This window comes from Ambystoma mexicanum, chromosome 2q (assembly GCF_040938575.1).
Source record: "Ambystoma mexicanum isolate Mex_15411 chromosome 2q, UKY_AmexF1_1, whole genome shotgun sequence".
Taxonomy (NCBI): domain Eukaryota; kingdom Metazoa; phylum Chordata; class Amphibia; order Caudata; family Ambystomatidae; genus Ambystoma; species Ambystoma mexicanum.
This window is the reverse complement of record NC_090924.1, coordinates 1,445,025,989-1,445,098,077: the sequence shown is the minus strand read 5'-3', so window position 1 is coordinate 1,445,098,077 and position 72,089 is coordinate 1,445,025,989.

The following is a 72,089-nucleotide window of genomic DNA, read 5'->3' as shown; positions in this document are numbered from 1 at the left end:
GGATATCCCAACTTGGCCCAGAATCTGCCACAAACTTTTTTAAGATGCTCACAATTGTCCGGTTATATCTCTCTACTGCCCCAGAAGAAGCTGGTCTATAAGCAATATGCAACTTCCTTTTGACCCCCAGTATCTCCCACATCTTTGTCATTACTTCACTGGTGAAGTGGCTACCCCTGTCTGACTCAATCCTTTGAGGTAGGCCGAAACGGGAAAAGATGTGGTTAATCATCAGGGCAGCTGCAGTTTCTGCCTTGCAATTTGGGGCTGGGAGACATTCCACCCACTTGGTAAACAAGCATGTCACAGTCAACATGTACTTATTCCCCCTAGCAGAGCGAATCACGGGGCCTACAAAGTCGATTTGTAAATCTGACCATGGCAGTGTCATCCCCCGCTTTTGGAGAGGTGCACGATGCGTGAGGGATGATGGCTGAAATTGTGCACACACAAGACACCCCTTCAAATATTGGTCGAGGTCCTGCCCCATGTGTGGCCAGTATGCAACCTCTCTTAAGATTTCCAATGTTGTGTGAAACCCCCTATGACCGGCGGTGGCCGCATCATGGGCGTGACTTAACATCAGGCTTCGGAATGAGGTAGGAACCACCCACTGGTCATGGCCAGCTTTGGATTTCCTTACCAACAAACCGTCTTGGATTCGGAACATTTTTGGACATTTCATCAACACTCTTAGGTCCTCTTTCCCAATGTAATCGGTATCCGTCAGGGGAAAGTTCTCAGGGTCCTCAAGGTGCTGGTAAAATTTACCAATTATTGGATCCCCCTTCTGAGCGGTAATCAAATCAGCATCAGGGGTCTCCTTACTCCATTGTGCAATTGAAAGGTCGTTGTGAGCATTTGTCTAGGACCTAGTGATAGCAGTGACCTGGATTTCCCCCAACAGGGACTCAATCTCAATTAGATCCCCTTGGATGGCCCCGGTTTTGGCCAGCTGATCAGCTAAGTCATTTCCAGTTTTGTCTGGTCCCTCTACTTTGGAATGACCCTTGATCTTTTTCCAATAGATGGTCATCTCATTCGAGGTGACCAGATCATCAATGTTTTGGATCAACTTCCCATGTTTCAAGGGTTTGTTATTAGCACATAACATGCCTCTGGTTTTCCAATTAACCAGGTGCTCCACGAACCCGTTCCGTACATAATCCGAATCTGTGATTATGACCAGTTCGCAGAGTTGATGCTGGACAGCAGTGAGGATGGCCTGATGCACAGCCATCAATTCTGCCACCTGACTACTTCGGGGACCAATTTTGTATCCAGCGGAGGGTTCTGGGGACTCATTCACCCATGCATTCCCTACGCCGGCCACCAGTTCTTTCTCCCTGTTGTTGTCAACATGGTAAGAGCATCCATCCACATACACAGTGGGCATTCCCTCACACTTGTCTTCTTCAAAGACTTTGTGTGGGGAATTAAGTTATGCCTCCGTGTTGTCCTTGACTTTTAGACTTTCGTCCTCGAGACAGTTTTCTCTGGCACAATCATGCAAGTCAGCCAGACCTTGCGCGAGGTGACTCTTCTTGTTTTGGCCATATCTGACCTCCGCAGGAAAGCCTGGCATTGACAGAATCCAGGAAGTAATTCGGGAATTACTCACATTTCCGGCCCAGATTCTGTCACTTTGGAGATATTGCAGAGGCTGGTGTGGAGTCTCCACTATGATGTGTTCCCCCTGGATAAACGGGCGGTAATTCTTCAATGCCCACACCGTTGCCAGGAGTGCCTTCTCACAATCGTTGAATTTTTCCTCCACAGAGGATAAAGTTTTGCTCGCATAGGAGATTACTTTATTGACCTTGTCATGCTTTTGGTATAATACTGCCGTCAAGCACGTATTAGAGAACCCCGTCTCCAGGAAGAACTCCTTGTTTCTGACAGGGTAAGCTAGGCAAGGCGCTTGTGAGAGGCTTCTTTTGAGTTGTCTTACTGCCTCGGATTGTTCTGGACCCCATTCCCACTTGACCCCCCCCTTCAGGAGATGAATCAGGGGTCTGGTAATCTCTGCGTAGCCCTCAATGAACTTTCTGCTGTAATTAGTCAGTCCAAGGAGGCTCCTTAGTTCTCGCAGAGTTGTGGGGTCTTTCAGTTTCTGAAGTGCTTCCACTTTCTTTTCCTGGGGACAGAGACCCTGAGGAGTAATCTCATGCCCCAAGAAATTAACACGGGTTCTACACCACTGTGCTTTCTGAACGGAAAGTTTTGCTCCGGCGGCCCTCAACTGCGTCAGAACATAACGGATCTCCGCTATGTGTTCCTCCACAGATGAACTTTTGATGAGGACATCATCTACATAAGCCAGGTTACCCCTCGCACCCAGGTCGGGCATGGCCTTATGTAGGAAAATATTGAACTCATTACCGGAGTTAAGGTATCCGAAGGGAGTCCGGGTCCATGTGTACTGCTGGCCCCCAAAGGTAAAAGCCAGTTTGTATTGGTCCTCCCTACTGACAGGCACGGTCCAGTATCCATTTGTCAGGTCTATTGCAGTGAATACCTGTGACCCCTGGATCTGGGCCAGCCCTTGGTCAATGTAGGGCAGAGGCCATCGGGAAGTATGGACCCATTTGTTGAGCTCCCTAAGGTCAGCACAGAGTCTCCACTGGCCGTTTGGCTTCAATATTCCCAGCACCGGATTATTGAAGGTGCTGTGGACTGGACGGATTATTCCCCTGGACTCAAGGTTCTTAATTATTTCAGTAAGGGACTCCATTGATGCGAGAGGCAAGCGATATTGCTTCACAAACACTGGAGTCATGCCAGGGTCCGTGGGGATTGTTGTTGTGTGGATGTCAGTGCAACCACAGTCATATGAGTCTACCGCAAAGAGATCTTGGAAATCCAAGAAAACTTGTTTCAACTTTTGCTTCTGTTCCAGAGTCACACAGGCATCAGCTAGGTTGACTCTCTCTTCCACCATCTGCCTGAAGCCTGGAAAGACTTCTGGTTTGGCTATCTCAGCGGCCTCCTCCAGCTGGGTGGAGAAGTCCCTGGTTAGAGTGCTGATTTGGACTGGAGGCTTCAGGTGGGAAAGGCAGCCCTCATGGACCTGGAAAATCACCTCATCCCTCCTGAAGTCACAAGTCACATCTTCCTTACCATAGGGGCAGGAAGTGTACACCAGGAAGTTCCCCCCATGCCGGGTAAAAATCCTGTCTGGTGTTGTATTGTCATCACTGTCACTGTCAAAACAGTCCTTGGGGATTGGTCCTAACAGTTCATTTACTAAGTCGATGGAAAAATGTTGGTCATCAACCGCCATTCCAATAATGGTGCCTGCGGCTAGAGTAATACTCTTTAAGTTGCTGTTATCCACCTCTATTAGAATGGTGTCATGTTCTATGTTGACTAATGGAGTTGGGTTTACCCCCAACCCTTGCTGTTGGAGAGAAGCATTTAGATGTATGTAAGCATCAGGGTTTTGCAAATATTGTCCTCTTTTAACTTTCACTTCCAGGGAGAATTGTCGGGTCCTTTCGGGGATGGTGACTTCCTCTTTAATCTGAATTTCAATTGCATGAGGTAGCAATTGAGCTGACCTAAATGCTTTTTCTGGATCATCAAAGCCCATGGGATTATCCGCTAATCGGGACCAAGCTTTGAAGTTTATTAGGTCCAAACTAATGGCAAAGCGATTGAGAATGTCACTGCCTAAGTAAAAGGCGGCAGGGACGTCTCGCACGACCCAACAATTGTGGACTATGCTCTTGTTGCCAATGGAGATTTTGAGCATACACCTGCTTGGCAGGAGATGTTTGGAATTAGGTGCTTCCAGGTCAATTTCCCATTTGTCTATCAGTTTGAAGGTGGGAATGGCTGGATCTTTTGGGAGTTGGCGAAACATGGCTTCGCTGATGAAGCTCTTACCGTTGTTCACACACACTCGAGCGAGAACAGAGTCCTTCCCATCATTTAATTGTACAGGGATGAACAACTGCTCTCCAATTTGCTGAATATCAGCCAGGCTCTGAGCTGATTTCACATCTTTCTGGACTATAGGAGTGGGAGTTTCTGATTGTGGATTAGTATAGAATCTCAGAGTGTTTCCTTCCAGCGTGGAGTACCACTTTAGACTGGAAGGAAGGTTGATTTTCAGAAATAGAGAGGACCCTCCATCACCAGTCTGTTGTCCTACTGCTATTACTGTCACGTCTGGAATCTGGTTGTTCTGGAAGTGGAATTCTACTTGGTCAGATTTTTGTTCAACCATGTGGCATGTGCCGTTTAAACTAACATGGTTGACACTCTGTTTTAATTTTATTGGTCGGCTAGTCTGGGTCCAGAGGACCTTGTTTACGCAATCTATTAGGGGTGAAAACCTTCTCAGGAGGTCATTCCCTAGTAAACAAGGGGTGCCCTCTGGGGTCACAACTATGAACGGGTGTTTCAACTTGTGTCGTCCAATTTTAATGTCCAAGTCTGCCGTCCCCTCAACGGGAATTTCCTTCCCGTCGAAGTTCTGGAGTTGTCCAGGAAGAGAGGTGAGAGGAATACGATAATTCTCTCCCCTTCCTGCATTCAGTTCGTCAAAGGCCCTTCTGGACAGAAGGGTAGCTTGAGATCCAGTGTCCACCAGTGCCAAAATTGTACCCTGCCCCTGTATTTGTACCGGGGCATAATATCTTCCCTCCTTCTCCTCAAGGGGGCACAGATAATGCACATTTTTGGACAACTGGTTGGCTAACTTTCTGGTTTTGGACATGGCGAGAGAAGAGATTTGGGCAGAATTCTGTGGAGAGCCTTGGGAATCTGAAAGAAAAATTTGGCAACTGGAGATCAGAGCCATTGTGGGTTCCCCTGGCTCTGGTTCTGGGCCGCCCCCCCCCTTTTTGGAGGCAGTCACCAGGATGGGTTTGAACCAGGGGAGTTTCTTGCTGTTGGTTCTGGGATGAGATGGTGGGCGGCAGTAGCTCAGTCTCCACATCTCCCCAGTCTGGATTTGCATCCCTAGGGACCCATTTTTCTTTGGGAGGAGTTCCCCCCTCTCTGAAGGAGAAGATCCTTTTCCCAGGATCCTCTGAGGATCCCTCTCCCTCAAATTGGAAGATCTGTACCTCCTCCTCAAACTGAGTCTGTTTGGGTCTTTCGTTTCTCCTACCACCCCTCTGCTCCTTAGGAGGCAGACTTTCAGGGGAAAGAGACTTTGTTTCCGGTTCCTGGGTTTCCAGGGGCTGTTTATAAGTGAGGAAGGAAGCTTCCTCCAAGGCTTTACACCCCCCTTCCCCGTGTGCCTCCTCCCTGGGAACCGGTGAGTTATCGGGGTGCTGCCCCCGTCATTGTTCTGGAGCACCAGGTCCAGAGTTGGGTGCGTTCTGCGCCGGCATGCCGATCTGAGGGTTCTGCTGAGCCCTCAGTATGTGACCCAGATCCCGCGCCATGTTTTGAACCTGGCGCTCTAACTGGGAAACCCGCTCAGGCTGATACGGGGCCCTGTTTTCTCCCCTGGGCTGATCCCGGGAAGGGTAGCTGTCCCTCCTCTGGTAATACCCCGGGTTGGGAAGATTTGGGTACCCCTCCACCCTTGGCCTCCCCTCTCCCGGATTAGGTTGTCTGGGCTCAGGGAATTGGGGAGAGAAGGGTGGAGGATTTTGGGGCTGGAAATTGGGTGGATACCTGGGGAAAAAGTTCTGCCCAGGATTTGGAGAATTTCTGCCCTCCGGTGGGAAGTTAGGAGGAAAGTTCCCTGGGTTAGGTTCTTGGCTGGATCTCCCCCCTTGGGCTGGAGGAGTCCACACATAACCCAGGATGGGTCTGTTTCCCTTGTAACGGGGGCTTACATAATCAGGAGAGCGAGGGACCCCATTTGTGGGGCTGCCTCCCTGGCTCCCTGTCTGTGACTGGCCCGAGGACCTTCTGGGCCTAGCATTATTAGGTGCAGGTAGGTTTTTAGGCCCCCCCATCTCCAAATTCAAAACGGGGGTGACCTTTACCTCTGCCACCTTGGCAGCAGCAGGGGTGCTGTTGGCTTTGGGATTTTTCTGGGCATTACTTTTGCTATCTACCGGTTTCTGCACCTCAAAGATCCGGGTAGCCTGTTCAATGACCCAGTCTAAAGATCTTTTCTCGTGAAAATCCCTCACGAGCTGGGTCATTATGTATTTGGGCAAGGCATGAAAAAATGTATTGATGAATTCTCTACTGTCTGTGCGCACCCTTCTGGTGGTCTGCGCAAAAGCATGTTTCAGTTCTTGCACAAATTCTTGTGGGGCCTGATCCTCCCCACATTGCAAATTGTAGGCTGCCTTGCGAGCCTCTTGAGGATTTCTGTGAACAGAAAAGTGTTTCAAGATGGCTGCCTTATAGGTGGACCATCTTAAATGATTTTGGTCCTCCAGCCCCGCAAAGAAACTGGAGTATTCCGGGGAGAAGGTCCACTTTACATATTGAATACAGCTTTGGCTGTCCTTCAAATGGAAAGTCTCCATCATTTGCTCAAACAACTCTAAGTGCTCCGAAACAGAATACTTAGCGTTCTTATGGTAAGGCGTGATGACGCTCCTGATCGCCTTAATCTGCTTTAAGGGGTCCTTAAGCAAGGCCCTTTTTGCCTTATTGGCCTTTTTGGTTCGGGTAGCCCTTGTCCATTCATCCTCTGACTCAGAGGCACTGCTCCCAGAGGTTCCTGTCTGTTCTTCCAGGTTTTCCCAGATTCTGCGAGCCTGGGAATGGCTGGCAGAATGTGGGGACCTGGTCTCCTGTTTCCTGTGGTGCTCAGAGGAGTCCTCAGATCCCTCCTTGCTGCCAGGATTTGCTGGGTACCCCCCCCACTGACCTAACTGGGCAGAGGTTTTCAGGATGCCCTTAAGGGGCCTACTCTCCTGGGGTTCCCCACTGAACTGTACTGTACTTGGGTGCCCATACCCGGATGCCCACCCCTCCATTCCTGAGTGGTACTGGCCTATGAGCCCCATACTTTTAGCTGGATAGTAATCTGCCATCCCTGTGGCCCTGTGCTCATGTGCGCCAGGGGACATGGGGGTGGTAGAGTCCAGGGACTGGGAGAGATGAAGGCCCCTGGTGTTAGGGGTCCTGAGGTTATGGTCAGGAGTCTCTCTTTCCCAGCGGACCTCATCTCTATCCGCCCCTGCTCCCTGTTGCAATGCAAGAGCCTGCATTTGTGCTTTCAGTTCCTCAGTCAAGGCCTTACTAGACTCTATCAGTCTCTCCTGCATCGCTACCTGTTGTTGGAGCCTATCATTGTATTGACAGAGGGCCTCATTTTCCCTCTGTGCTTCCTGGTTGGTCCTGGAGAACAGGGCCAGTCTTTGCTGCAGGTGGTTTACCTCCTGAGTCCCATCCCTACTGGCCTGCTCCTTTCTTGCCAGAGCATCTTCCACCCTTCTGGTGTGCTCTACCAAGTTCTGGTTTTCTTTTTGGAGGTCACCCAGCCCCTGGAGGGCCAGGTGATTTTCTTCCATTTCCTTTTTTAAGTGGCAGACTTCCTGGCCTAAAGTGTCTCTTTCCTGACTGAGAGCCTGCATCTGTGCTGCCAGGTCGTCCCTCTGCCTTTGAAGGGCACCAGCTTTCCGGCGCTCTTCATCAAACTCTGCCTGGGTATCCAGGTCTTTCAGAATCAGTTTATTGCTTTCTGCCTTTTCCCTATCTAGGTGGCCTTGCAGGGTGACTACCTGCTCAGCACATACCCTGTTGAAGTCCAGTTGTTGCTCCAGCTTTTTCTGGCTTTGCAGTAGGGAGTCCAAACCTTCTTGGTGTTCCTTCTGCAAGGCCCGAAATCTGGTATCCTGTTCTGACTTTTCCTTTTGCAGCACATCCATATCCTCCTTTATTTTAGTGATGTACTGTCTGGTCTCATTTTCTGACTCCTGGCTTCTGTGCAGCCTTTGCTCAGAAGAGTCCAGATCAGATTGGGCCTTCTCTAACGCCATCTGCTGCCTTTTTGCCAGATCATGGCCTTCAGCACATTTATTCTGTATGGCTCCCATATATAAATATAAATATGCCGCTATCCTAACAATCTTGTCGTGTTCATCTTTGGCCTTAGGAGCCATATATAGTTCACTCAGGGCCACATGTAATGGACCCTGATCTCTCCATAAGTCTAACCCTGTTTCAGTGGCCTGTCGCGTGATGGCCTGCAACCAGGCCTCCTGGCCCTGCTCAGCCCATTCACCTCTCACAAATAGTTTATGTAAGAAGTGCTCTCTGGCTATTTTCATATCTACCAAGGTCGTCATTCTAGAGATTGGTCTCTGTCCTGACTTACAGAAGTTAGTATTTTATTTTTGCAGAACAGAACTTTTCTTTTAGTGTTCCTATGAGGAGTGCTTTACAGCGTAACACAGCGTGGTGATCCGACCGGATATGTGTATCTGGTCAGCTGGCACGCTGTATTAATCTGCACATATGGTAGATCTAACCCAAACGTCCGGCACGAGCCCCCAATTTGTAAGAGGATTCAATTCAACACTACAGCTAAGTCAACGCCTAGTCTAGAATACTGAATGAAAACCCTTATTGATATATCTTTATGTCCAGTTCATGCGTTCTGGATGACTACCCCTATATAACACCCCTCTCTTGGAATCCTCCTGACCCCACTGAGCCAGAAGTAGTTCTGTTTTGCAAGTTAAAGGTTTATTTGAGAATTTAACCAATGTATATATATATCACGCTTTATAATAAATTAATAATTAACTATCACACTTAATCTGATATGCTAAAGATTAACAACGGAGAATCTGACACTAGCACACTTCTTGATAACCACTAAGGAGTTGACATGAAATGGATAAGATAGCAACAATACTTTTATGGTTTCAAATGGATGCAATGTGGAATGAAATGCAGTAAAGAAAATAACTTGATAGGATTTCAGCAAAGACAATGTAATCACTTTCTTGGACAATTCACCCCCCCCTTTTATGCAATGCAAGGAAATGGAAGGAAGGCACACAGTTCTCAGAAATGCAATCAAATGTAATTCAGTTCACCCCAGCAACTTAGACTACAGAAGTTTGAAACACAGGCCCAAATGCTTTTAAATGTGCTGGCAATGGAGTGAAAATATGTTAAAATGCTTTTAATTCCCTCTAGAGGTTCAGGGTGAGTGGTATCTAGTTAATATTAGTCCAGGCTCACACTAGCAATGATTCAGGGATAATTAGCAGGTTAAACGAATTTCTGGCAAATGGAAGGCAAGCAGCTTCTGTTTTCACACGTGGAGAAATTTGCAAATCGCGGTAAAATGTCAAATCGCGGCTAAATTTGCGAATGCGCCGAGCGCGATTACAGAGGAACTACAAGGACTATCACTATCGTTTTGGGGTCATAGGAGAGCCTAGGATCTCAGCTTCCAGATGAAAGTTACTGCAAGTCTCTAGCACAAACGGTCACGGAGATATGAGCGATTAAATAAAGGTCGTTTTTCAGATTTGAAATTTTAAAGTTCAAAAAGACAAGTGCAGCTTGCAACTAGAAAATACAGGTGACAGCTTTGCAAATGAAGGGTGACAGTTAGGAGGCAGTTCTACTTAGATTAAATAGATTGAATTATATTATTTTAACTAAGAGATTGGTTCTGCACAGTTTTCTAGGTACTCACACTATATTTAGAAATGAAATGGGCCACGCCACGGATCTGGTCAGGTTTTAGACTCGCCTCTGGTCTCTGCACTTCACAGTGATCTGGGTCAGCTCTCTCTGGTTCTGCTAACAGGTCAGCTCTACTCTGCTGGTCTGGTCTGGGTCTCTAGTTCTGGATAGATTGAAGTCTCTAGTTTGGCTCTCTGGAGGTTTGATGGATTTGAAGTATGGATTTTCCCGGCAGAGCTTCCAGCTGCAAATGGATTTGAAGAGTCCCTATCTGTCCTGTCTGTCTGCTTTTATGTGTTTAGAATGTGGGTGTGTTCTAGCATCACTGACCCTACCTCTCTCTCAGCTTCTAATTGGTCAAACTTCCATTTCTCACTTGATTGGGGGAGCTAAGTTGTGTCAGAGTGATGTCATTTTACAGCCTGCAGAAAGTCCACTCCTCCTGTCAACTTACACACAAATCTAGATTTGAACCAAATACATATTTGCAGAAGTACATATTGTTTTAAAATCATATGCACCCCTCACATATCACAGGAGGTATCTCCTGCTCAAACTTTGCTCTTCCTGGGAGCTTGCATTCAGAAATGGCAATATTTTGCACTTTTTAACTGGTTTGCAATTCCGGACATTACCCCAAATTTACACACATGTGCGCAAGGAGTATGGACATTAATTGATGAAGTGTCAGATTTTTCACATGCACACATTTTGAGTAATATCCTCTTTTCCGCTAAAACCCCCCTGAACATGCCACCGGTTCGAAAAACCTCTTAAAATGTGGGCAGAAAAATCACAAGAATTATGGTATCATTTAAATAATTTTCACAAGTCCGTACTATGAGTTATTCATCTTTTTCTAAAACCATATTCTGGCTATAGAGGTGTGTCTTTTCAGGTCACATGGTACAGAAACCAGTCTTTCCAGTTTCTGCCAAGCTCAGAGACCCTGCCACTCCCAGCGTCTGCCAAGAGGAAGCTGTTTTACGACATCTGCAATAAAACATTTGCCTGAGTCAGGACAGGGCTTTGTTCAGAGCTCCTGTATTCTGTGGGGCTCCCCTTAATTCAATTATCAGAGAGATGGCATATCCTTAGTGTGGCCAGCAAAAGGCAGATAGGCCTGGGAACACAGCTGTGACTCAAGTTTCACTCCTGATGGGGGGTAGTTGCCAGGGAGAATTCAGTTCCTTAAGCCAGGTTTCAGATAAAATGTCACTTTTTGTTACCCAGTTTAAGTCAAGACAATGTTTACATATGCAGCTAAAATGCTGATTCTAAGTTTAAAACTATGACATTTAAACAATTGCAACCTATGTGACACTCAATGTAGGTCACTCAGTCAATTTAAACACTTAGATTTTTAGTGTATTTCAGTCCAAATTTACTTAAACTGCTGAAATCCACAGCTCAGCCAGTCTTGTTATAAACCTTCAAGTCACTTCAGAATATAACTTTACATTGGATCCACCTCTCAGTAAGTCTTTCTTTGGCATGTTTTGGGTTCATTTATTCAGTTTTCTACAAAAAAGTAAAATCTGGTGGTTTTAAAACGCCGGCTTTCTGATAGTGGTGAGTACTGGTACTGCACCCCCTTTTGGGATTTAAGAAAATGAATTCCCAACAGTTATGGGTTTGCTTTTGGCAATCAGCATTGCCATTCCCAATGGTTTCAGACTACTGTGTGGGTAGTCCAATGGTGGTTTTAGGCAGTTTCCTTCTGTGCCCATAACATCGGCAAAAATGAGTGGCAGCCTATTCTTCATGCATTTCCCTGTGCATTTTCTGGGAAGCTCAGGCCATCATGATGTTTTCATGTCAGTACTGCACAGTTTTGAGGTAGGGCTCGGATGCATGGGTAAATACATCCCACACTATATAGTCATATAATGCAAGGTGCAGCCCTGCATATGGGGTCCCTACCATCACATGTTTAGACCGGACAACAGTGCATCAGGAATGCCATCCATAGCCAGTGAATGCATTGTTGCCTGTATAGTCATAAAATGCAAGGTGCAGTCCTGCATATGGATCCCCTGCCATCACATGTTTAGTACAGACTACAGTGCATCAGGAATGCCATCCATAGCCTGTATAGTCATCGAATGGAAGGTGCAGCCCTGCATATGGGGTCACTGCCATCACATGTGTAGCCCAGACTACAATGCACCAGTAATGCCATACATTGCCAGTGAATACATTGTATGCCTGTATAGTCATAGAATACAAGGTACAGCCTTGCCTATGGGGTCCCTGCCATCACATGTTTAGCCCAAACTACAGTGCATCAGGAATAACCAGTGAATGCATTGTTGCCTGTATAGGCATAGAATGCAAGGTGCAGTCCTGCATATGGGGTCCCTGACATCACATGTTTAGCCCAGAATACAATGCATCAGGAATGCCATCCATAGCCTGTGAATGCATTGTATGCCTGTATAGTCATAGAATGCAAGGTACAGCCTTTCATGTGGGGTCCCTGCCATCACATGTTTAGCCCAGACTACAATGCATCAGGAATGCCATCCATAGCCAGTGAATGCATTGTATGGTCATAGAAGGCAAGGTGCAGCCACACATATGGGGTCCCTGCCACTACATGTTTAGCCCAGACTACAGTGCAACAGGAATGCCATCCAAAAGCCGGTGAATGAATTGTATGCCTCTATAGTCATAGACTGCAAGGTGCAGCCCCGCATATGGGGTCCATGCCTATACATGTTTAGCACAGACTACAGTGCATCAGGAATGCCATCCATAGCCAGTGAATGCATTGTATGTCTGTATAGTCATAGAATGCAAGGTGCAGCCCTGCATATGGGGTCCCTGCTATCACAAGTTTAGTACAGACTAAAATGCATCAGGAATGCCATCCATAGCCAGTGAATGCATTGTATGCCTGCAGCCCTGCATATGGGCTCCCTGTCATCACATGTTTAGCACAGACTACAATGCATCAAGAATGCCATCTATAGCCAGTGAATGCATTGTATGCCTGTATAGAATGCAAGGTGCAGCCCTGCATATGTGGTCCCTGCCATCACATGTTTAGCCCAGACTACAATGCATCAGGAATGACATCCATAGCTGAATGCATTGCATGCCTGTATAGAATGCAAGGTGCAGCTCTGCATATGGGGTCCCTGCCATCACATGTTTAGCCCAGACTACAAAGCATCAGGAATGACATCCATAGCCAGTGAATGCATTGTATGCCGGTATAGAATGCAAGGTTTAGCCCTGCATATGGGGTCCCTGCCATCACATGATTAGCCCAGACTACAGTGCATCAGGAATGCCATCCATAGCCAGTGAATGCATTGTATAGTCATAGAATGCAAGATGCAGACCTGCATATGGGGTCTCTGCCATCACATGTTTAGCAGAGACTACAATGCATCAGGCATGACATTCATAGTCAGTGAATGCATTGTTACCAGTATAGTCATAGGAAGCAAGGTGCAGTCCTGCATATGGGGTCCCTGACATCCCATGTTTAGCCCAGACTACAATGCATCAGGAATGCCATCCATAGCCGGTTAATGCATTGTATGCCCGTATAGTCATAGAATCAAGGTGCAGTCGGGCATATGGGGTCCCTGACATCACATGTTTAGCCCAGACTACAATGCATCAGGAATTCCATCCATAGCCTGTGAATGCATTGTATGCCTGTATAGTCATAAAATGCAAGGTGCAGCACTGCATATGGGATCCCTGCCATCACATGTTTAGCCCAGACTGCAAGGCATCAGGATTTACATCCATAGCCAGTGAATGCATTGTATAGTCATAGAATGCAAGGTGCAGCCCTGCACATGGGTTCTCTGCCATCACATGCTTAGACCAGACTACAGTGCATAAGGAATGACATTCATAGCCAGTGAATGCATTGTATGCCTGTATAGTCATATAATGCAAGGTGCAGCCCTGCATATTGGGTCCCTGCCATCACATGTTTAGACCAGACTACAATGCATCAGGAATGACATTCATAGCCAGTGAATGCATTGTATGCCTGTAGAGTCATAGAATGCAAGGTGCAGCCCTGCATATGGGGTGCCTGCCATCACATGTTTAGCTCAGACTACTGTGCATCAGGAATGCCATCCATAGCCAGTGAATGCATTGTTGCCTGTATAGTCATAGAATGCAAGGTGCAGTCCTGCATATGGGGTCACTGCCATTACATGTGTAGCCCAGAATACAGTGTACCAGGAATGCCATCCATAGCCATTGAATGAATTGTATGCCTCTATAGTCATAGAATGCAAGGTGCAGCCCTGCATATGGGGTCCATTCCATCACATGTTTAACCCAGACTACAACGCATCAGGAATTCCATCCATAGCCCGTGAATGCATTGTTTGCCTGTATAGTCATGAAATGCACGGTGCAGCCCCGCATCTGGGATCTCTGCCATCACATGTTTAGCTCAGACTACAATGCATCAGGAATGCCATCCATAGCCAGTGACTTCATTGTATGCCTGTATAGTCACAGAATGCAAGGTGCAGCCTTGCATATGGGGTCCCTGCGATCAGATATTTAGCCCAGTCTACAATGCATCAGGAATGCCATCCATAGCCAGTTAATGCATTGCACGCCTGTATAGTCATAGAATGCAAACTGTTGGCCTGCATATGGGCTCCCTACCATCACATGTTTAGTACAGACTACAATGCATCAGGAATGCCAGCCATAGCCAGTGAATGCATTGTATGACTTTATCGTCATACAATGCAAGGTGCAGCCCTGCATATGGGTTCCCTGCCATCACATGTTTAGCCCAGACTACAATGCATCAGGAATGCCATACATTGCCAGTGAATGCATTGTATGCCTGTATAGTCATAGAATGCAAGGTGCAGCCTTGCATATGGGGTCCCTGCCATCACATGTTTAGCCCAAACTACAGTGCATCAGGAATGCCATCCATAGCCAGTGAATGCATTGTTGCCTGTATAGTCATAGAATGCAATGTGCAGTCGGGCATATGGGGTCTCTGACATCACATGTTTAGCCCAGACTACAATGCATCAGGAATGCCATCAATAGCCAGTGAATGCATTGTATGCCTGTATAGTCATAGAATGCAAGGTACAGCCTTGCATATGGGGTCCCTGCCATCACATGTTTAGCCCAGACTACAATGCATCAGGAATGCCATCCAAAGCCAGTGAATGCATTGTATGGTCATAGAATGCAAGGTGCAGCCCCGCATATGGGGTCCCTGCCACTACATGTTTAGCCCAGACTACAGTGCACCAGGAATGCCATCCATAGCCATTGAATGAATTGTATGCCTCCATAGTCATAGAATGCAAGGTGCAGTCGGGCATATCGGATCTCTGACATCACATGTTTAGCCCAGACTACAATGCATCAGGAATTCCATCCAAAGCCTGTGAATGCATTGCATGCCTGTATAGTCATAAAATGCAAGGTGCAGCCCTGCATATGGGGTCCCTGCCATCACATGTTTAGCCCAGACTACAATGCATCAGGAATGCCATCCATAGCCAGTGAATGCATTGTATGGTCATAGAAGGCAAGGTGCAGTCCCACATATGGGGTCCCTGCCACTATATGTTTAGCCCAGACTACAGTGCAACAGGAATGCAATCCAAAAGCCGGTGAATGAATTGTATGCCTCTATAGCCATAGACTGCAAGGTGCAGCCCCGCATATGGGGTCCCTGCTATCACAAGTTTAGTACAGACTAAAATGCATCAGGAATGCCATCCATAGCCAGTGAATGGATTGTATGCCTGCAGCCCTGCATATGGGCTCCCTGTCATCACATGTTTTGCACAGACTACAATGCATCAAGAATGCCATCTATAGCCAGTGAATGCATTGTATGCCTATATAGAATGCAAGGTGCAGCCCTGCATATGTGGTCCCTGCCATCACATGTTTAGCCCAGACTACAATGCATCAGGAATGACATCCATAGCTGAATGCATTGCATGCCTGTACAGAATGCAAGGTGCAGCCCTGCATATGGGGTCCCTGCCATCACATGTTTAGCCCAGACTACAATGCATCAGGAATGACATCCATAGCCAGTGAATGCATTGTATGCCTGTATAGAATGCAAGGTTTAGCCCTGCATATGGGGTCCCTGCCATCACATGATTAGCCCAGACTACAATGCATCAGGAATGCCATCCATAGCCAGTGAATGCATTGTATAGTCATAGAATGCAAGATGCATACCTGCATATGGGGTCTCTGCCATCACATGTTTAGCAGAGACTACAATGCATCAGGCATGACATTCATAGTCAGTGAATGCATTGTTGCCAGTATAGTCATAGGAAGCAAGATGCAGTCCTGCATATGGGGTCCCTGACATCACATGTTTAGCCCAGACTACAATGCATCAGGAATGCCATCCATAGCCGGTTAATGCATTGTATGCCTGTATAGTCATAGAATGCAAGGTGCAGCCTTGCATATGGGGTCCCTGCCATCACATGTTTAGCCCAGACTACAATGCATCAGGAATTCCATCCATAGCCTGTGAATGCAGTGTATGCCTGTATAGTCATAAAATGCAAGGTGCAGCCCTGCATATGGGATCCCTACCATCACATGTTTAGCCCAGACTGCAAGGCATCAGGATTGACATCCATAGCCAGTGAATGCATTGTATAGACTTAGAATGCAAGGTGCAGCCCTGCACATGGGTTCTCTGCCATCACATGCTTAGACCAGACTACAGTGCATAAGGAATGACATTCATAGCCAGTGAATGCATTGTATGCCTGCATAGTCATAGAATGCAAGGTGCAGCCCTACATATTGGGTCCCTGCCATCACATGTTTAGACCAGACTACAATGCATCAGGAATGACATTCATAGCCAGTGAATGCATTGTATGCCTGAAGAGTCATAGAATGCAAGGTGCAGCCCTGCATATGGGGTGCCTGCCACCACATGTTTAGCTCAGACTACAGTGCATCAGGAATGCCATCCATAGCCATTGAATGCAATGTTGCCTGTATAGTCATAGAATGCAAGGTGCAGTCCTGCATATGGGGTCACTGCCATCACATGTGTAGCCCAGAATACAGTGCACCAGGAATGCCATCCATAGCCATTGAATGAATTGTATGCCTCTATAGTCATAGAATGCAAGGTGCAGCCCTGCATATGGGGTCCATGCCATCACATGTTTAACCCAGACTACAACGCATCAGGAATTCCATCCATAGCCAGTGAATGCATTGTATGCCTGTATAGTCATAAAATGCATGGTGCAGCCCCGCATCTGGGATCCCTGCCATCACATGTTTAGCCCAGACTACAATGCATCAGGAATGCCATCCATAGCCAGTGACTTCATTGCATGCCTGTATAGTCACAGAATGCAAGGTGCAGCCTTGCATATGGGGTCCCTGCGATCAGATATTTAGCCCAGTCTACAATGCATCAGGAATGCCATCCATAGCCAGTTAATGCATTGCACGCCTGTATAGTCATAGAATGCAAGGTGTAGGCCTGCATATGGGCTCCCTACCATCACATGTTTAGCCCAGACTACAATGCATCAGGAATGCCATCCATCGTCAGTGAATGCATTGTATGCCTGTATAGTCATAGAATGCAAGGTACAGCCTTGCATATGGGGTCCCTGCCATCACATGTTTAGCCCAGACTACAATGCATTAGGAATGCCATCCAAAGCCAGTGAATGCATTGTATGGTCATAGAATGCAAGGTGCAGCCCCGCATATGTGGTCCCTGCCACTACATGTTTAGCCCAGACTACAGTGCACCAGGAATGCCATCCATAGCCATTGAATGAATTGTATGCCTCCATAGTCATAGAATGCAAGGTGCAGCCCTGCATATAGGTTCCATGCCTTCACTTGTTTAGCCCAGACTACAGTGCATCAGGAATGCCATCCATAGCCAGTGAATGCATTGTATTCCTGTATAGTCATAGAATGCCAGGTGCAGCCCCGCATATGGGGTCCCTGTATCACATGTTTAGTACAGACTAAAATGCATCAGGAATGCCATCCCTAGCAAGTGAATGCATTATATGCCTGCAGCCCTGCATATGGGGTCCCTGTCATCACATGTTTAGCACAGACTACATTGTATCAAGAATGCCATCTTTGGCAGTGAATGCATTGCATGCGTGTATATTCATAGAATGCAAGGTGCAGCCCTGCATATAGGGTCCCTGCCATCACATGTTTAGCCCAGACTACAGTGCATCAGGAATGCCCTCCATAGCCAGTGAATGCATTGTTGCCTGTATAGTCATAGAAAGCAAGGTGCAGTCCTGCATATGGGGTCCCTGACATCACATGTTTAGCCCAGACTACAATGTATCAGGAATGCCATCCATAGCCTGTGAATGCATTGCATGCCTGTATAGTCATAAAATGCAAGCTGCAGCCCCTCATATGGGGTTCCTGCCATCACATGTTTAGCCCAGAATACAGTGCATCAGGAATGCCATCCATAGCCAGTGACTGCATTGCATGCCTGTATAGTCATAGAATGCAAGGTGCAGGCCTGCATATGGGCTCCCTGCCATCACATGTTTAGCACAGACTACAATGCATCAGGAATGCCATCCATAGCCAGTGCATGCATTGTATGCCTGTATAGTCATAGAATGCAAGGTACAGCCTTGCTTATGGGGGCCCTGCTATCACATGTTTAGCCCAGACTACAATGCATCAGGAATGCCAACCATAGACAGTGAACGCATTGTATGCCTGTATAGAATGCAAGGTGCAGCCCTGCATTTGGGGTCCCTGCCATCACATGTTTAGCCCAGACTACAATGCATCAGGAATGACATCCATAGCCAGTGAATGCATTGTATGCCTGTATAGAATGCAAGGTGCAGCCCTGCATATGGGGTCGCTGCCATCGCATGTTTAGCCCAGACTACAATGCATCAGGAATGACATCCATAGCCAGTGAATGCATTGTATGCCTGTATAGAATGCAAGGTGCAGCCCTGCATATGGGGTCCCTGCCATCACATGTTTAGCCCAGACTACAATGCATCAGGAATGACATCCATAGCCAGTGAATGCATTGTATGCCTGTATAGAATGCAAGGTGCAACCCTGCATATGGGGTCCCTGCCATCACATGTTTAGCCCATACTACAATGCATCAGGATTGACATCCATAGCCAGTGAATGCATTGTATAGTCATAGAATGCAAGGTGCAGCCCTGCACATGGGGTCTCTGCCATCACATGTTTAGCACAGACTATAATGCATTAGGAATTCCATCTATAGCCAGTGACTGCATTGTATGCCTGTATAGTCATATAATGCAAGGTGCAGCCCTGCATATGGGGTCCCTACCATCACATGTTTAGACCGGACTACAATGCATCAGGAATGAAATTCATAGCCAGTGAATGCATTCTATGCCTGTAGAGTCATCGAATGCAAGGTGCAGCCCTGCATATGGGGTCCCTGCCATCACATGTTCAGCCCAGACTACAGTGCATCAGGAATGCCATCCATAGTCAGTGAATGCATTGTTGCATGTATAGTCATAGAATGCAAGGTGCAGTCCTGCATATGGGTCCCCAGCCATCACATGTTTAGTACAGACTACAGTGCATCAGGAATGCCATCCATAGCCTGTATAGTCAAAGAATGCAAGGTGCAGCCCTGCATATGGGGTCACTGCCATCACATGTGTAGCCCAGACTACAATGCACCAGGAATGCCATTCATAGCCATTGAATGAATTGTATGCCTCTATAGTCATAGAATGCAAGGTGCAGCCCTGCATATGAGGTCCATGCCATCACATGTTTAACCCAGACTACAATGCATCAGGAATTCCATCCATAGCCCGTGAATGCATTGTATGCCTGTATAGTCATAAAATGCAAGGTGCAGGCCTGCATATGGGCTCCCTGCCATCACATGTTTAGTACAGACTACAATGCATCAGGAATGCCAGCCATAGCCAGTGAATGCATTGTATGCCTATATCGTCATAAAATGCAAGGTGCAGCCCCGCATATGGGGTCCCTGCCATCACATGTTTAGCCCAGACTACAATGCATCAGGAAAGCCATACATTGCCAGTGAATGCATTGTATGCCTGTATAGTCATAGAATGCAAGGTACAGCCTTGCATATGGGGTCCCTGCCATCACATGTTTAGCCCAAACTACAGTGCTTCAGGAATAACCAGTGAATGCATTGTTGCCTGTATAGTCATAGAATGCAAGGTGCAGTCCTGCATATGGGGCCCCTGACATCACATGTTTAGCCCAGACTACAATGCATCAGGAATGCCATCCATAGCCAGTGAATGCATTGTATGCCTGTATAGTCATAGAATGCAAGGTACAGCCTTGCATATGGGGTCCCTGCCATCACATGTCTAGCCCAGACTACAATGCATCAGGAATGCCATCCATAGCCAGTGAATGCATTGTATGCCTGTATAGTCATAGAATGCAAGGTACAGCCTTGCTTATGGGGGCCCTGTAATCACATGTTTAGCCCAGACTACAATGCATCAGGCATGACCTTCATAGTCAGTGAATGCATTGTATGCCTGTATATTCATAGAATGCAAGGTGCAGCCCTGCATATAGGGTCCCTGCCATCACATGTTTAGCCCAGACTACAGTGCATCAGGAATGTCATCCATAGCCAGTGAATGCATTGTTGCCAGTATAGTCATAGAATGCAAGGTGCAGTCCTGCATATGGGGTCCCTGATATCACATGTTTAGCCCAGACTACAATGCATCAGGAATGCCATCCATAGCCGGTTAATGCATTGTATGCCTGTATAGTCATAGAATGCAAGGTGCAGTCGGTCATATGGGGTCCCTGACATCACATGTTTAGCCCAGACTACAATGCATCAGAAATTCCATCCATAGCCCGTGAATGTATTGTATGCCTGTATAGTCATAAAATGCAAGGTGCAGCCCCGCATATGGGGTCCCTGCCATCACATGTTTAGCCCAGACTGCAATGCATCAGCATTGACATCAATAGCCAGTGAATGCATTGTATAGTCATAGAATGCAAGGTGCAGCCTTGCATATGGGCTCCCTGCCACCACATGTTTAGCCCTGACTACAATGCATCAGAAATGCCATCCATAGCCAGTGAATGCATTGTATGCCTGTATAGTCATAGAATGCAAGGTGCAGCCCTGCATATGGGGTCCCTGCCATCACATTTTTAACCCAGACTACAGTGCATCAGGAAGACCACACCAAGACAGTGAATGCATTGTATGCCTGTATAGTCATAGAATGCAAGGTGCAGCCCTGTATATGGGGTCACTGCCATCACATGTTTAGCCCAGACTACAATGCATCAGAAATGCCATCCATAGCCCGTGAATGCATTGTATGACTGTATGGTCATAAAATGCAAGGTGCAGCCCCGCATATGGGGTCCTTGCCATCACATGTTTAGCCCAGACTACAGTGCATCAGGAATGCCATCCATAGCCAGTGACTGCATTGTATGCCTGTATAGTCATAGAAGGCAAGGTGCAGCCTTGCATATGGGGTCCCTGCCATCACATGTTTAGCCCAGACTACAATACATCAGGAATTCCATTCATAGCCCGTGAATGCATTGTATGCCTGTATAGTCATACAATGCAAGGTGCAGCCCCGCATATGGGGTCACTGCCATCACATGTTTAGCCCAGACTACAGTGCATTAGGAATATCATCTATAGCCATTGAATGCATTGTATGCCTGTATAGTCATAGAATGCAAGGTGCAGCCCCGCATATGGGGTCCTTGCCATCACATGTTTAGCCCAGACTACAATGCATCAGGAATGCCATCCATAGCAGGTTAATGCATTGTATGCCTGTATAGTCATAGAATGCAAGGTGCAGTCGGTCATATGGGGTCCCTGACATCACATGTTTAGCCCAGACTACAATGCATCAGAAATTCCATCCATAGCCCGTGAATGTATTGTATGCCTGTATAGTCATAAAATGCAAGGTGCAGCCCCGCATATGGGATCCCTGCCATCACATGTTTAGCCCAGACCGCAATGCATCAGCATTGACATCAATAGCCAGTGAATGCATTGTATAGTCATAGAATGCAAGGTGCAGTCCTGCATATGGGGTCCCTGACATCACATGTTTAGCCCAGACTACAATGCATCAGGAATGCCATCCATAGCCGGTTAATGCATTGTATGCCTGTATAGTCATAGAATGCAAGGTGCAGTCGGGCATATCGGATCTCTGACATCACATGTTTAGCCCAGACTACAATGCATCAGGAATTCCATCCAAAGCCTGTGAATGCATTGCATGCCTGTATAGTCATAAAATGCAAGGTGCAGCCCTGCATATGGGGTCCCTGCCATCACATGTTTAGCCCAGACTACAATGCATCAGGAATGCCATCCATAGCCAGTGAATGCATTGTATGGTCATAGAAGGCAAGGTGCAGTCCCACATATGGGGTCCCTGCCACTACATGTTTAGCCCAGACTACAGTGCAACAGGAATGCAATCCAAAAGCCGGTGAATGAATTGTATGCCTCTATAGCCATAGACTGCAAGGTGCAGCCCCGCATATGGGGTCCCTGCTATCACAAGTTTAGTACAGACTAAAATGCATCAGGAATGCCATCCATAGCCAGTGAATGGATTGTATGCCTGCAGCCCTGCATATGGGCTCCCTGTCATCACATGTTTTGCACAGACTACAATGCATCAAGAATGCCATCTATAGCCAGTGAATGCATTGTATGCCTATATAGAATGCAAGGTGCAGCCCTGCATATGTGGTCCCTGCCATCACATGTTTAGCCCAGACTACAATGCATCAGGAATGACATCCATAGCTGAATGCATTGCATGCCTGTACAGAATGCAAGGTGCAGCCCTGCATATGGGGTCCCTGCCATCACATGTTTAGCCCAGACTACAATGCATCAGGAATGACATCCATAGCCAGTGAATGCATTGTATGCCTGTATAGAATGCAAGGTTTAGCCCTGCATATGGGGTCCCTGCCATCACATGATTAGCCCAGACTACAATGCATCAGGAATGCCATCCATAGCCAGTGAATGCATTGTATAGTCATAGAATGCAAGATGCATACCTGCATATGGGGTCTCTGCCATCACATGTTTAGCAGAGACTACAATGCATCAGGCATGACATTCATAGTCAGTGAATGCATTGTTGCCAGTATAGTCATAGGAAGCAAGATGCAGTCCTGCATATGGGGTCCCTGACATCACATGTTTAGCCCAGACTACAATGCATCAGGAATGCTATCCATAGCCGGTTAATGCATTGTATGCCTGTATAGTCATAGAATGCAAGGTGCAGCCTTGCATATGGGGTCCCTGCCATCACATGTTTAGCCCAGACTACAATGCATCAGGAATTCCATCCATAGCCTGTGAATGCAGTGTATGCCTGTATAGTCATAAAATGCAAGGTGCAGCCCTGCATATGGGATCCCTACCATCACATGTTTAGCCCAGACTGCAAGGCATCAGGATTGACATCCATAGCCAGTGAATGCATTGTATAGACTTAGAATGCAAGGTGCAGCCCTGCACATGGGTTCTCTGCCATCACATGCTTAGACCAGACTACAGTGCATAAGGAATGACATTCATAGCCAGTGAATGCATTGTATGCCTGCATAGTCATAGAATGCAAGGTGCAGCCCTACATATTGGGTCCCTGCCATCACATGTTTAGACCAGACTACAATGCATCAGGAATGACATTCATAGCCAGTGAATGCATTGTATGCCTGAAGAGTCATAGAATGCAAGGTGCAGCCCTGCATATGGGGTGCCTGCCACCACATGTTTAGCTCAGACTACAGTGCATCAGGAATGCCATCCATAGCCATTGAATGCAATGTTGCCTGTATAGTCATAGAATGCAAGGTGCAGTCCTGCATATGGGGTCACTGCCATCACATGTGTAGCCCAGAATACAGTGCACCAGGAATGCCATCCATAGCCATTGAATGAATTGTATGCCTCTATAGTCATAGAATGCAAGGTGCAGCCCTGCATATGGGGTCCATGCCATCACATGTTTAACCCAGACTACAACGCATCAGGAATTCCATCCATAGCCCGTGAATGCATTGTATGCCTGTATAGTCATAAAATGCATGGTGCAGCCCCGCATCTGGGATCCCTGCCATCACATGTTTAGCCCAGACTACAATGCATCAGGAATGCCATCCATAGCCAGTGACTTCATTGCATGCCTGTATAGTCACAGAATGCAAGGTGCAGCCTTGCATATGGGGTCCCTGCGATCAGATATTTAGCCCAGTCTACAATGCATCAGGAATGCCATCCATAGCCAGTTAATGCATTGCACGCCTGTATAGTCATAGAATGCAAGGTGTAGGCCTGCATATGGGCTCCCTACCATCACATGTTTAGCCCAGACTACAATGCATCAGGAATGCCATCCATCGCCAGTGAATGCATTGTATGCCTGTATAGTCATAGAATGCAAGGTACAGCCTTGCATATGGGGTCCCTGCCATCACATGTTTAGCCCAGACTACAATGCATTAGGAATGCCATCCAAAGCCAGTGAATGCATTGTATGGTCATAGAATGCAAGGTGCAGCCCCGCATATGTGGTCCCTGCCACTACATGTTTAGCCCAGACTACAGTGCACCAGGAATGCCATCCATAGCCATTGCATGAATTGTATGCCTCCATAGTCATAGAATGCAAGGTGCAGCCCTGCATATAGGTTCCATGCCTTCACCTGTTTAGCCCAGACTACAGTGCATCAGGAATGCCATCCATAGCCAGTGAATGCATTGTATTCCTGTATAGTCATAGAATGCCAGGTGCAGCCCCGCATATGGGGTCCCTGTATCACATGTTTAGTACAGACTAAAATGCATCAGGAATGCCATCCCTAGCAAGTGAATGCATTATATGCCTGCAGCCCTGCATATGGGGTCCCTGTCATCACATGTTTAGCACAGACTACATTGTATCAAGAATGCCATCTTTGGCAGTGAATGCATTGCATGCGTGTATATTCATAGAATGCAAGGTGCAGCCCTGCATATAGGGTCCCTGCCATCACATGTTTAGCCCAGACTACAGTGCATCAGGAATGCCCTCCATAGCCAGTGAATGCATTGTTGCCTGTATAGTCATAGAAAGCAAGGTGCAGTCCTGCATATGGGGTCCCTGACATCACATGTTTAGCCCAGACTACAATGCATCAGGAATGCCATCCATAGCCTGTGAATGCATTGCATGCCTGTATAGTCATAAAATGCAAGCTGCAGCCCCTCATATGGGGTTCCTGCCATCACATGTTTAGCCCAGAATACAGTGCATCAGGAATGCCATCCATAGCCAGTGACTGCATTGCATGCCTGTATAGTCATAGAATGCAAGGTGCAGGCCTGCATATGGGCTCCCTGCCATCACATGTTTAGCACAGACTACAATGCATCAGGAATGCCATCCATAGCCAGTGCATGCATTGTATGCCTGTATAGTCATAGAATGCAAGGTACAGCCTTGCTTATGGGGGCCCTGCTATCACATGTTTAGCCCAGACTACAATGCATCAGGAATGCCAACCATAGACAGTGAACGCATTGTATGCCTGTATAGAATGCAAGGTGCAGCCCTGCATTTGGGGTCCCTGCCATCACATGTTTAGCCCAGACTACAATGCATCAGGAATGACATCCATAGCCAGTGAATGCATTGTATGCCTGTATAGAATGCAAGGTGCAGCCCTGCATATGGGGTCGCTGCCATCGCATGTTTAGCCCAGACTACAATGCATCAGGAATGACATCCATAGCCAGTGAATGCATTGTATGCCTGTATAGAATGCAAGGTGCAGCCCTGCATATGGGGTCCCTGCCATCACATGTTTAGCCCAGACTACAATGCATCAGGAATGACATCCATAGCCAGTGAATGCATTGTATGCCTGTATAGAATGCAAGGTGCAACCCTGCATATGGGGTCCCTGCCATCACATGTTTAGCCCATACTACAATGCATCAGGATTGACATCCATAGCCAGTGAATGCATTGTATAGTCATAGAATGCAAGGTGCAGCCCTGCACATGGGGTCTCTGCCATCACATGTTTAGCACAGACTATAATGCATTAGGAATTCCATCTATAGCCAGTGACTGCATTGTATGCCTGTATAGTCATATAATGCAAGGTGCAGCCCTGCATATGGGGTCCCTACCATCACATGTTTAGACCGGACTACAATGCATCAGGAATGAAATTCATAGCCAGTGAATGCATTCTATGCCTGTAGAGTCATCGAATGCAAGGTGCAGCCCTGCATATGGGGTCCCTGCCATCACATGTTCAGCCCAGACTACAGTGCATCAGGAATGCCATCCATAGTCAGTGAATGCATTGTTGCATGTATAGTCATAGAATGCAAGGTGCAGTCCTGCATATGGGTCCCCAGCCATCACATGTTTAGTACAGACTACAGTGCATCAGGAATGCCATCCATAGCCTGTATAGTCAAAGAATGGAAGGTGCAGCCCTGCATATGGGGCCACTGCCATCACATGTGTAGCCCAGACTACAATGCACCAGGAATGCCATTCATAGCCATTGAATGAATTGTATGCCTCTATAGTCATAGAATGCAAGGTGCAGCCCTGCATATGAGGTCCATGCCATCACATGTTTAACCCAGACTACAATGCATCAGGAATTCCATCCATAGCCCGTGAATGCATTGTATGCCTGTATAGTCATAAAATGCAAGGTGCAGGCCTGCATATGGGCTCCCTGCCATCACATGTTTAGTACAGACTACAATGCATCAGGAATGCCAGCCATAGCCAGTGAATGCATTGTATGCCTATATCGTCATAAAATGCAAGGTGCAGCCCCGCATATGGGGTCCCTGCCATCACATCTTTAGCCCAGACTACAATGCATCAGGAAAGCCATACATTGCCAGTGAATGCATTGTATGCCTGTATAGTCATAGAATGCAAGGTACAGCCTTGCATATGGGGTCCCTGCCATCACATGTTTAGCCCAAACTACAGTGCTTCAGGAATAACCAGTGAATGCATTGTTGGCTGTATAGTCATAGAATGCAAGGTGCAGTCCTGCATATGGGGCCCCTGACATCACATGTTTAGCCCAGACTACAATGCATCAGGAATGCCATCCATAGCCAGTGAATGCATTGTATGCCTGTATAGTCATAGAATGCAAGGTACAGCCTTGCATATGGGGTCCCTGCCATCACATGTCTAGCCCAGACTACAATGCATCAGGAATGCCATCCATAGCCAGTGAATGCATTGTATGCCTGTATAGTCATAGAATGCAAGGTACAGCCGTGCTTATGGGGGCCCTGTAATCACATGTTTAGCCCAGACTACAATGCATCAGGCATGACCTTCATAGTCAGTGAATGCATTGTATGCCTGTATATTCATAGAATGCAAGGTGCAGCCCTGCATATAGGGTCCCTGCCATCACATGTTTAGCCCAGACTACAGTGCATCAGGAATGTCATCCATAGCCAGTGAATGCATTGTTGCCAGTATAGTCATAGAATGCAAGGTGCAGTCCTGCATATGGGGTCCCTGACATCACATGTTTAGCCCAGACTACAATGCATCAGGAATGCCATCCATAGCCGGTTAATGCATTGTATGCCTGTATAGTCATAGAATGCAAGGTGCAGTCGGTCATATGGGGTCCCTGACATCACATGTTTAGCCCAGACTACAATGCATCAGAAATTCCATCCATAGCCCGTGAATGTATTGTATGCCTGTATAGTCATAAAATGCAAGGTGCAGCCCCGCATATGGGGTCCCTGCCATCACATGTTTAGCCCAGACTGCAATGCATCAGCATTGACATCAATAGCCAGTGAATGCATTGTATAGTCATAGAATGCAAGGTGCAGCCTTGCATATGGGCTCCCTGCCACCACATGTTTAGCCCTGACTACAATGCATCAGAAATGCCATCCATAGCCAGTGAATGCATTGTATGCCTGTATAGTCATAGAATGCAAGGTGCAGCCCTGCATATGGGGTCCCTGCCATCACATTTTTAACCCAGACTACAGTGCATCAGGAAGACCACACCAAGACAGTGAATGCATTGTATGCCTGTATAGTCATAGAATGCAAGGTGCAGCCCTGTATATGGGGTCACTGCCATCACATGTTTAGCCCTGACTACAATGCATCAGAAATGCCATCCATAGCCCGTGAATGCATTGTATGACTGTATGGTCATAAAATGCAAGGTGCAGCCCCGCATATGGGGTCCTTGCCATCACATGTTTAGCCCAGACTACAGTGCATCAGGAATGCCATCCATAGCCAGTGACTGCATTGTATGCCTGTATAGTCATAGAAGGCAAGGTGCAGCCTTGCATATGGGGTCCCTGCCATCACATGTTTAGCCCAGACTACAATACATCAGGAATTCCATTCATAGCCCGTGAATGCATTGTATGCCTGTATAGTCATACAATGCAAGGTGCAGCCCCGCATATGGGGTCACTGCCATCACATGTTTAGCCCAGACTACAGTGCATTAGGAATATCATCTATAGCCATTGAATGCATTGTATGCCTGTATAGTCATAGAATGCAAGGTGCAGCCCCGCATATGGGGTCCTTGCCATCACATGTTTAGCCCAGACTACAATGCATCAGGAATGCCATCCATAGCAGGTTAATGCATTGTATGCCTGTATAGTCATAGAATGCAAGGTGCAGTCGGTCATATGGGGTCCCTGACATCACATGTTTAGCCCAGACTACAATGCATCAGAAATTCCATCCATAGCCCGTGAATGTATTGTATGCCTGTATAGTCATAAAATGCAAGGTGCAGCCCCGCATATGGGATCCCTGCCATCACATGTTTAGCCCAGACTGCAATGCATCAGCATTGACATCAATAGCCAGTGAATGCATTGTATAGTCATAGAATGCAAGGTGCAGTCCTGCATATGGGGTCCCTGACATCACATGTTTAGCCCAGACTACAATGCATCAGGAATGCCATCCATAGCCGGTTAATGCATTGTATGCCTGTATAGTCATAGAATGCAAGGTGCAGTCGGTCATATGGGGTCCCTGACATCACATGTTTAGCCCAGACTACAATGCATCAGAAATTCCATCCATAGCCCGTGAATGTATTGTATGCCTGTATAGTCATAAAATGCAAGGTGCAGCCCCGCATATGGGGTCCCTGCCATCACATGTTTAGCCCAGACTGCAATGCATCAGCATTGACATCAATAGCCAGTGAATGCATTGTATAGTCATAGAATGCAAGGTGCAGCCTTGCATATGGGTTCCCTGCCACCACATGTTTAGCCCTGACTACAATGCATCAGAAATGCCATCCATAGCCAGTGAATGCATTGTATGCCTGTATAGTCATAGAATGCAAGGTGCAGCCCTGCATATGGGGTCCCTGCCATCACATTTTTAACCCAGACTACAGTGCATCAGGAAGACCACACCTAGACAGTGAATGCATTGTATGCCTGTATAGTCATAGAATGCAAGGTGCAGCCCTGTATATGGGGTCACTGCCATCACATGTTTAGCCCTGACTACAATGCATCAGAAATGCCATCCATAGCCCGTGAATGCATTGTATGACTGTATGGTCATAAAATGCAAGGTGCAGCCCCGCATATGGGGTCCTTGCCATCACATGTTTAGCCCAGACTACAGTGCATCCGGAATGCCATCCATAGCCAGTGACTGCATTGTATGCCTGTATAGTCATAGAAGGCAAGGTGCAGCCTTGCATATGGGGTCCCTGCCATCACATGTTTAGCCCAGACTACAATACATCAGGAATTCCATTCATAGCCCGTGAATGCCTTGTATGCCTGTATAGTCATACAATGCAAGGTGCAGCCCCGCATATGGGGTCACTGCCATCACATGTTTAGCCCAGACTACAGTGCATTAGGAATATCATCTATAGCCATTGAATGCATTGTATGCCTGTATAGTCATAGAATGCAAGGTGCAGCCCCGCATATGGGGTCCTTGCCATCACATGTTTAGCCCAGACTACAATGCATCAGGAATGCCATCCATAGCAGGTTAATGCATTGTATGCCTGTATAGTCATAAAATGCAAGGTGCAGCCCCGCATATGGGATCCCTGCCATCACATGTTTAGCCCAGACTGCAATGCATCAGCATTGACATCAATAGCCAGTGAATGCATTGTATAGTCATAGAATGCAAGGTGCAGCCTTGCATATGGGGTCCCTGCCACCACATGTTTAGCCCTGACTACAATGCATTAAAAATGCCATCCATAGCCAGTGAATGCATTGTATGCCTGTATAGTCATAGAATGCAAGTTGCAGCCCTGCATATGGGGTCCCTGCCATCACATTTTTAACCCAGACTACAGTGCATCAGGAAGACCACACCTAGACAGTGAATGCATTGTATGCCTGTATAGTCATAGCATGCAAGGTGCAGGCCTGTATATGGGGTCACTGCCATCACATGTTTAGCCCTGACTACAATGCATCAGAAATGCCATCCATAGCCCGTGAATGCATTGTATGACTGTATGGTCATAAAATGCAAGGTGCAGCCCCGCATATGAGGTCCTTGCCATCACATGTTTAGCCCAGACTACAGTGCATCAGGAATGCCATCCATAGCCAGTGACTGCATTGTATGCCTGTATAGTCATAGAAGGCAAGGTGCAGCCTTGCATATGGGGTCCCTGCCATCACATGTTTAGCCCAGACTACAATACATCAGGAATTCCATTCATAGCACGTGAATGCATTGTATGCCTGTATAGTCATACAATGCAAGGTGCAGCCCCGCATATGGGGTCACTGCCATCACATGTTTAGCCCAGACTACAGTGCATTAGGAATATCATCTATAGCCATTGAATGCATTGTATGCCTGTATAGTCATAGAATGCAAGGTGCAGCCCCGCATATGGGGTCCTTGCCATCACATGTTAAGCCCAGACTACAGTGCATCAGGAATGCCATCCATAGACAGTGAATGCATTGTTGCCTGTACAGTCATAGAATGCAAGGTGCAGTCCTGCATATGGGGTCCCTGACATTACATGTTTAGCCCAGACTACAATGCATCAGGAATGCCATCCATAGCCAGTTAATGCATTGCATGCCTGTATAGTTATAGAAGGCAAGGTGCAGGCCTGCATATGGGTTCCATGCCATCACATGTTTAGCCCAGACTACAATGCATCAGGAATGCCATCCATAGCCAGTGACTGCATTGTATGCCTGTATAGTCATAGAATGCAAGGTGCAGCCTTGCCAATGGGGTCCATGCCATCAGATGTTTAACCCAGTCTACAATGCATCAGGAATGCCGTCCATAACCAATTAATGCATTGCACACTTGTATAGTCATAGAATGCAAGGTGCAGGCCTGCATATGGGCTCCCTGCCATCACATGTTTAGTACAGACTACAAAGCATCAGGGATGCCAGCCATATCCAGTGAATGCATTGTATACCCTGCATATGGGTTCCGTGCCATCAAATGTTTAGCCCAGATTACAATGCACCAGGAATGCCATCCAAAGCCAACGAATGCATTGTATGCCTGCATAGTCAAAGAATGCAAGGTACAGCCGTGCATATGTGGTCTCTGCCATCACATGTTTAGCCCAAACTACAATGCATCAGGAATGCCATCCATAGCCAGTGAATACATTGTATGGTCATAGAATGCAAGGTGCAGCCCCGCATATGGGGTCACTGCCACCACATGTTTAGCCCAGACTACAATGCATCAGAAATGCCATCCATAGCCAGTGAATGCATTGTATGCCTGTATAGTCATAAAATCAAGGTGCAGCCCCGCATATGGGTTCCCTGCCATCAAATGTTTAGCCCAGATTACAATGCATCATGAATGCCATCCATAGCCAATGAGTGCATTGCATGCCTGTATAGTCATAGAATGCAAGGTACAGCCGTGCATATGGGGTCCCTGCCATCACATGTTTAGCCCAAACTACAATGCATCAGGAATGCCATCCATAGCCAGTGAATGGATTGTATGGACATAGAATGCAAGGTGCAGCCCCACATATGGGGCCCTGCCACCACATGTTTAGCCCTGACTACAATGCAACAGAAATGCCATCCATAGCCAGTGAATGCATTGTATGCCTGTAAAGTCATAGAATACAAGGTGCAGCCCCGTATTTGGGGTCCCTGTCATCACATTTCTAGCCCAGACTATAATGCATAAGGAATGCCATCCATAGCCAGTGAATGCATTGTATGACTGTATGGTCATAAAATGCAAGGTGCAGCCCCGCATATGGGTTCCCTGCCATCAAATGTTTAGCCCAGATTACAATGCATCAGTAATGCCATCCATAGCCAATGAATGCATTGTATGCCTGTATAGTCATAGAATTCAAGGTACAGCCGTGCATATGAGGTCCCTGCCATCACATGTTTAGCCCAAACTACAATGCATCAGGAATGCCATCCATAGCCAGTGAATGCATTGTATGGACGTAGAATGCAAGGTGCAGCCCCGCATATGGGGTCCCTGACATCACATGTTTATCCCAGATTTCAATGTATCAGGAATTCCATCCATAGCCAGTGAATGCATTGTATGCCTGTATGGTCATAGAATGCAAAGGGCAGAACCACATGTGGGGTCCCTGCCACCACAGGTTTAGCCCAGACTGCAATGATTCAGGAATGCCATCCATAACCAGTGAATGCATTGTATGGACATAGAATGCAAGGTGCAGCCCCGCATATGGGGTCCCTGCCACACCATGTTTAGCCCAGACTACAATGGTTCAGGAATGCCAACCATAGACAGTGAACGCATTGTATGCCTGTATAGAATGCAAGGTGCAGCCATGCATATGGGGTCCCTGCCATCACATGTTTAGCCCAGACTACAATGCATCAGGAATGACATCCATAGCCAGTGAATGCATTGTATGCCTGTATAGAATGCGAGGTGCAGCCCTGCATATGGGGTCCCTGCCATCACATGTTTAGCCCAGACTACAATGCATCAGGAATGACATCCATAGCCAGTGAAAGCATTGTATGCCTGTATAGAATGCAAGGTGCAACCCTGCATATGGGGTCCCTGCCATCACATGTTTAGCCCATACTACAATGCATCAGGATTGACATCCATAGCCAGTGAATGCATTGTATAGTCATAGAATGCAAGGTGCAGCCCTGCACATGGGGTCTCTGCCATCACATGTTTAGACCGGACTACAATGCATCAGGAATGAAATTCATAGCCAGTGAATGCATTCTATGCCTGTAGAGTCATAGAATGCAAGGTGCAGCCCTGCATATGGGGTCCCTACCATCACATGTTTAGACCGGACTACAATGCATCAGGAATGAAATTCATAGCCAGTGAATGCATTCTATGCCTGTAGAGTCATAGAATGCAAGGTGCAGCCCTGCATATGTGGTCCCTGCCATCACATGTTCAGCCCAGACTACAGTGCATCAGGAATGCCATCCATAGTCAGTGAATGCATTGTTGCCTGTATAGTCATAGAATGCAAGGTGCAGTCCTGCATATGGGTCCCCTGCCATCACATGTTTAGTACAGACTACAGTGCATCAGGAATGCCATCCATAGCCTGTATAGTCATAGAATGGAAGGTGCAGCCCTGAATATGGGGTCACTGCCATCACATGTGTAGCCCAGACTACAATGCACCAGGAATGCCATTCATAGCCATTGAATGCATTGTATGCCTCTATAGTCATAGAATGCAAGGTGCAGCCCTGCATATGAGGTCCATGCCATCACATGTTTAACCCAGACTACAATGCATCAGGAATGCCAGCCATAGCCAGTGAATGCATTGTATGCCTATATCATCATAAAATGTAAGGTGCAGCCCCGCATATGGGGTCCCTGCCATCACATGTTTAGCTCAGACTACAATGCATCAGGAATGCCATACATTGCCAGTGAATGCATTGTATGCCTGTATAGTCATAGAATGCAAGGTACAGCCTTGCATATGGGGTCCCTGCCATCACATGTTTAGCCCAAACTACAGTGCATCAGGAATAACCAGTGAATGCATTGTTGCCTGTATAGTCATAGAATGCAAGGTGCAGTCCTGCATATGGGGCCCTGACATCACATGTTTAGCCCAGACTACAATGCATCAGGAATGCCATCCATAGCCAGTGAATGCATTGTATGCCTGTATAGTCATAGAATGCAAGGTACAGCCTTGCTTATGGGGGCCCTGCTATCACATGTTTAGCCCAGACTACAATGCATCAGGCATGACCTTCATAGTCAGTGAATGCATTGTATGCCTGTATATTCATAGAATGCAAGGTGCAGCCCTGCATATAGGGTCCCTGCCATCACATGTTTAGCCCAAACTACAGTGCATCAGGAATGTCATCCATAGCCAGTGAATGCATTGTTGCCAGTATAGTCTTAGAATGCAAGGTGCAGTCCTGCATATGGGGTCCCTGACATCACATGTTTAGCGCAGACTACAATGCATCAGGAATGCCATCCATAGCCGGTTAATGCATTGTATGCCTGTATAGTCATAGAATGCAAGGTGCAGTCGGTCATATGGGGTCCCTGACATCACATGTTTAGCCCAGACTACAATGCATCAGAAATTCCATCCATAGCCCGTGAATGTATTGTATGCCTGTATAGTCATAAAATGCAAGTTGCAGCCCCGCATATGGGATCCCTGCCATCACATGTTTAGCCCAGACTGCAATACATCAGGATTGACATCAATAGCCAGTGAATGCATTGTATAGTCATAGAATGCAAGGTGCAGCCTTGCATATGGGATCCCTGCCACCACATGTTTAGCCCTGACTACAATGCATCAGAAATGCCATCCATAGCCAGTGAATGCATTGTATGCCTGTATAGTCATAGAATGCAAGGTGCAGCCCTGCATATGGGGTCCCTGCCATCATATTTTTAACACAGACTACAGTGCATCAGGAAGACCACACCTAGACAGTGAATGCATTGTATGCCTGTATAGTCATAGAATGCAAGGTGCAGCCCTGTATATGGGGTCACTGCCATCACATGTTTAGCCCTGACTACAATGCATCAGAAATGCCATCCATAGCCCGTGAATGCATTGTATAACTGTATGGTCATAAAATGCAAGGTGCAGCCCCGCATATGGGGTCCCTGCCATCACATGTTTAGCCCATACTACAGTGCATCAGGAATGCCATCCATAGCCAGTGACTGCATTGTATGCCTGTATAGTCATAGAATGCAAGGTGCAGCCTTGCATATGGGGTCCCTGCCATCACATGTTTAGCCCAGACTACAATACATCAGGAATTCCATTCATAGCCTGTGAATGCATTGTATGCCTGTATAGTCATACAATGCAAGGTGCAGCCCCGCATATGGGGTCACTGCCATCACATGTTTAGCCCAGACTACAGTGCATTAGGAATATCATCTATAGCCATTGAATGCATTGTATGCCTGTATAGTCATAGAATGCAAGGTGCAGCCCCGCATATGGGGTCCTTGCCATCACATGTTTAGCCCAGACTACAGTGCATCAGGAATGCCATCCATAGCCAGTTAATGCATTGCATGCCTGTATAGTTATAGAAGGCAAGGTGCAGGCCTGCATATGGGTTCCATGCCATCACATGTTTAGCCCAGACTACAATGCATCAGGAATGCCATCCATAGCCAGTGACTGCATTGTATGCCTGTATAGTCATAGAATGCAAGGTGCAGCCTTGCATGTGGGGTCCATGCCATCAGATGTTTAGCCCAGTCTACAATGCATCAGGAATGCCGTCCATAGCCAGTAAATGCATTGCACACTTGTAGAGTCATAGAATGCAAGGTGCAGGCCTGCATATGGGCTCCCTGCCATCACATGTTTAGTACAGACTACAAAGCATCAGGGATGCCAGCCATAGCCAGTGAATGCATTGTATACCCTGCATATGGGTTCCGTGCCCTGCATATGGGTTCCGTGCCATCAAATGTTTAGCCCAGATTACAATGCACCAGGAATGCCATCCAAAGCCAACGAATGCATTGTATGCCTGCATAGTCAAAGAATGCAAGGTACAGCCGTGCATATGGGGTCTCTGCCATCACATGTTTAGCCCAAACTACAATGCATCAGGAATGCCATCCATAGCCAGTGAATGCAATGTATGGTCATAGAATGCAAGGTGCAGCCCCGCATATGGGGTCCCTGCCACCACATGTTTAGCCCAGACTACAATGCATCAGAAATGCCATCCATAGCCAGTGAATGCATTGTATGCCTGTATAGTCATAAAATGCAAGGTGCAGCCCCGCATATGGGTTCCCTGCCATCAAATGTTTAGCCCAGATTACAATGCATCAGGAATGCCATCCATAGCCAATGAATGCACTGCATGCCTGTATAGTCATAGAATCCAAGGTACAGCCGTGCATATGGGGTCCCTGCCATCACATGTTTAGCCCAAACTACAATGCATCAGGAATGCCATCCATAGCCAATGAATGCATTGTATGGACATAGAATGCAAGGTGCAGCCCCACATATGGGGCCCTGCCACCACATGTTTAGCCCTGACTACAATGCAACAGAAATGCCATCCATAGCCAGTGAATGCATTGTATGCCTGTAAAGTCATAGAATACAAGGTGCAGCCCCGTAATTGGGGTCCCTGTCATCACATTTCTAGCCCAGACTATAATGCATAAGGAATGCCATCCATAGCCAGTGAATGCATTGTATGACTGTATGGTCATAAAATGCAAGGTGCAGCCCCGCATATGGGTTCCCTGCCATCAAATGTTTAGCCCAGATTACAATGCATCAGGAATGCCATCCATAGCCAATGAATGCATTGTATGCCTGTATAGTCATAGAATTCAAGGTACAGCCGTGCATATGGGGTCCCTGCCATCACATGTTTAGCCCAAACTACAATGCATCAGGAATGCCATCCATAGCCAGTGAATGCATTGTATGGACGTACAATGCAAGGTGCAGCCCCGCATATGGGGTCCCTGACATCACATGTTTAGCCCAGATTTCAATGTATCAGGAATTCCATCCATAGCCAGTGAATGCATTGTATGCCTGTATGGTCATAGAATGCAAAGGGCAGAACCACATATGGGGTCCCTGCCACCACAGGTTTAGCCCAGACTGCAATGATTCAGGAATGCCATCCATAGCCAGTGAATGAATTGTATGGACATAGAATGCAAGGTGCAGCCCCGCATATGAGGTCCCTGCCACCACATGTTTAGCCCTGACTACAATGCATCAGAAATGCCATCCATAGCCAGTGAATGCATTGTATGCCTGTATAGTCATAGAATGCAAGGTGCAGCCCTGCATATGGGGTCCCTGCAATCACATTTTTAACCCAGACTACAGTGCATCAGGAAGACCACACCTAGACAGTGAATGCATTGTATGCCTGTATAGTCATAGAATGCAAGGTGCAGCCCTGTATATGGGGTCACTGCCATCACATGTTTAGCCCTGACTACAATGCATCAGGAATTCCATCCATAGCCCGTGAATGCATTGTATGTCTGTATGGTCATAAAATGCAAGGAGCAGCCCCGAATATGGGGTCCCTGCCATCACATGTTTAGCCCAGACTACAGTGCATCAGGAATGCCATCCATAGCCAGTGACTGCATTGTATGCCTGTATAGTCATAGAATGCAAGGTGCAGCCTTGCATATTGGGTCCCTGCCATCACATGTTTAGCCCAGACTACAATTCATCAGGAATTCCATTCATAGCCCGTGAATGCATTGTATGCCTGTATAGTCATACAATCCAAGGTGCAGCCCCGCATATGGGGTCACTGCCATCACATGTTCAGCCCAGACTACAGTGCATTAGGAATACCATCTATAGCCATTGAATGCATTGTATGCCTGTATAGTCATAGAATGCAAGGTGCAGCCCTGCATATGGGGTCCCTGCCATCACATGTTTAGATCAGACTACAGTGCATCAGGAATGCCATCCATAGCCAGTGAATGCATTGTTGCCTGTACAGTCATAGAATGCAAGGTGCAGTCCTGCATATGGGGTCCCTGACATTACATGTTTAGCCCAGACTACAATGCATCAGGAATGCCATCCATAGCCATTTTATGCATTGAATGCCTGTATAGTCATGGAATGGAAGGTGCAGCCCTGAATGTGGGGTCACTGCCATCACGTGTGTAGCCCAGACTACAATGCACCAGGAATTTCATCCATAGCCCGTGAATGCATTGTATGCCTGTATAGTCATAAAATACAAGGCGCAGCCCCACATATGGGATCCCTGCCATCACATGTTTAGCCCAGACTACAATGCATCAGGAATGCCATCCATAGTCAGCGAATGCATTGTATGCCTGTATAGAATGCAAGGTGCAGCCCTGCATATGGGTTCCATGCCATCACATGTTTAGCCCAGACTACAATGCATCAGGAATTTCATCCATAGCATGTGAATGCATTGTTGGCCTGTATAGTCATAAAATGCAAGGTGCAGCCCCGCATATGGGATCCCTGCCATCACATGTTTAGCCCAGACTACAATGCATCAGGAATGCCGTCCATAGCCAGTTAATGCATTGCACGCTTGTATAGTCATGGAATGGAAGGTGCGGCCCTGCATATGGGTTCCATGCCATCACATGTTTAGCCCAGACTACAATGCATCAGGAATTTCATGCATAGCCTGTGAATGCATTGTATGCCTGTCTAGTCATAAAATACAAGGTGCAGCTCCACATATGGGATCTCTGCCATCACATGTTTAGCCCAGACTACAATGCATCAGGAATGCCATCCATAGCCAGTGACTGCATTGTATGCCTGTATAGTCATAGAATGCAAGGTGCAGCCTTGCATATGGGATCCATGCCATCAGATGTTTAGCCCAGTCTACAATGCATCAGGAATGCCGTCCATAGCCAGTTAATGCATTGCACGCTTGTATAGTCATAGAATGCAAGGTGCAGGCCTGCATATGGGCTCCCTGCCATCACATGTTTAGTACAGACTACAAGGCATCAGGAATGCCAGCCATAGCCAGTGAAAGCATTGTATGCCTGTATAGTCATAAAATACAAGGTGCATCCCCGCATATGGGTTCCCTGCCATCAAATGTTTAGCCCAGACTACAATGCATCAGGAATGCCATCCATAGCCAATGAATGCATTGTATGCCTGTATAGTCATAGAATGCAAGGTACAGCCGTGCATATGGGGTCCCTGCCATCACATGTTTAGCCCAAACTACAATGCATGAGGAATGCCATCCATTGCCAGTGAATGCATTGTATGGTCATAGAATGCAAGGTGCAGCCCCGCATATGGGGTCCCTGACATCACATGTTTAGCCCAGACTTCAATGCATCAGAAATTCCATCCATAGCCAGTGAATGCATTGTATGCCTGTATGGTCATAGAATGCAAAGGGCAGAATCGCATATGGGGTCCCTGCCACCACAGGTTTAGCCCAGACTGCAATGCATCAGGAATGCCATCCATAGCCAGTTAATGCATGGCATGCCTGTATAGTCATAGAATGCAAGGGGCAGCCCTGCATATGGGGTCACTGTCATCACATGTTTAGCCCTGACTACAATGCATCCGGAATTCCATCCATAGCCCGTGAATGCATTGTATGACTGTATGGTCATAAAATGCAAGGTGCAGCCCAGCATATGGGGTCCCTGCCACCACATGTTTAGCCCAGACTACAATGGATCAGGAATGCCATCCATAGCCAGTGAACACATTGTATGCCTGTATAGGCATAGAATGCAAGGTGCAGCCCCGCATTTGGGGTCCCTGCCATCACATGTCTAGCCCAGACTATAATGCATCAGGAATGCCTTTCATAGCCAGTGAACGCATTTTATGCCTGTGTAGTCATAGAATGCAAGGTGTAGCCCCACATATGGGGTCCGTGCCATCACATGTTTAACACAGACTACAATGCATTAGGAATGACATCCATAGCCAGTGAATGCATTGTATGCCTGTATAGAATGCAAGGTGAAGCCCTGCATATGGGGTCCCTGCCATCACATGTTTAGCCCAGACTACAATGCATCAGGAATGACATTCATAGCCAGTGAATGTATTGTATGCCTGTAGAGTCATAGAATGCAATGTGCAGCCCTGCATATGGGGTCCCTGCATTCACATGTTAGCCCAAACTGCAGTGCATCAGGAATACCATCCATAGCCACTGAATGCATTGTTGCCTGTATAGTCATAGAATGCAAGGTGCAGTCCTGCATATGGGGTCCTTGCCATCACATGTTTAGTACAGACTACAGTGCATCAGGAATGCCATCCATAGCCATTGAATGCATTGAATGCCTGTATAGTCATGGAATGGAAGGTGCAGCCCTGCATATGGGGTCACTGCCATCACATGTGTAGCCCAGACTACAATGCACCAGGAATGCCATCCATAGCCAGTGAAAGCATTTTATGCCTGTATAGTCATAGAATGCAAGGTGCAGCCCCACATATGGGGTCCCTGCCATCACATGTTTAGCCAAGACTACAATGCATCAGGAATGCCATCCATAGACAGTGAATGCATTGTATGGTCATAGAATGCAAGGTGCAGACCTGCATATGGGGTCCATGCCATCACATGTTTAGCCCAGACTACAATGGATCATGAATCCCATCCATAGCCAGTGAACGCATTGTATGCCTGTATAGTCATAAAATGCAAGGTGCAGCCCTGCATTTGGGGTCCCTGCCATCACATGTCTAGCCCAGACTATAATGCATCAGGAATGTCATCCATAGCCAGTGAATGCATTTTATGCCTTTATAGTCATAGAATGCAAGGTGCAGCCCACATATGGGGTCCGTGCCATCACATGTTTAACCCAGACTACAATGCATCAGGAATGACATCCATAGCCAGTGAATTCATTGTATGCCTGTATAGAATGCAAGGAGCAGCCCTGCATAGGGGGTCCCTGCCATCACATGTTTAGCCCAGACTACAATGCATCAGGATTGACATCCATAGCCAGTGAATGCATTGTATGCCTGTATAGTCATAGAATGCAAGGTGCAGCCCCACATATGGGGTCTCTGCCATCACATGTTTAGCCCAGACTACAATGCATCAGGAATGACATCCATAGCCAGTGAATGCATTGCATAGTCATAGAATGGAAGGTGCAGTCCCGCATATGGGGCCCCTGCCATCACATGTTTAGCACAGACTACAGTGCATCAGGAATGTCATCCATAGCCATTTTATGCATTGAATGGCTGTATAGTCATAGAATGCAAGGTGCAGCCTTGCATATGGGGTCCCTGCCATCACATGTTTAGCCCAGACTACAGTGCATTAGGAATACCATCTATAGCCATTGAATGCATTGTATGCCTGTATAGTCATAGAATGCAAGGTGCAGCCCTGCATATGGGGTCGCTGCCATCACATGTTTAGCTCAGACTACAGTGCTACAGGAATGCCATCCCTAGCCAGTGAACGCATTGTTGCCTGTATAGTCATAGAATGCAACGTGCAGTCCTGCATATGGGGTCCCTGCCATCACATGTTAAGTACAGGCTACAGTGCATCAGGAATGCCATCCATAGACATTTTATGCATTGAATGCCTGTATAGTCATGAAATGGAAGTTGCAGCCCTGCATATGGGGTCACTGCCATCACGTGTGTAGCCCAGACTAAAATGCACCAGGAATTTCATCCACAGCCCGTGAATGCATTGTATGCCTGTATAGTCATAAAATACAAGGTGCAGCCCCACATATGGGATCCCTGCCATCGCATATTTAGCCCAGACTACAATGCATCAGGAATGCCATCCATAGTCAGTGAATGCATTGTATGCCTGTATAGTCATAAAATGCAAGGTGCAGCCCCGCATATGGGATCCCTGCCATCACATGTTTAGCCCAGACTACAATGCATCAGGAATGCCGTCCATAGCCAGTTAATGCATTGGATAGTATAGTCATGGAATGGAAGGTGCAGCCCTGCATATGGGTTCCATGCCATCACATGTTTAGCCCAGACTACAATGCATCAGGAATGCCATCCATAGCCAGTGACTGCATTGTATGCCTGTATAGTCATAGAATGCAAGGTGCAGCCTTGCATATGGGATCCATGCCATCAGATGTTTAGCCCAGTCTACAATGCATCAGGAATGCCGTCCATAGCCAGTTAATGCATTGCACGCTTGTATAGTCATAGAATGCAAGGTGCAGTCCTGCATATGGGCTCCCTGCCATCACATGATTAGTACAGACTACAATGCATCAGAAATGCCAGCCGTAGCCAGTGAAAGCATTGTATGCCTGTATAGTCATAAAATACAAGGTGCAGCCCCGCATATGGGTTCCCTGCCATCAAATGTTTAGCCCAGACTACAATGCATCAGGAATGCCATCCATAGCCAATGAATGCATTGTATGCCTGTATAGTCATAGAATGCAAGGTACAGCCGTGCATATGGGGTCCCTGCCATCACATGTTTAGCCCAAACTACAATGCATGAGGAATGCCATCCATAGCCAGTGAATGCATTTTATGGTCATAGAATGCAAGGTGCAGCCCTGCATATGGGGTCCCTGACATCACATGTTTAGCCCAGACTTCAATGTATCAGGAATTCCATCCATAGCCAGTGAATCCATTGTATCCCTGTATGGTCATAGAATGCAAAGGGCAGAACCACATATGGGGTCCCTGCCACCACAGGTTTAGCCCAGACTGCAATGCATCAGGAATGCCATCCATAGCCAGTTAATGCATTGCATGCCTGTATAGTCATAGAATGCAAGGTGCAGCCCCGCATATGGGGTCCCTGCCACCACATGTTTAGCCCAGACTACAATGGATCAGGAATGCCATCCATAGCCAGTGAACACATTGTATGCCTGTATAGTCATAGAATGCAAGGTGCAGCCCCACATTTGGGGTCCCTGCCATCGCATGTCTAGCCCAGACTATAATGCATCAGGAATGCCTTCCATAGCCAGTGAACGCATTTTATGCCTGTATAGTCATAGAATGCATATGGGGTCCGTGCCATCACATGTTTAACATAGACTACAATGCATCAGGAATGACATCCATAGCCAGTGAATGCATTGTATGCCTGTATAGAATGCAAGGTGAAGCCCTGCATATGGGGTCCCTGCCATCACATGTTTAGCCCAGACTACAATGCATCAGGAATGACATCCATAGCCAGTGAATTCATTGCATAGTTATAGAATGCAAGGTGCAGCCCTGCATATGGGGCCCCTGCCATCACATGTTTAGCACAGACTACAATGCATTAGGAATGCCATCCATAGCCAGTGAATGGATTGTATGCCTGTATAGTCATAGAATGCAAGGTGCAGCCCTGCATATGGGGTCCCTGCCATCACATGTTTAGCCCAGACTACAATGCATCAGGAATGACATTCATAGCCAGTGAATGTATTGTATGCCTGTAGAGTCATAGAATGCAAGGTGCAGCCCTGCATATGGGGTCCCTGCATTCACATGTTAGCCCAAACTACAGTGCATCAGGAATACCATCTATAGCCAGTGAATGCATTGTAGCCTGTATAGTCATAGAATGCAAGGTGCAGTCCTGCATATGGGGTCCCTGCCATCACATGTTTAGTACAGACTACAGTGCATCAGGAATGCCATCCATAGCCATTGAATGCATTGAATGCCTGTATAGTCATGGAATGGAAGGTGCAGCCCTGCATATGGGGTCACTGCCATCACATGTGTAGCCCAGACTACAATGCAACAGGAATGCCTTCCATAGCCAGTGAAAGCATTTTATGCCTGTATAGTCATAGAATGCAAGGTGCAGCCCCACATATGGGGTCCCTGCCATCACATGTTTAGCCCAGACTACAATGCATCAGGAATGCCATCCATAGACGGTGAATGCATTGTATGGTCATAGAATGCAAGGTGCAGACCCGCATATGGGGTCCCTTCCATCACATGTTTAGCCCAGACTACAATGGATCAGGAATCCCATCCATAGCCAGTGAACGCATTGTATGCCTGTATAGTCATAGAATGCAAGGTGCAGCCCCGCATTTGGGGTCCCTGCCATCACATGTCTAGCCCAGACTATAATGCATCAGGAATGTCATCCATAGCCAGTAAATGCATTTTATGCCTGTATAGTCATAGAATGCAAGGTGCAGCCCACATATGGGGTCCGTGCCATCACATGTTTAACCCAGACTACTGTAAGAGGATTCAATTCAACACTACAGCTAAGTCAACGCCTAGTCTATAATACTGAATGAAAACCCTTATTGATATATCTTTAGGTCCAGTTCATGCGTTCTGGATGACTACCCCTATATAACACCCCTCTCTTGGAATCCCCCTGACCCCACTGAGCCAAGAAGTAGTTCTGTTTTGCAAGTTAAAAGGTTTATTTGATAAACTAAAATATATATATATATATCACACTTTATAATAAATTAATAATTGACTAGCACACTTAATCTGATATGATAAAGATTAACAACGGAGAATCTGGCACTAACACGCTTCTCTATAATCAATAAGGAGTTGACATGAAATGGATAAGGTAGCACACTGGTAAATAGGTACAGAAGTATCATGTGGTAGAGAATGCTTTATAGAGTTCAACTGGATGTAATGTTGAATGAAAATGCAATACAGAAAATACTCAATATGATTTCAACAAACAAGGTAATCACTTTTCTCTGGCAATCCCCTCCCCCCCTTGATGCAATGCAAGGAAATGGAAGGAAGCACACAGTTCTCAGGAATGCAATCAAATGTGATTCAGTTCAATCCCAGCAAGCTTACAGAAAACAGATAGGAGTTTTGAAAACACAGGCCCAAATGCTTTGATATGTGCTAGCAATGGATGAGAAATATGCTGGAAATGCTTTTAATTCCCTTTCAGAGGTTCAGGGTGAGTGGTATCTAGTTAATATTAGTCCAGGCTCACACTAGCAATGATGCAGGGATAGTTAGCAGGTTAAACGAATTTCTGGCAAATGGAAGGCAAAACTGCTGTCTTTTTACACGTGAAGAAATGTGCAAATCGCGGCAAAATTTGCGGATGCGTGTTCCGCGATTGCGGTAAAGCTATAGGGGGTAGGAATGCGGTTCTAGGTTCGTAGGAACGCCACGATTCTAAGCTTTCTAAGGAAAGTTACTGCAAGTCTCTAAGGCAAACGGTCGCGGAGATATGAGCGATTTTGTGAAGGTCGTTTTTGGTTTTGCAAATTTTAAAAGCTCAAATGACAAGTGACAAATTTTGCAGCTAGAATGACAGGTGACAGATTCGGAGCTATCAGGCAGTTCTACTAGGTTAAATAGATTGAATTAGATGAATTTAAACTAAGAGCTTGGTTCTACACAGTTCTGCTGGGTACTCACACTATATTCTTGAATTAAATGGGCCTCGTCACGGATCTGGTCAGGGTTTTGGACTGGGCTCGGGTCTCTCTCTGGGCACAGCACTGCTTTCTCTCTGGGCACAGCACTGCTTTCTCTCTGGGTACAGCACTGCTTTCTCTCTCTGGTCTGGTCTCTAGTTTGGCTTTCTGGAGGTTGATGAATTTGAAGTCTGGATCTCTGGAGGTTGTATGGTCCGGCAGAGCGCGTTGCAGCAAATGGAATTGAAGGTCTCTACCTAAGTTTCAGTGGTCCATTTATATGTTCTGCAAGTGGGTGTGTGTGTTTGGTCATAACTAAACTCGCCCCTCTCACTTGTCATTGGTCAAATTTCCATTCCCCACTTGATTGGGGAATGAACTGTGAGTCAGAGGGATGTCATTTTATGGCTTGCAGATAGGACACTCCTCTGTCAGATTGCACACATTCTATATTTGATAATAAAAGACATATTTCACAGTTACACAGTTGCTTGAATTACATATACATGGTGTGGCTGAATTTAGCCATGTCTCTGTCCAAATCTGCTGTTTCTAAGAGCTTGCATTCAGAAATGGCACATAATTGACTTTTTAACTGATTTTTCAATTTCTGACATTGACCCAACTTTACATACATGTGCGCAGGGAGTATGGACATTAACTGATGAGGTTTCAGATTTTTAACATGCATACATTTAGAGTAATATCCACTTTTCCGCTAAAACCCCCCTAAACATACCACCGGTTCTAAAAACCTCTTAAACTGTGGGCAGAAAAATCACAAGAATTATGGTATCATTTATAAAATGTTCACATGTCCGCTCTATGAATGATCCATCTTTTTAAAGTTATGTTCTGGCTCCAAAGGGGTGTGGTTTCCTCTCAGCACAAGGTAGAAATACTGGTTTATCCAGTTCTGCCAAGCCAGCTTGCTCTCACAGGCAGTGCCCCTCCCAGCTTCTGCCAAGAGGAAGCTACATTTTACGACTGCTGTAATAAAACCTTTGCCTGAGTCAGGCCAGGCTTTGTTCAGAGATCCTGTAGAGCACAGGTAATTCAATTATCAGATAGATGGCATATCCTTAGTGTTGCCAGCAAAAGGCAGATAGCCTGGGAACACAGCTGTGACTCAAGTTTCACTCCTGATGGGGGTAGCTGTCAAGGAAAATCAAGTTCCTTAAGCCAGACTTTCAGCTAACTGTCATGTTTTTTTTTGTTGCTTTTTAACTTAACTTGCAATTTTACACATGCAGCTAGAATGCTGATTCTAAGTGCAAAACTATGACATTTCAACAGTGACAAAGGCATGTGACACCAAACATAGGTCACTCATTTAATCTAAACATTTTCGATTTTAGTATCTTTAAATCCAGTGCAACTTAAACTGCTGCAATCCACAGCTCAGCCAGTCTTGTTATAAACCTTCAAGTCACTTCAGAATATCACTTTACATTGTATCCACCTCTCAGTAAGTCTTTCTTTAGCCTGCTTTGGGTTCATTCAGTTTTACACAAAAAAGTAAAATCTGGTGTGGTTTTAAAATGCCGGCTTTTGGATAGTGGTGAGTACTGGTACTGCACCCCTTTTTCAGGATTTAAGAAAATGAATTCCCAACAGTTATGGGTTTGCTTTTGGCAATCAGCATTGCCATTCCCAATGGTTTCAGACTACTGTGTGGGTAGTCCAATGGTGGTTTTAGGCAGTGTCCTTCTGTGCCCATAACATCGGCAAAAATGAGTGGCAGCCTATTCTTCATGCATTTCCCTGTGCATTTTCTGGGAAGCTCTGGCCATCATGATGTTTTCCATGTCAGTACTGCACAGTTTTGAGGTAGGGCTCGGATGCATGGGTAAATACATCCCACAAGCCCCCCTTCTTGCGGTGGCCATCTGATCCTTCACTGGTGGGAACCGCAAGATCTGGGATGTAGTTCTCATCTTCTTCCGGTGGATGGCCAGTTCAGCATCTCTTCCTCCATCCGGTACTGGTCGATCGGTTCTCCTCGCCGGTCCTGATGGGAATATTGGGCGGTACCCCGGGCCCCCTTGCGTCATCCTCCCGGTCTCCGGATCGTCCTCCTTGGCCCGTCTCCAGGTTTTCTTTCTCCTAGGACGACAAAGGAAGAGCGGCAATACCTACTCATAGACGTTTTTGCACCACTGTTGAGATAGTGGGGCAGCATATGCATTTCATCATAACGAAACATTACATTCTTATTTGAAAAAAAAAAAAACAGTATAACTAAGAGACAGTTTCATGCAAATCACAATATTTTAGAGACTAGATGTGGTATGTTTTATGATTGGAACAGAATTAGTCTGAGACAGTACCCGCTAGGATTCCAGAGGATTCCTCCAGTTGTTGCAGAGCGTGCCTGGGATGGCAACATTTCAACTGGTTTATGTGGACCCACTTGTCTTCCCCCGCTGCCAAAGGACCTTTGGGGATGTGGATTTTGTAGGCCACAGGGGAGATTTTGTCGATGATCTCAAAGGGTCCCTTCCATGTAGGCAAAAATTTGCGCTGCTTGGCCTGGTTCCTTTGGAAGTTGTATAGATAGACCCGGTCTCCCACCTGATATTCCTTCCTGGAAGTTTTCAGGTCATAATGGGTCTTCATGCTATCAGCTGATCTTTCTAGATTCCGCTGAGCGTAAGCAAAAGCATGTTGGAGGTGTTTCCTTAAATTCTCCACCTACTCATGAGTAGTGGAGGCATTTATCAGTGTCTGCTCTTGGGTCCTGTAGAGCAAATGCTGAGGAAGCACCATCTTGCGCCCAGTCATCAACTCAAATGGTGACATTTTGGTTGCAGATGAAGGGGTAGATCTGATGGCCATTAGGACCAGAGGTAATCGGATATCCCAACTTGGCCCAGAATCTGCCACAAACTTTTTTAAGATGCTCACAATTGTCCGGTTATATCTCTCTACTGCCCCAGAAGAAGCTGGTCTATAAGCAATATGCAGCTTTCTCTTGACCCCCAGTATCTCCCACATCTTTGTCATTACTTCACTGGTGAAGTGGCTACCTCTGTCTGACTCAATCCTTTGAGGTAGACCAAAACGGGAAAAGATGTGGTAAATCATCAAGGCAGCTGCAGTTTCTGCCTTGCAATTTGGGGCTGGGAGACATTCCACCCACTTGGTAAACAAGCATGTCACAGTCAACATGTACTTATTCCCCCTAGCCGAGCGAATCACAGGGCCTACAAAGTCGATTTGTAAATCTGACCATGGCAGTGTCATTCCCCTCTTTTGTAAAGGCGCCCGGTGTGTGAGGGATGTCGGCTGAAATTGTGCACACACAAGACAACCCTTCAAATATTGGTTGAGGTCCTGCCCCATGTGTGGCCAGTATGCAACCTCTCTTAAGATTTCCAATGTTGTGTGAAACCCCCTATGACCGGCGGTGGCCGCATCATGGGCGTGACTTAACATCAGGCTTCGGAATGAGGTAGGAACCACCCACTGATCGTGGCCAGCTTTGGATTTCCTTACCAGCAAACCGTCTTGGATCCGGAACATTTTTGGACATTTCATCAACACTCTTAGGTCCTCTTTCCCAATGTAATCGGTATCCGTCAGGGGAAAGTTCTCAGGGTCCTCAAGGTGCTGGTAAAATGTACCAATAATTGGATCCCCCTTCTGAGCGGTAATCAAATCAGCATCAGGGGTCGCCTTACTCCATTGTACAATTGAAAGGTCGTTGTGAGCATTTGTCTGGGACCTAGTGATGGCAGTTACCTGGATTTCCCCCAACAGGGACTCAATCTCAATTAGATCCCCTTGGATGGCCCCGGTTTTGGCCAGCTGATCAGCTAAGTCATTTCCAGTTTTGTCTGGTCCCTCTACTTTGGAATGACCCTTGATCTTTTTCCAGTAGATGGTCATCCCTTTCGATGTGACCAGATCATCAATGTTTTGGATCAACTTCCCATGTTTCAAGGGTTTGTTGTTAGCACATAACATGCCTCTGGTTTTCCAATTAACCAGGTGCTCCACGAACCCGTTCCGTACATAATCCGAATCTGTGATTATGATCAGTTCGTGGAGTTGATGCTGGACAGCAGTGAGGATGGCTTGATGCACAGCCATCAATTCTGCCACCTGACTACTTCGGGGTCCAATTTTGTATCCAGCGGAGGGTTCTGGGGACTCATTCACCCATGCATTCCCTACGCCAGCCACCAGTTCTTTCTCCCCGTTGTTGTCAACATGGTAAGAGCATCCATCCACATAGACAGTGGGCATTCCCTCACACTTGTCTTCTTCAAAGACTTTGTGTGGGGAATTAAGGTATGCCTCCGTGTTGTCCTTTATTTTTAGACTCTCGTCCTCGAGACAGTTTTCTCTGGCACAATCATGCAAGTCAGCCAGACCTTGCGCGAGGGGACTCTTCTTATTTTGGCCATATCTGACTTCCACAGGAAAGCCTTGCATTGACAGAATCCAGGAAGTAATTCGGGAGTTACTCACATTTCCGGCCCGGATTCTGTCACTTTGGAGATATTGCAGAGGCTGGTGTGGAGTCTCCACTATGATGTGTTCCCCCTGGATAAACGGGCGGTAATTCTTCAATGCTCACACCGTTGCCAGGAGTGCCTTCTCACAATCGTTGAATTTTTCCTCCACAGAGGATAAAGTTTTGCTCGCATAGGAGATTACTTTATTGACCTTGTCATGCTTTTGGTATAATACTGCCGTCAAGCACGTATTAGAGAACCCCGTCTCCAGGAAGAACTCCTTGTTTCTGACAGGGTAAGCTAGGCAAGGCGCTTGTGAGAGGCTTCTTTTGAGTTGTCTTACTGCCTCGGCTTGTTCTGGACCCCATTCCCACTTGACCCCCCCCTTCAGGAGATGAATCAGGGGTCTGGTGATCTCTGCGTAGCCCTCAATGAACTTTCTGCTGTAATTAGTCAGTCCAAGGAGGCTCCTTAGTTCCCGCAGAGTTGTGGGGTCTTTCAGTTTCTGAAGTGCTTCCACTTTCTTTTCCTGGGGACAGAGGCCCTGAGGAGTAATCTCATGCCCCAAGAAATTAACACGGGTTCTACACCACTGTGCTTTCTGAAAGGAAAGTTTTGCTCCGGCGGCCCTCAACTGTGTCAGAACATAACGGATCTCCGCTATGTGTTCCTCCACATATGAACTTTTGATGAGGACATCATCTACATAAGCCAGGTTACCCCTCGCACCCAGGTCGGGCATGGCCTTATGTAGGAAAATGTTGAATTAATTGCCGGAGTTGAGGTATCCGAAGGGAGTCCGGGTCCATGTGTACTGCTGGCCCCCAAAGGTAAAAGCCAGTTTGTATTGGTCCTCCCTGCTGACAGGCACGGTCCAGTATCCATTGGTCAGGTCTATTGCAGTGAATACCTGTGACCCCTGAATCTGGGCCAGCCCTTGGTCAATGTAGGGCAGAGGCCACCGGGAAGTATGGACCCGTTTGTTGAGCTCCCTAAGGTCGGCGCAGAGTCTCCACTGGCCGTTTGGCTTTAATATCCCCAGCACCGGATTATTGAAGGTGCTGTGGACTGGACGGATTATTCCCCGGGACTCAAGGTTCTTAATTATTTCAGTAAGGGACTCCATTGATGCGAGAGGCAAGCGATATTGCTTCACAAACACTGGAGTCATGCCAGGGTCCGTGGGGATTGTTGTTGTGTGGATGTCAGTGCGACCACAGTCATATGAGTCTACCGCAAAGAGATCTTGGAAATCCAAGAAAACTTGTTTCAACTTTTGCTTTTGTTCCAGAGTCACACAGGCGTCAGCTAGGTTGACTCTCTCTTCCACCATCTGCCTGAAGCCTGGAAAGACTTCTGGTTTGGCTATCTCCGCGGCCTCCTCCAGCTGGGTGGAGAAGTCCCTGGTCAGAGTGCTGATTTGGACCGGAGGCTTCAGGTGGGAAAGGCAGCCCTCATGTACCTGGAAAATCACCTCATCCCTCCTGAAGTCACACGTCACATCTTCCTTACCATAAGGGCAGGAAGTGTACACCAGGAAGTTCCCCCCATGCCGGGTAAAAATCCTGTCTGGTGTTGTATTGTCATCACTGTCACTGTCAACGCAGTCCTTGGGGATTGGCCCTAACAGTTCATTTACAAGATCAATGGAGAAATGTCGGTCATCAACCGCCATTCCAATAATGGTGCCTGCGGCTAGAGTAATACTCTTTAAGTCGCTGTTATCCACCTCTATTAGAATGGTGTCATGTTCTATGTTGACTAATGGAGTTGGGTTTACCCCCAACCCTTGCTGTTGGAGAGAAGCATTTAGATGTATGTAAGCATCAGGGTTTTTCAACTCTTGTCCCCTTTTAACTTTCACTTCCAGGGAGAATTGTCGGGTCCTTTCTGGGATGGTGACTTCCTCTTTAACCTGAATTTCAACTGCATAAGGTAGCAATTGAGCTGACCTAAATGCTTTTTCTGGATCATCAAAGCCCATGGGATTATCCGCTAATCGGGACCAAGCTTTGAAGTTTATTAGGTCCAAACTAATGGCAAAGCGATTGAGAATGTCACTGCCTAAGTAAAAGGCGGCAGTGACGTCTCGCACGACCCAACAATTATGGACTATGCTCTTGTTGCCAATGGAGATTTTGAGCATACACCTGCTTGGCAGGAGATGTTTTGAATTGGGTGCTTCCAGGTCCATTTCCCACTTGTCTATCAGTTTGAAGGTGGGAATGGCTGGATCTTTTGGGAGTTGGCGAAACATGGCTTCGCTGATGAAGCTCTTACCGTTGTTCACACACACTCGAGCGAGAACAGAGTCCTTCCTCTCATTTAACTGAACAGGGATGAACAACTGCTCTCCAATTTGCTGAATATCAGCTAGGCTTTGAGCTGATTTCACATCTTTCTGGACTATAGGAGTGGGGGTTTCTGATTGTGGATTAGTATAGAACTTCAGAGTGTTTCCTTCCAGTGTGGAATACCACTTTAAACTGGGAGGAAGGTTGATTTTCAGAAATAGAGAGGACCCCCCATCATCAGTCTGTTGTCCTACTGCTATTACTGTCACGTCTGGAATTTGGTTGTTCTGGAAGTGAAATTCTACTTGGTCAGATTTTTGTTCAACCATGTGGCATGTGCCGTTTAAACTAACATGGTTGACACTCTGTTTTAATTTTATTGGTCGGCTAGTCTGGGTCCAGAGGACCTTGTTTACGCAATCTATTAGGGGTGACAACCTTCTCAGGAGGTCATTCCCTAGTAAACAAGGGGTGCCCTCTGGGGTCACAACTATGACCGGGTGTTTCAGCTTGTGTCGCCCAATTTTAATGTCCAAATCTGCCGTCCCCTCGACAGGAATTTCCTTCCCGTCAAAGTTCTGGAGTTGTCCAGGAAGAGAGGTGAGAGGAATTTGGTAATTCTCTCCCCTTCCTGCATTCAGTTCATCAAAGGCCCTTCTGGACAGAAGGGTAGCTTGAGATCCAGTGTCCACCAGTGCCGGGATTGTACCCTGCCCCTGTACTTGTACCGGGGCATAATATCTTCCCTCCTTCTCCTCAAGGGGGCACAGATAATGCACATTTTTGGACAACTGGTGGGCTAAATTTCTGGTTTTGGACATCGCTAGCGAAGAGATTTGGGCAGAATTCTGTGGAGAGTCTTGGGAATCTGAAAGAAAAAGTTGGCAACTGGAGATCAGAGCCATTGTGGGTTCCCCTGGTTCCGGTTCTGGGCCGCCCCCCCCTTTTTGGAGGCAGTCCCCAGGATGGGTTTGAACCAGGGGATTTTCTTGCTGTTGGTTCTGGGATGAGATGGTGGGCGGCGGTAGCTCAGTCTCCACATCTCCCCAGTCTGGATTTGCATCCCTAGGGACCCATTTTTCTTTGGGAGGAGTTCCCCCCTCTCTGAAGGAGAAGATCCTTTTCCCAGGATCCTCTGAGGATCCCTCTCCCTCAAATTGGAATGTCTGTACCTCCTCCTCAAACTGAGTCTGTTTGGGTCTTTTGTTTCTCCTACCCCCCCTCTGCTCCTTAGGAGGCAGACTTTCAGGGGCAAGAGATTTTGTTTCCAGTTCCAGGGTTTCCATGGGCTGTTTACAAGTGAGGAACGAAGCTTCCTCCAAGGCTTTACACCCCCCTTCCCCTTGTGCCTCCTCCCTGGGAACCGGTGAGTTATCGGGGTGCTGCCCCCGTCATTGTTCTGGAGCACCAGGTCCAGAGTTGGGTACGTTCTGCGCCGGCACGCCCATCTGAGGGTTCTGCTGAGCCCTCAGTATGTGACCCAGATCCCGCGCCGTGTTTTGAACCTGGCGCTCTAACTGGGAAACCCGCTCAGGCTGATACGGGGCCCTGTTTTCTCCCCTGGGCTGATCCCGGGAAGGGTAGCTGTCCCTCCTCTGGTAATACCCCGGGTTGGCAAGATTTGGGTACCCCTCCACCCTTGGCCTCCCCTCTCCCGGATTCAGTGGTCTGGGCTCAGGGAATTGGGGAAAGAAGGATGGATGGTTTTGGGGCTGAAAGTCGGGTGGATATCTGGGGAAAAAGTTCTGCCCAGGGTTTGGTAAATTTCTGCCCTCCTGTTGGAAGTTTGGAGGGAAGTTCCCTGGGTTAGGTGCTTGGCTGGATCCCCCCCTTGGGCTGGAGGAGTCCACACATAACCCAGGATGGGTCGATTTCCCTTGTAACGGGGACTTACATAATTAGGAGAGTGAGGGACCCCATTTGTGGGGCTGCCTCCTTGGCTCCCTGTCTGTGACTGACCCGAGGACCTCCTGGGCCTAGCATTATTAGGTGCAGGTAGGTTTTTAGGCCTCCCCATCTCCAAATCCAAAACAGGGGTGACCTTTACCTCTGCCACCTTGGCAGCAGCAGGGGTGCTGTTGGCTTTGGGGTTTTTCTGGGCATTACTTTTGCTATCTATCGGTTTCTTCACCTCATAGATCCGGGTAGCCTGTTCAATGACCCAGTCTAAAGATCTTTTCTCGTGAAAATCCCTCACGAGCTGGGTCATGATATATTTGGGCAAGGCATGGAAAAACGTATTAATAAATTCCCTGCTATCCGTGCGCACCCTTCTTGTGGTCTGTGCAAAAGCACGCTTTAACTCCTGCACAAATTCTTGTGGGGCCTGATCCTCCCCACATTGTAAATTGTAGGCTGCCTTGCGAGCCTCTTGAGGATTTCTATGAACGGAAAAATGTTTCAAGATGGCCGCCTTATAGGTGGACCATCTTAAATGATTTCGGTCCTCCAGCCCCGCAAAGAAACTGGAGTATTCCGGGGAGAAGGTCCACTTTACATATTGAATACAGCTTTGGCTGTCCTTCAAATGGAAAGTCTCCATCATTTGTTCAAACAACTCTAAGTGCTCCCAAACAGAATACTTAGCGTTCTTATGGTAAGGCGTGATGACACTCCTGATCGCCTTAATCTGTTTTAAGGGGTCCTTAAGCAAGGCCCTTTTTGCCTTATTGGCCCTTTTGGTTCGGGTAACCCTTGTCCATTCGTCCTCGGACTCAGAGGCACTGCTCCCAGAGGTTCCCGTCTGTTCTTCCAGGTTTTCCCGGATTCTGCGAGCCTTAGAATGGCTGGCAGAATGTGGGGACCTGGTCTCCTGTGTCCTGCGCAGTTCAGAGGAGTCTTCAGATTCCTCCTTGCTGCCAGGATTTGATGGGTACCCCCCCCACTGACCTAACTGGGCAGAGGTTTTCAGGATGCCCTTAATGGGCCTATTCTCCCGGGGTTCCCCACTAAACTGTACTCTATATGTACTTGGGTGCCCATACCCGGATGCCCACCCCTCCATTCCTGGGTGGTACTGGCCTATGAGCCCCATACTCTTAGCTGGATAGTAATCTGCCATCCCTGTGGCCCTGTGCTCATGTGCGCCAGGGGACATGGGGGTGGCAGAGTCCAGGGACTGAGAGGTATGAGGGCCTCTGGTACTAGGGCTCCTGAGGTTATGCTCCGGAGTTTCCATTTCCCAGCGAACCTCATCTCTATCCGCCCCTGCTCCCTGTTGCAATGCAAGAGCCTGCATTTGTGCTTTCAGTTCCTCTGTTAAGGCCTTACTCGACTCTATCAGTCTCTCCTGCATCGCTACCTGCTGTTGGAGCCTATCATTGTGCTGGCAGAGAGCTTCATTCTCTCTCTGTGTTTCCTGATTGGTCCTGGAGTACTGGGCCAGTCTTTGCTGCAGGAGGGTTACCTCCTGAGCTGTGTCCCTATTGGCCTGCTCCTTTCTTGCTAGAGCATCCTCCACCCTCCTGGTGTGCTCTAACAAGTTCTGGTTTTCTTTTTGGAGGTCACCCAGCCCCTGGAGGGACAGGTGATTTTCTTCTATTTTCCTTTTTAAATGGCAGACTTCCTGGCCTATGGCATCTCTTTCCTGACTAAGAGCCTGCATTTGTGCCGCCAGGTCGTCCCTCTGCCTTTGGAAGGTACCAGCTTTCTGGCGCTCCTGGTCAAACTCTGTCTGGGTATCCAGGTCTTTCAAAATCAGTTTATTGCTCTCTGCCTTCTCTCTATCTAGGTGGCTTTGCAGGGTGACTACCTGCTCAGCACATGCCCTATTGAAGTCTAGCTGTTGCTCCAGCTTTTTCTGGCTTTGCAGTAGGGAGTCCAAACCTTCTTGGTGTTCCTTCTGCAAGGCCAGAAATCTGGTATCCTGTTCTGACTTTTCCTTTTGCAGCACATCCATATCCTCCTTCATTTTAGTGATGTACAGTCTGCTGTCATTTTCTGACTCCTGGCTCCTCTGCAGCCTCTTCTCAGAAGAGACCAGGTCAGATTGGACCTTCTCTAACACCATCTGTTGCCTATTTGCCAGATTTTGGCTTTCAGCACATCTATCCTGCATGTCTCCCATATATAGGTACAGGTATGCTGCTATCCTGGCAATCTTATTGTGTTCCTCTTTGGCTTTAGGAGCCATATATAGTTCACTCAGGGTCACATGTAATGGACCCTGATCTCTCCATAAGTCTGACCCTGTTTCAGTGACCTGTCGCGTGATGGCCTGCAACCAGGCATCCTGGCCCTGCTCAACCCATTCACCTCTCACAAATAGTTTATGTAAGAAGTGCTCTCTGGCTATTTTCATATCTACCAAGGTCGTCATTCTAGAGATTGGTCTCTGTCCTGACTTACAGAAGTTAGTATTTTATTTTTGCAGAACAGAACTTTTCTTGGAGTGTCCCTTTTGAGGAATGCTTCACAGCGTAATGCAGCGTGGTGATCCGACCGGATGTATGTATCCCGTCAGTTAGCACACTGTATTAAGCTGCACAAGTGGTAAATCTAACCCAACGTCTCAGCTCGAGCCCCCAATTTGTAAGAGGATTCAATTCAACACTACAGCTAAGTCAACGCCTAGTCTATAATACTGAATGAAAACCCTTATTGATATATCTTTAGGTCCAGTTCATGCGTTCTGGATGACTACCCCTATATAACACCCCTCTCTTGGAATCCCCCTGACCCCACTGAGCCAAGAAGTAGTTCTGTTTTGCAAGTTAAAAGGTTTATTTGATAAATTAAAATATATATATATATCACACTTTATAATAAATTAATAATTGACTAGCACACTTAATCTGATATGATAAAGATTAACAACGGAGAATCTGGCACTAACACGCTTCTCTATAATCAATAAGGAGTTGACATGAAATGGATAAGGTAGCACACTGGTAAATAGGTACAGAAGTATAATGTGGTAGAGAATGCTTTATAGAGTTCAACTGGATGTAATGTTGAATGAAAATGCAATACAGAAAATACTCAATATGATTTCAACAAACAAGGTAATCACTTTTCTCTGGCAATCCCCTCCCCCCCTTGATGCAATGCAAGGAAATGGAAGGAAGCACACAGTTCTCAGGAATGCAATCAAATGTGATTCAGTTCAATCCCAGCAAGCTTACAGAAAACAGATAGGAGTTTTGAAAACACAGGCCCAAATGCTTTGACATGTGCTAGCAATGGATGAGAAATATGCTGGAAATGCTTTTAATTCCCTTTCAGAGGTTCAGGGTGAGTGGTATCTAGTTAATATTAGTCCAGGCTCACACTAGCAATGATGCAGGGATAGTTAGCAGGTTAAACGAATTTCTGGCAAATGGAAGGGAAAACTGCTGTCTTTTTACACGTGAAGAAATGTGCAAATCGCGGCAAAATTCGCGGATGCGTGTTCCGCGATTGCGGTAAAACTATAGGGGGTAGGAAAGTTACTGCAAGTCTCTAAGGCAAACGGTCGCGGAGATATGAGCGATTTTGTGAAGGTCGTTTTTGGTTTTGCAAATTTTAAAAGCTCAAATGACAAGTGACAAATTTTGCAGCTAGAATGACAGGTGACAGATTCGGAGCTATCAGGCAGTTCTACTAGGTTAAATAGATTGAATTAGATGAATTTAAACTAAGAGCTTGGTTCTACACAGTTCTGCTGGGTACTCACACTATATTCTTGAATTAAATGGGCCTCGTCACGGATCTGGTCAGGGTTTTGGACTGGGCTCGGGTCTCTCTCTGGGCACAGCACTGCTTTCTCTCTGGGCACAGCACTGCTTTCTCTCTGGGTACAGCACTGCTTTCTCTCTCTGGTCTGGTCTCTAGTTTGGATTTCTGGAGGTTGATGAATTTGAAGTCTGGATCTCTGGATGTTGTATGGTCCGGCAGAGCGCGTTGCAGCAAATGGAATTGAAGGTCTCTACCTAAGTTTCAGTGGTCCATTTATATGTTCTGCAAGTGGGTGTGTGTGTTTGGTCATAACTAAACTCGCCCCTCTCACTTGTCATTGGTCAAATTTCCATTCCCCACTTGATTGGGGAATGAACTGTGAGTCAGAGGGATGTCATTTTATGGCTTGCAGATAGGACACTCCTCTGTCAGATTGCACACATTCTATATTTGATAATAAAAGACATATTTCACAGTTACACAGTTGCTTGAAATTACATATGCATGGTGTGGCTGAATTTAGCCATGTCTCTGTCCAAATATGCTGTTTCTAAGAGCTTGCATTCAGAAATGGCACATAATTGACTTATTAACTGATTTTTCAATTTCTGACATTGACCCAACTTTACATACATGTGCGCAGGGAGTATGGACATTAACTGATGAAGTTTCAGATTTTTAACATGCATACATTTAGAGTAATATCCACTTTTCCGCTAAAACCCCCCTGAACATACCACCGGTTCTAAAAACCTCTTAAACTGTGGGCAGAAAAATCACAAGAATTATGGTATCATTTATAAAATTTTCACATGTCCGCTCTATGAATGATCCATCTTTTTAAAGTTATGTTCTGGCTCCAAAGGGGTGTGGTTTCCTCTCAGCACAAGGTAGAAATACTGGTTTATCCAGTTCTGCCAAGCCAGCTTGCTCTCACAGGCAGTGCCCCTCCCAGCTTCTGCCAAGAGGAAGCTACATTTTACGACTGCTGTAATAAAACCTTTGCCTGAGTCAGGCCAGGCTTTGTTCAGAGATCCTGTAGAGCACAGGTAATTCAATTATCAGATAGATGGCATATCCTTAGTGTTGCCAGCAAAAGGCAGATAGCCTGGGAACACAGCTGTGACTCAAGTTTCACTCCTGATGGGGATAGCTGTCAAGCAAAATCAAGTTCCTTAAGCCAGACTTTCAGCTAACTGTCATGTTTTTTTTTGTTGCTTTTTAACTTAACTTGCAATTTTACACATGCAGCTAGAATGCTGATTCTAAGTGCAAAACTATGACATTTCAACAGTGACAAAGGCATGTGACACCAAACATAGGTCACTCATTTAATCTAAACATTTTCGATTTTAGTATCTTTAAATCCAGTGCAACTTAAACTGCTGCAATCCACAGCTCAGCCAGTCTTGTTATAAACCTTCAAGTCACTTCAGAATATCACTTTACATTGTATCCACCTCTCAGTAAGTCTTTCTTTAGCCTGCTTTGGGTTCATTCAGTTTTACACAAAAAAGTAAAATCTGGTGTGGTTTTAAAATGCCGGCTTTTGGATAGTGGTGAGTACTGGTACTGCACCCCTTTTTGGGATTTAAGAAAATGAATTCCCAACAGTTATGGGTTTGCTTTTGGCAATCAGTATTGCCATTCCCAATGGTTTCAGACTACTGTGTGGGTAGTCCAATGGTGGTTTTAGGCAGTGTCCTTCTGTGCCCATAACATCGGCAAAAATGAGTGGCAGCCTATTCTTCATGCATTTCCCTGTGCATTTTCTGGGAAGCTCTGGCCATCATGATGTTTTCCATGTCAGTACTGCACAGTTTTGAGGTAGGGCTCGGATGCATGGGTAAATACATCCCACACTACAATGCATCAGGAATGACATCCATAGCCAGTGAATTCATTGTATGCCTGTATAGAATGCAAGGAGCAGCCCTGCATAGGGGGTCTCTGCCATCACATGTTTAGCCCAGACTACAATGCATCAGGAATGACATCCATAGCCAGTGAATGCATTGCATAGTCATAGAATGAGAGGTGCAGTCCTGCATATGGGGTCCCTGCCATCACATGTTTAGTACAGACTACAATGCACCAGGAATGCCTTCCATAGCCATTGAATGAATTGTATGCCTTTATACTCATAGAATGCAAGGTGCAGCCTTGCATATGGGTTCCATGCCATCACATGTTTAGCCCAGACTACAATGCATCAGGAATAACATCCATAGCCAGTGAATGCATTGTATGCCTGTATAGAATGCAAGGAGCAGCCCTGTATATGGGGTCCCTGCCATCACATGTTTAGCCCAGACTACAATGCATCAGGAATGACATTCATAGCCAGAGAATGCATTGTATGCCTGTAGAGTCATAGAATGCAAGGAGCAGCCCCGCATTTGGGGTCCCTGCCATCACATGTCTAGCCCAGACTATAATGCATCAGGAATGCTATCCTTAGCCAGTGAATGCATTTTATGCCTGTATAGTCATAGAATGCAAGGTGCAGCCCACATATGGGGTCCGTGCCATCATATGTTTAACCCAGACTACAATGCATCAGGAATGACGTCCATAGCCAGTGAATTCATTGTATGCCTGTATAGAATGCAAGGAGCAGCCCTGCATAGGGGGTCCCTGCCACCACATGTTTAGCCCAGACTACAATGCATCAGGATTGACGTCCATAGCCAGTGAATGCATTTTATGCCTGTATAGTCATAAAATGCAAGGTGCAGCCCTACATATGGGGTCTCTGCCATCACATGTTTAGCCCAGACTACAATGTATCAGGAATGACATCCATAGCCAGTGAATGCATTGCATAGTCATAGAATGCAAGGTGCAGCCCCGCATATGGGGCCCCTGCCATCACATGTTTAGCACAGACTACAATGCATTAGGAATGCCATCCATAGCCAGTGAACGCATTGTATGCCTGTATAGTCATAGAATGCAAGGTGCAGCCCTGCATATGGGGTCCCTGCCATCACATGTTTAGCCCAGACTACAATGCATCAGGAATGACATTCATAGCCAGTGAACGCATTGTATGCCTGTATAGTCATGGAATGTAAGGTGCAGCCCTGCATATGGGGTCACTGCCATCACATGTGTAACCCAAACTACAATGCACCAGGAATGCCATACATAGCCATTGAATGAATTGTATGCCTTTATACTCATAGAATGTAAGGTGCAGCCTTGCATATGGGAACCCTGCCATCACATGTTTAGCCCAGACTACAATGGTTCAGGAATGCCATCCATAGCCAGTGAATGCATTGTATGCCTGTATAGTCATAGAATGCAAGGTGCATGCCCCGCATATGGGGCCCCTGCCATCACATGTCTAGCCCAGACTAAAATGCATCAGGAATGACATTCATAGCCATAGAATGCATTGTATGCGTGTAGAGTCATAGAATGCAAGGTGCAGCCCTGCATATGGGGTCCCTGCCATCACATGTTTAGCCCAGACTACAATGCATCAGGAATGACATTCATAGCCAGAGAATGCATTGTATGCCTGTATAGAATGCAAGGTTCAGCACTGCATATGGGGTCCCTGCCATCACATGTTTAGCCCAGACTACAATGCATCAGGAATGACATTCATAGCCAGTGAACGCATTGTATGCCTGTAGAGTCATAGAATGCAAGGAGCAGCCCCGCATTTGGGGTCCCTGCCATCACATGTCTAGCCCAGACTATAATGCATCAGGAATGCCATCCTTAGCCAGTGAATGCATTTTATGCCTGTATAGTCATAGAATGCAAGGTGCAGCCCCACATATGGGGTCCCTGCCATCACATGTTTAATCCAGACTACAATGCATCAGGAATGACATCCATAGCCATTGAATGCATTGTATGCCTGTATAGAATGCAAGGTGCAGCCCTGCATATGGGGTCAGTGCCATCAGATGTTTAGCCCAGACTACAATGCATCAGGAATGCCATCCATAGACAGTGAATGCATTGTATGCCTATATAGTCATAGAATGCAAGGTGCAGCCCTGCATATGGGGTCCCTACCATCACATGTTTAGCCCAGACTACAGTGCATCAGGAATGCCATCCATTGCCAGTGAATGCATTGTTGCCTGTATAGTCATAGAATGAGAGGTGCAGTCCTGCATATGGGGTCCCTGCCATCACATGTTTAGTACAGACTACAATGCACCAGGAATGCCTTCCATAGCCATTGAATGAATTGTATGCCTTTATACTCATAGAATGCAAGGTGCAGCCCTGCATATGGGTTCCATGCCATCACATGTTTAGCCCAGACTACAATGCATCAGGAATTCCACCCATAGCCCGTGAATGCATTGTATGCCTGTATAGTCATAAAATACAAGGTGCAGCCCCGCATATGGGATCCCTGCCATCACATGTTTAGCCCAGACTACAATGCATCAGGAATGCCATCCATAGCCAGTGACTGCATTGTATGCCTGTATGGTCATAGAATGCAAGGTGCAGCCTTGCATATGGGGTCCATGCCATCAGATGTTTAGATGAGTCTACATTACATCAGGAATGCCAGCCATAGCCAGTGAATGCATTGTATGCCTGTATAGTAATAAAATGCAAGGCACAAGTGTGCATATGGGATCCCTGCCATCACATGTTTAGCCCAGACTACAATGCATCAGGAATGACATCCATAGCCAGTGAATGCATTGCATAGTCATAGAATGCAAGGTGCAGCCCCGCATATGGGGCCCCTGCCATCACATGTTTTGCACAGACTACAATGCATTAGGAATGCCATCCATATCCAGTGAATGCATTGTATGCCTGTATAGTCATAGAATGCAAGGTGCAGCCCTGCATATGGGGTCCCTGCCATCACATGTTTAGCCTAGACTACAATGCATCAGGAATGACATTCATAGCCAGTGAACGCATTGTATGCCTGTATAGTCATGGAATGTAAGGTGCAGCCCTGCATATGGGGTCACTGCCATCACATGTGTAGCCCAAACTACAATGCACCAGGAATGCCATACATAGCCATTGAATGAATTGTATGCCTTTATACTCATAGAATGCAAGGTGCAGCCTTGCATACGGGGTCCATGCCATCAGATGTTTAGCCGAGTCTACAATGCATCAGGAATGCCAGCCATAGCCAGTGAATGCATTGTATGCCTGTATAGTCATAAAATGCAAGGCACAAGTGTGCATATGGGATCCCTGCCATCACATGTTTAGCCCAGACTACAATGCATCAGGAATGACATCCATAGCCATTGAATGCATTGCATGGTCATAGAATGCAAGGTGCAGCCCCGCATATGGTGTCCCTGCCATCACATGTTTAGCACAGACTCCAAAGCATTAGGAATGCCATCCATATCCAGTGAACGCATTGTATGCCTGTATAGTCATAGAATGCAAGGTGCAGCCCTGCATATGGGGTCCCTGCCATCACATGTTTAGCCCAGACTACAATGCATCAGGAATGACATTCATAGCCAGTGAACACATTGTATGCCTGTATAGTCATAGAATGCAAGGTGCAGCCCTGCATATGGGGTCCCTGCCATCACATGTTTAGCCTAGACTACAATGCATCAGGAATGACATTCATAGCCAGTGAACGCATTGTATGCCTGTATAGTCATGGAATGTAAGGTGCAGCCCTGCATATGGGGTCACTGCCATCACATGTGTAGCCCAAACTACAATGCACCAGGAATGCCATACATAGCCATTGAATGAATTGTATGCCTTTATACTCATAGAATGCAAGGTGCAGCCTTGCATACGGGGTCCATGCCATCAGATGTTTAGCCGAGTCTACAATGCATCAGGAATGCCAGCCATAGCCAGTGAATGCATTGTATGCCTGTATAGTCATAAAATGCAAGGCACAAGTGTGCATATGGGATCCCTGCCATCACATGTTTAGCCCAGACTACAATGCATCAGGAATGACATCCATAGCCATTGAATGCATTGCATGGTCATAGAATGCAAGGTGCAGCCCCGCATATGGGGCCCCTGCCATCACATGTTTAGCACAGACTACAAAGCATTAGGAATGCCATCCATATCCAGTGAACGCATTGTATGCCTGTATAGTCATAGAATGCAAGGTGCAGCCCTGCATATGGGGTCCCTGCCATCACATGTTTAGCCCAGACTACAATGCATCAGGAATGACATTCATAGCCAGTGAACGCATTGTATGCCTGTATAGTCATGGAATGTAAGGTGCAGCCCTGCATATGGGGTCACTGCCATCACATGTGTAGCCCAAACTACAATGCACCAGGAATGCCATACATAGCCATTGAATGAATTGTATGCCTTTATACTCATAGAATGCAAGGTGCAGCCTTGCATATGGGTTCCATGCCATCACATGTTTAGCCCAGACTACAATGCATCAGGAATAACATCCATAGCCAGTGAATGCATGTTATGCCTGTATAGAATGCAAGGAGCAGCCCTGTATATGGGGTCCCTGCCATCACATGTTTAGCCCAGACTACAATGCATCAGGAATGACATCCATAGCCAGTGAATGCATTGCATAGTCATAGAATGCAAGGTGCATGCCCCGCATATGGGGCCCCTGCCATCACATGTCTAGCCCAGACTACAATGCATCAGGAATGACATTCATAGCCATAGAATGCATTGTATGCCTGTAGAGTCATAGAATGCAAGGTGCAGCCCTGCATATGGGGTCCCTGCCATCACATGTTTAGCCCAGACTACAATGCATCAGGAATGACATTCATAGCCAGAGAATGCATTGTATGCCTGTAGAGTCATAGAATGCAAGGAGCAGCCCCGCATTTGGGGTCCCTGCCATCACATGTCTAGCCCAGACTATAATGCATCAGGAATGCCATCCTTAGCCAGTGAATGCATTTTATGCCTGTATAGTCATAGAATGCAAGGTGCAGCCCCACATAAGGGGTCCCTGCCATCACATGTTTAACCCACACTACAATGCATCAGGAATGACATCCATAGCCAGTGAATGCATTGTATGCCTGTATAGAATGCAAGGTGCAGCCCTGCATATGGGGTCAGTGCCATCACATGTTTAGCCCAGACTACAATGCATCAGGAATGCCATCCATAGCCAGTGAATGCATTGTATGCCTATATAGTCATAGAATGCAAGGTGCAGCCCTGCATATGGGGTCCCTACCATCACATGTTTAGCCCAATATACAGTGCATCAGGAATGCCATCCATGGCCAGTGAATGCATTGTTGCCTGTATAGTCATAGAATGAGAGGTGCAGTCCTGCATATGGGGTCCCTGCCATCACATGTTTAGTACAGACTACAATGCACCAGGAATGCCATCCATAGCCATTGAATGAATTGTATGCCTTTATACTCATAGAATGCAAGGTGCAGCCCTGTATATGGGTTCCATGCCATCACATGTTTAGCCCAGACTACAATGCATCAGGAATGCCATCCATAGCCAGTGACTGCATTGTATGCCTGTATGGTCATAGAATGCAAGGTGCAGCCTTGCATACGGGGTCCATGCCATCAGATGTTTAGCCGAGTCTACAATGCTTCAGGAATGCCAGCCATAGCCAGTGAATGCATTGTATGCCTGTATAGTCATAAAATGCAAGGCACAAGCGTGCATATGGGATCTCTGCCATCACATGTTTAGCCCAAACTACAATGCATCAGGAATGCCATCCATAGCCAGTGAATGCATTGTATGGTCATAGAATGCAAGGTGCAGCCCCGCATATGGGGTCCCTGCCACCACATGTTTAGCCCAGACTACAATGCATCAGAAATGCCATCCATAGCCAGTGAATGCATTGTATGCCTGTAAAGTCATAGAATGCAAGGTGCAGCCCCGTATTTGTGGTCCCTGTCATCACATGTCTAGCACAGATTATAATGCATCAGGAATGCCAACCATAGCCAGTGAATGCATTTTATGCCTGTGTAGTCATAGAATACAAGGTGCAGCCCTGCATATGGGGTCCCTGCCATCACATGTTTAACCCAGACTACAGTGCATCAGGAACACCGCACATAGCCAGTGAATGCATTGTATGCCTGTATAGTCATAGAATGCAAGGTGCAGCCCTGCATATGGGGTCCCTGCCATCACATGTTTAGCCCATACTGCAATGCACTAGTAATGCCATACATAGGCAGTTAATGCATTGCATGCTTGTATAGTCATAGAATGCAAGGTGCAGCCCTGCTTATGGGGTCCTTGCCATCACATGTTTAGCCCAGACTACAATACATCAGGAATTCCATCCATATCCCGTGAATGCTTTGTATGCCTGCATAGTCATACAATGCAAGATCCAGCCCCGCATATGGGGTCACTTCTATCACATGTTTAGCCAAGACAACAGTGCATCAAGAATGCCATCCATAGCCATTTTATGCATTGAATGCCTGTATAGTCATGGAATGGAAGGTGCAGCCCTGCATATGGGGTCACTGCCATCACATGTGTAGCCCAGACTACAATGTACCAGGAATGCCATCCATAGCCATTGAATGAATTGTATGCCTTTATAGTCATAGAATGCAAGGTACAGCCCTGCATATGGGGACCCTGCCATCAGATGTTTAGCCCAGTCTACAATGCATCAGGAATGCCATCCATAGCCAGTTAATGCATTGCATGCCTGTATAGTTATAGAAGGCAAGGTGCAGGCCTGCATATGGGCTCCCTGCCATCACATGTTTAGCCCAGACTACAATGCATCAGGAATGCCATCCATAGCCAGTGAATGCATTGTATGCCTGTATAGTCATAGAATGCAAGGTACAGCCTTGCATATGGGGTCCCTGACATCACATGGTTAGCCCAGACTACAATGCATCAGGAATGACATCCATAGCCAGTGAATGCATTGTATAGTCATAGAATGCAAGGTGCAGCCCCGCATATGGGGTTTCTGCCATCACATGTTTAGCACAGACTACAATGCATTAGGAATGCCATCTATAGCCAGTGAATGCATTGTATGCCTGTCTAGTCATAGAATGCAAGGTGCAGCCCTGCATATGGGGTCCCTGCCATCACATGTTTAGCCCAGACTACAGTGCATCAGGAATGCCATCCATAGCCAGTGAATGCATTGTTGCCTGTATAGTCATAGAATGCAAGGTGCAGTCCTGCATATGGGGTCCCTGCCATCACATGTTTAGTACAGACTACAGTGCATCAGGAATGCCATCCATAGCCATTGTATGCATTGAATGCCTGTATAGTCATGGAATGGAAGGTGCAGCCCTGCATATGGGTCACTGCCATAACATGTGTAGCCCAGACTACAATGTACCAGGAATGCCATCCATAGCCATGAATGCATTGTATGCCTGTATAATCATAAAATACAAGGTGCAGCCTTGCATATGGGCTCCATGCCATTAGATGTTTAGCCCAGTCTACAATGCATCAGGAATGCCGTCCATAGCCAGTTAATGCATTGCACGCTTGTATAGTCATAGAATGCAAGGTACAGCCTTGCATATGGGGTCCCTGCCATCACATGTTTAGCCCAGACTACAATGCATCAGGAATGACATCCATAGCCAGTGAATGCATTGTATAGTCATAGAATGCAAGGTGCAGCCCAGCATATGGGGTCTCTGCCATCACATGTTTAGCACAGACTACAATGCATTAGGAATGCCATCTATAGCCAGTGAATGCATTGTATGCCTGTATAGTCATAGAATGCAAGGTGCAGCCCTGCATATGGGGTCCCTGCCATCACATGTTTAGTACAGACTACAGTGCATCAGGAATGCCATCCATAGCCATTTTATGCATTGAATGCCTGTATAGTCATGAAATGGAAAGTGCAGTCCTGCATATGGGTTCCATGCCATCACATGTTTAGCCCAGACTACAATGCATCAGGAATTTCATCCATAGCTCGTGAATGCATTGTATGGCTGTATAGTCATAAAATACAAGGTGCAGCCCCGCATATGGGATCCCTGCCATCACATGTTTAGCCCAGACTGCAATGCATCAGGACTGCCAGTGAATGCATTGCATGCCTGCATAGTCATAGAATGCAAGGTGCAGCCACATTTGGAGTCATTGCCATCACATGTCTAGCCCAGACTATAATGCATCAGGAATTCCATCCAAAGCCTGTGAATGCATTGCATGCCTGTATAGTCATAAAATGCAAGGTGCAGCCCTGCATATGGGGTCCCTGCCATCACATGTTTAGCCCAGACTACAATGCATCAGGAATGCCATCCGTAGCCAGTTAATGCATTGTATGCCTGTATAGTCATAAAATGCAAGGTGCAGTCTTGCATATGGGGTCCCTGCCATCACATGTTTAGCCCAGACTACAGTGCATCAGTAATGCCATCCATAGTCAGTGAATGCATTGTATGCCTCTATAGTCATAGAATGCAAGGTGCAGGCCTGCATATGGGCTCCCTGCCATCACATGTTTAGCACAGACTACATTGCATCAGGAATGCCATCCATAGCCAGTGAATGCATTGTATGCCTGTATAGTCATAAAATGCAAGGTGCAGGCCTGCATATGGGCTCCCTGCTTTCACATGTTTAGCACAGTCTACAATGCATCAGGAATGCCATCCATAGCCAGTGAATGCATTGTTGCCTGCATAGTCATAGAATGCAAGGTACAAGCGTGCATATGGGATCCCTGCCATCACATGTTTAGCCCAAACTACAATGCATCAGGAATGCCATCCATAGCCAGTGAATGTATTGTATGGTCATAGAATGCAAGGTGCAGCCCCGCATATGGGGTCCCTGCCACCACATGTTTAGCCCAGACTACAATGCATCAGAAATGCCATCCATAGCCAGTGAATGCATTTTATGCCTGTATAGTCATAGAATACAAGGTGCAGCCCTGCATATGGGGTCCCTGCCATCACTTGTTTAACCCAGACTACAGTGCATCAGGAACACCGCACATAGCCAGTGAATGCATTGTATGCCTGTATTGTCATAGAATGCAAGGGGCAGAACCGCATATGGGCCCCCTGCCACCACATGTTTAGCCTAGACTGCAAAGCATCAGGAATGCCATCAATAGCCAGTTAATGCATTGCATGCCTGTATAGTCATAGAATGCAAGGTGCAGTCCTGCATATGAGGTCCCTGCCATCACATATTTAGCCCAGACTACAATGCATCAGGAATGACATCCATAGCCAGTGAATGCATTGTTGCCTGTATAGTCATACAATGCATTGTGCAATCCTGCATATGGGGTCCCTGCCATCACATGTTTAGTACAGACTACAGTGCATCAGGAATGCCATCCATAGCCATTTTATGCATTGAATGCCTGTATAGTCATGAAATGGAAGGTGCAGCCCTGCATATGGGGTCACTGCCATCACATGTGTAGACCAGACTACAATGCACCAGGAATGCCACCCTTAGCCATTGAATGAATTGTATCCCTTTATAGTCATAGAATGCAAGGTGCAGCCATGCATATGGGTTCCATGCCATCAAATGTTTAGCCCAGACTACAATGCATCAGGAATTTCATCCATAGGTTGTGAATGCATTGCATGCCTGTATAGTCATAAAATGCAAGGTGCAGCCCTGCATATGGGGTCCCTGCCATCACATGTTTAGTCCAGACTACAATGCATCAGGAATGCCATCCGTAGCCAGTTAATGCATTGTATGCCTGTATAGTCATAAAATGCAAGGTGCAGGCTTGCATATGGGGTCCCTGCCATCACATGTTTAGCCCAGACTACAGTGCATCAGGAATGCCATCCATAGTCAGTGAATGCATTGTATGCCTCTATAGTCATAGAATGCAAGGTGCAGCCCTGGATATGGGGTCCCTGCCATCACATGTTTAGCACAGACTACAATGCATTAGGAATGCCATCCATAGCCAGTGAATGCATTGTATGCCTGTATAGTCATAGAATGCAAGGTGCAGCCCTGGATATGGGGTCCCTACCATCACATGTTTAGCCCAGACTACAGTGCATCAGGAATGCCATCCATGGCCAGTGAATGCATTGTTGCCTGTATAGTCATAGAATGGAAGGTGCAGCCCTGGATATGGGGTCCCTGCTATCACATGTTTAGTACAGACTACAGTGCATCAGGAATGCCATCCATAGCCATTTTATGCATTGACTGCCTGTATAGTCATGGAATGGAAGGTGCAGCCCTGCATATGGGTTCCATGCCATCACATGTTTAGCCCAGACTACAATGCATCAGGAATTCCACCCATAGCCAGTGACTGCATTGTATGCCTGTATAGTCATAGAATGCAAGGTGCAGCCTTGCATACAGGGTCCATGCCATCAGATGTTTAGCCCAGTCTACAATGCATCAGGAATGCCGTCCATAGCCAGTTAATGCATTGCATCCGTGTATAGTCATAGAATGCAAGGTGCAGGCCTGCATATGGGCTCCCTGCCATCACATGTTTAGTACATACTACAATGCATCAGGAATGCCATCCATAGCCAGTGAATGCATTGTATACCTGTATAATCATAAAATGCAAGGTACAAGTGTGCATATGGGATCCCTGCCATCAAATGTTTAGCCCAGACTTCAATACATCAGGAATGACATTCATAGCCAGTGAATACATTTTATGCCTGTATAGTCATGGAATGGAAAGTGCAGCCCTGCATATGGGGTCCCTGCCATCACATGTTTAGCCCAGACTACAATGCATCAGGAATGACATCCATAGCCAGTGAATGCATTGTATAGTCATAGAATGCAAGGTGCAGCCCTGCATATGGGGTCCCTGCCATCACATGTTTAGCCCAGACTACAGTGCATCAGGAATGCCATCCATAGCCAGTGAATGCATTGTTGCCTGTATAGTCATGAAATGGAAGGTGCAGCCCTGCATATGGGGTCACTGCCATCACATGTTTAGTACAGACTACAGTGCATCAGGAATGCCATCCATAGCCATTTTATGCATTGAATGCCTGTATAGTCATGAAATGGAAGGTGCAGCCCTGCATATGGGGTCACTGCCATCACATGTGTAGCCCAGACTACAATGCACCAGGAATGCCACCCTTAGCCATTGAATGAATTGTATGCCTTTATAGTCATAGAATGCAAGGTGCAGCCATGAATATGGGTTCCATGCCATCACATGTTTAGCCCAGACTACAATGCATCAGGAATTTCATCCATTGGTTGTGAATGCATTGTATGGCTGTATAGTCATAAAATACAAGGTGCAGCCCCGCATATGGGATCCCTGCCATCACATGTTTAGCCCCGACTGCAATGCATCAGGACTGCCATCCATAGCGAGTGAATGCATTGCATGCCTGCATAGCCATAGAATGCAAGGTGCAGCCACATTTGGGGTCATTGCCATCACATGTCTAGCCCAGACTATAATGCATCAGGAATTCCATCCAAAGCCTGTGAATGCATTGCATGCCTGTATAGTCATAAAATGCAAGGTGCAGCCCTGCATATGGGGTCCCTGCCATCACATGTTTAGCCCAGACTAAAATGCATCAGGAATGCCATCCATAGCCAGTGAATGCATTTGTGCCTGTATAGTCATACAGTGCATTGTGCAGTCCTGCATATGGGGTCCCTGCCATCACATGTTTAGTACAGACTACAGTGCATCAGGAAAGCCATCCATAGCCATTTTATGCATTGAATGCCTGTATAGTCATGAAATGGAAGGTGCAGCCCTGCATATGGGGTCACTGCCATCACATGTGTAGCCCAGACTACAATGCACCAGGAATGCCACCCTTAGCCATTGAATGAATTGTATGCCTTTATAGTCATAGAATGCAAGGTGCAGCCCTGCATATGGGTTCCATGCCATCACATGTTTAGCCCAGACTGCAATGCATCAGGACTGCCATCCATAGCCAGTGAATGCATTGCATGCCTGCATAGTCATAGAATGCAAGGTGCAGCCGCATTTGGGGTCATTGCCATCACATGTCTAGCCCAGACTATAATGCATCAGGAATTCCATCCAAAGCCTGTGAATGCATTGCATGCCTGTATAGTCATAAAATGCAAGGTGCAGCCCTGCATATGGGGTCCCTGCCATCACATGTTTAGCCCAGACTACAATGCATCAGGAATGCCATCCGTAGCCAGTTAATGCATTGTATGCCTGTATAATCATAAAATGCAAGGTGCAGCCTTGCATATGGGGTCCCTGCCATCACATGTTTAGCCCAGACTACAGTGCATCAGGAATGCCATCCATAGTCAGTGAATGCATTGTATGCCTCTATAGTCATAGAATGCAAGGTGCAGCCCTGGATATGGGGTCCCTGCCATCACATGTTTAGCATAGACTACAATGCATTAGGAATGCCATCCATAGCCAGTGAATGCATTGTATGCCTGTATAGTCATAGAATGCAAGGTGCAGCCCTGGATATGGGGTCCCTGCCATCACATGTTTAGCCCAGACTACAGTGCATCAGGAATGCCATCCATGGCCAGTGAATGCATTGTATGGTCATAGAATTCAAGGTGCAGACCCGCATATGGGGTCCCTGCCATCACATGTTTAGCCCAGACTACAATGGATCAGGAAT